The sequence below is a fragment of the Theobroma cacao genome, chromosome 9 (assembly GCF_053813885.1).
Source record: "Theobroma cacao isolate CCN51 chromosome 9, ASM5381388v1, whole genome shotgun sequence".
NCBI classification, from domain to species: Eukaryota; Viridiplantae; Streptophyta; class Magnoliopsida; order Malvales; family Malvaceae; genus Theobroma; species Theobroma cacao.
In genome coordinates, this window is record NC_142647.1 from 20870712 (window position 1) to 20942800 (window position 72089).

A 72089-nucleotide genomic window follows, 5' to 3' on the forward strand; every position below is an offset into this window, starting at 1 on the left:
TGGAGGTATTGTTGGAGATATGATCTTTGTGCATAGATGTGTCTGTGTAAACAATGGATTTTAAAAAAAATTCTTTAAGGAAGGAAGAAATTTAAATACACAAGCGGAATTCACACATCATACTTCTAGCAAATCATGAAATCACATCCATAAAATCAAGAATGTATAAAGAATGATGAACATACCTTTCCTTGATCTCGTTCCTCAAATTCAGTTTACACTGATAAGCAATGTCTGACAAATTTTTCTCCTTGATCCTATTTGAACTAGACAAAATGGTAAACATAATAATTGTATCCCTATTTCTTAGCTTTTCAATGCCTTCAGAATCACGTTGTTTGGACCTCTAGAGTGAAAGTTATGCACAAATTATTAAAACAGGTTTTTCCTTTGTCAGAGTTTCGATTCTAGACTCCTAGTGAATTGTAGTTAATTCACTACCACACCAAATATTGATTTCTCAACCAAACAAACTTACCATTTATTCTTCAAGAATTACTTCAACTTGAACCTTGAGTAAACAAGATGTGGAATGCTAAATTAAGATGGTAACTCCATTGTTTCTCTCTTTTTCTTCTTTAAAATATGGTTATTTTTCTTGCAAGAGGTCTCTAGAAAAAATACCAAAATTAGAGATCAAGAAGAAGCTTATGAGAGAGGACGGCTATGGAGGAATTTTGGAAAAAGAATTTGAGAAAGAGGTTAGACCGAGGTTCTTTTGTTGTGTTGAAAATTCTTTTCCTTATTTCTTATTTTAAGCTGTGACCACTCTTTGTTTTTGTTTTTAGATAAAGTCGTTTTTATTTTAAAGAATTTAATTAAAAATTAAATCCCATCAAAAGTCCAAGTTGGTTTTCCATAAAGTGTTATTGTTGCCCCATACTCCTCCAATAAGTTATTAAAATTATAATTAAATAATAAATAATTTATTTATTTAATTACAATTATTTGTCCAAGTTAAAATAGAAATAAATATTTTTATTTCATTATTATTATCCATTTTTAATTAAAAAGAATTAACACTAAAATAAACGAATCCTAATCAAACAAGGACTCCAATAATTTATCAATAAATTATAATTAATTATAAATAAAGAATAAACTATTTAATTCTTTAATTATAATTACAATCCTCCAATATTATTATCTCTCAAGACAATAATTATCTTAATATTTTTATTTTAAGATAACTCTTGCCTTAAAAAAATTTATTCATTAAGACAAATTTTGACATACCAAAAATAAAATAATATAATTAAGACATCTTTTATTTTAAATCAACACATATACTATTGACTAATTTAAGACAACTCTTGTTTTAATTAAAACAACATATGTACTTTGTTTAAATTGAGACAACTCTTGTCTTAATTAAAACAATATATAAAGTTACCATTGTTGAACATAAATATGAATAATTAAATAAAACATGCATTTCAACTTAAACAAGTTGAATTCTGTGAAACTAAGTGAAAAATCTATTTGGATGTAGATATTCCAAGCTCTAATAAACTTAGAATCACTCTTAATTTTATTAAGATAATTCAAATTATTAGCATAAAATCACTTCACCATAGATTCACGGTTACACTCTTAGATTAACTACAGTTATAAGAAATGATCGAATATTCATATTTAATATTGGTTGTCTAATTGCACACTTTATGTTATGAACCCTCTCACCATCCAATGACAAAAGGTGAAATTACTGTTTTACCTTTTATGTCAATTTTGTCCTTCAGTCTTAGATTTCATCAAATTGGTGATCCAATACTCTCGATCTAATCTTTTGAGTATTAAGATGTGATGAGTAGCTAATTTATCAATCCACTAGGCCCAAATTAATCGCTAATCTTCCTGAAATAATTAAAAATGATATTAATGCTATGAACTCCACTTTTTATATATATGTTCCCATATGTTCACTTCAGTTATAATCCCAACATACGGAGACTAGATCAATACTATAAGATGATCATGCCCATGTTATATCAAAGATTATAAGGAAACAAAACACGAGTCCACTATCCATTAGGATTTCAGTTTTATCGTAAGCAAATACATAAGTGTGAGATCAAGATTTAAGTAACGGTTTAAATTTAAACTTGATTCACATGTGATCCTAATTCAAATTATAGAGTCATTACTCAAAGTCAACTACTCCAATGATTTGAGACTCATCATTTAGTTGAACTGAATCACATTCTTTTCGTTTGAAGTAATCTAGACACTATAATCTTAACATAATAAAAAGTCCAACTTTATTATATGAGAGTGAACAATTTTGGATTCAATTAAAATACAAGTCTCCTATGTATGACTCTTCATACAAATGTATTTTAATATCTCAATACAATCATGGTACCTTTATAATTAGAAAATAAATGCTTACTTAAAATAAACCCTTTGTCTTATTATCAAAATGTAGTTTCATTACATAAAAATGAATGGAAATAAACATGAGAATATACTTGCTTTCCAAGACACCATATTCTCAAATTCCTAACAGGTATAACATTACAACAATGGAATACAAGCTTTAATACCTGTAAAAATGTTGATGAGTTGAGTTCAGTACAAAAGAATAATGATTAATTTAAGGAATGTAAGCTCAAAAAATGATGCTTTTTTCTTGAGAGTTTGTTATAAAGGGAGAAAGGAATGAACTTGAGAAGTTTTTGCTTTTTTCTCCTCTTAAAATGATTTTCTTGCTCTATTTTCTTTCTTGCTTTTTTCTCTATTCTTTCACTTGAAAAAAAATCCTTCACAAAGGTATTTATAGGTTTTCTTGATTTTTCCCTATTAGAGAAAAGTTTTTATTCAATTTTCAAAAGTCGGGCCACTTGAATTGTATCAATTGACCTTTAGGAATCAATTAATGGACATGTGAGAAGTCAATTCTTTTCCAACTCGAGAAATTTTGTTTTTTTGAGAATCGATCTTTCTACTCTTGAACATCGATTCTTCTCGCTTCAATTTGAGTCGGACACTTTCTGTTGACAAGAATTGATTAGTGCATTTTTTAGTAGTCGATTTTTCCTGTCTCACTTCAAGTCTGGATCATTTTGTTTTGTGAGAACTGATCATTGCCTTCACTAAAAGTCGATTCTTCTTATCCGTTAAGTGCCAAATTGAAATTTCAAATTTGAATTTTCCCACTCTATCCTTGTCCTATTCTCCCTATTTGCTTCTTCAACAAGTTCCCAATCGTTCCTCTTTGCAACTCTAAGAATTGATCATTGGATACTTAAGAAGTCGATTATTCTTTTCCAATGTTTTCTCATTATGTTTTTACCTTTCCAAGAATCAACCTTTACTCCTTTATATATCAATTCTTCCCCTTCTAATAGCTTTTTGTTTAATTAAGAATCGATGTTTCCTTGTTGAGTAGTTGATTCTTTCCTGTTCCAGCATGACCTAAATCTAGGGGTCCGTGACTGGCACGCATAAGTCTGGTAGGCAAGCTCGCGAGACTCGAGGAAGCTTTCATAGTTAAGTCCTAATAAACATATATCATAATCATAAGGCCTCATAGCCAACATCATTTCATTAAACCTAAATCTTTTAGCGTTCAACAATAGCCCCTCAGCTTATTAATACGTTCAGGACTTAAACACAACATACACATAGCCATACATTGGCTAATTCACTAAGTCATTAGACATCCATTACATAACATAGGGCAACTGCATGCCATCATATTCACTTTATGACATGCTTTATATAATAACGAAAGCGTACATAAACCATGACTCAGACTATGAAGTAGCGGAGTGTTCATCAGCGGGAAAACCTACTAGCTATCAAAATTGTATATCTGTTTAAATGGCAACGCTAACCACTAATCCTTCCTGTCTATTTATCTGCATATTACAACAAAAATAGGTGAGTCACACTAGTACTCAATGAGTGGGAGCATAAGACAATTGTAAATGTGCAGGGATAATTGCTACATATATCCTATATTCATGCATGCATATCATCCATTATAAAACATATTCATATAAGACAAGTCAATTGTCACCTGTCGAACATAGTTTGTCATAATCATGGCAGCCATACTACGTTGCATATCTCTAGCCCATTAACATATTAATGTGGTGTAATCATCCTTAGTCATTCAACATTATTACCAACATAAGTGTTTATCAATATAATCTACCGTACGAATCGACCCACCATATAGCTGTCTACATACATGACTCAACATACCTACTTGATAGTGCTCGCCTTGATGCTAAATCATAAGCTCTCTAAGCTTTCATCATGTCAATTTTGCACACAACATTTCATTTGGTTCTTACCTTAAGCCTTTACATTCATCATCAATTCATAGACATCATATTACATAATTCAGATTTCAAGTCCTAAGCCATGTCTTTACGTAGTCATAACATCACATCATAGAGTGGTCCTCCTTAGACATAGCATTGTGACGTACGGTGGCCAACCAAAGGACAACATACAACATCATGTCACGCCCCATTGCCACGGTAAACAATGGAATCAAGTCACACCCCATTGTCGAGTGAATGACAGAGTCTATAGTCATCATACAATACCATGTCACACCTCATTGCCACGGCAAACGACGGAGTCTAGTCATGCCCCATTGCTGAGCAAACGATAGAGTTTATGATCATCATTCGAAATAATCTCAACAGATGGCATCATAGCACTACGAATGGGAATCACAAGCAAGACAAAACTATCAAGAATTTTGAGAATATGGTGCCTTGGAAAGTAAGTATATTCTCATGTTTAATTTCATTTAATTTATTTGTAATGAAAGTACATTTTGATAATAAAATGAAGAGTTTGTTTAGGTAAGCATTCATTATCTAGTTATTAAGTTGAGATATTAAAATACATTTGTATGAAGAGTCATACATTGGAGACATGTATTTTAATTGAATCTAACAATTGTTCACAACCATAATAAAGCTGGTCACTTTTTGCGTTAAGGTTATACTGTCTAAATTACTTCCAACGAAATAAATGTGATTCACTTCAAGGGAATGATGAGTCTCAAATCATCGAAATGGTTGACTTCAAGTAATGACATCGTAACATGAACTAGAATCATGTGAGAATTAAAATTAAATTTAACAGTTACTTAAATTATGATCTCGCACTCATGCATTTGCTTGTAAGAGAACCAAAATCCTGATGGATAGTGAACTTGTGTTTAATCTCCTTATAATATTTGATATACCATGAGCATGATCATAATAAAGCGTTAGTCTAGACTCCGTATATTGGGATTATAATCGAGATGAACATCTTGGAACATATATCCAAATAATGGAGTTCATAGCATTAACATCATTTATAGTGATTTCAAGTAGATTGGTGATTAATCTGGACCTAGTGGATTGATGAATTAGCTACTCATCACATCTAGATACTTAAAAGATTATATCTAAAGTATTGAATCACTAATTGGATGAAATTTGAGACTAGGGACACAATTGACATAAAAGGTAAAACGGTAATTACAACTTTTGTCATTGGATGGTTATGAAGGTTCATAATATAAGATTTGCAATTGGACAACTAATAATTAATATCAAGTATTGAATTATTTCTTATAATTATAGTTAATTCACGAGTGCAACCATAAATCTATGGTGGAGTGATTTCATGGTTAATAAGCTTGAATTATTTTTAATGAGATTATGAATAATTCTAAGTTTATTAGAGCTTGGAATATTTATGTCCAAATAGATTCCCCACTAAGCGTCGTAAAATTCAACTTGTTTAAGTTGGAATGCATGTTTTATTTGATTAATTAAATTGTATACAAAAATAGCAACTTTAACATGTTTGTCTTAATTTAGATAAGAAATCATGTTTGGTTTTAATTTAGACAAGAAAATATGTTTGTCTTAATTTAAGACAAGAAAAATATTTTTGTCTTAATCTAAACAAGAAAACATATTTGTCTCAATTTAAACAAGAAAAATATTTTTGTCTTAATTAAAGACAAGAGTGTCTTAAATTAAGATAATGCTAGGAGGATTCTTGCAAAATGAAAATAGACATCCATGTTGATAAAAGGAGACTCCACGTTTGACTATCACTCTTTTATTTATTATTAATTCTTTTTGAATAAAGATGGATAATAATAAAACAAGAGTTATTTATCAAGAACTTTGAATTATAATTAAAAAAATTATATTACTTATTTTTTAATTTTAATTTTGATTATTATGAAGCATGTTTGATTCTTCAATAACTCTAAATAGATGGTTAAGATTGATTAAAAGGTATTTGATATTGATTAAACCTTTGAGGTAAGAGTTTTAATAAAAATATAATAGATTATAAGAAAAGAAATGTACGTACTTTTCTTGAAAAAGTTTTTAGCCATCATTTCTCTCTTCCTCCTCCTAACTTTGTCATATCTCTCTTCCTCTCTCCCATTATTGGTTGAATTTTTTGAAAGAAAAATAGCCATTAATTTTTAGGAAGAAAAGAGAGACAAAATCGGTATTTATCTTGTAATATAGCATTTCACACTTTGTCCACTCAAGGTTCAAGCTGAAAGCATTCTTGAAGAATAAGTGGTAAACTTGTTTGGTCGAGAAATCAATTGTTAGTGTGGTGGTGTCCAAAAATAAGAATCTCAAAATAAAAAATATTTTTTTTTCTTACTTAATAGATTCTTATTTTTTAAGATTGCTTGCTTCCTTTATAAAATATTTTTTTTTGAAATCCATGCTTTACACAATCACATCAATCCACTTTAGATTCAACTCCAACAAAAACTACCATCCCTGCTTACCACCATCCTTGTAGGCATCATATATAGTCACAGGGACATGAACACACTCACCCTCACAATATCCATCGATTGGAAATCCTCCACAGATGGAACATACATATCTCACATCATATCATCGCTCGGAATCATCCACAGATGGCACATATTACTTAACATAACTCATTATTCATCATCCTTGTCACCATACATATTTAATCATTCGTCATTATACCTCGATTCTCATATTCATAAAGTACTCATGAGCATATTAATCATTTAGCCTAGGACAATCCTTTTAGGCAATTCACATAATTCTCATAACATTCACTAGTCTAGACATATTTATCATATGCACACTCATCACAGCATCATCATTGCCATAACATTAACTCATATTTGCATTAACATCGTTAGCCTAAGCATAAATCCTTCTAAGCATAACACATTATTCTCTAACATTTTCTAATCTAGGAATTCTCCCTCAAGACATGCTTATAGTTCGTACGTAGCATACATTATGCATTTTCATTATTGAAGCATGCATGCACCCTAGTCATCTTGCTCTTATGCATGAAAATTTCCCCATTCACCTTGACACATTGGGTGTTCCTTTATCCACACTTCCACACTTTAACTTAACAACTTAATATTTGCAAATGGGTAGTATTCTTACTCCCAATAGTCATTTAGCATTTAACAACACATACTCATTAGCATTTACATCAAAGTTCTCGATTTTATAACCAAATCCTAGCTTTCAAATTATTTTTAGCTTTCTTAAAAGTAGCTAAATCTTTAGCATATTAACAAATAAGCTCAAATATTTCACCAATGAGCTAATCCATACCTTAAAAGTTGGATTGTGCTATTGTTTACCCTAAATAGCCAAGCAACTCAAGGGAGCAATTTTTCCTCCAAAGCTACATCAATTTAAATCTAAGTTATCAACCGTTTAAATTGGAAATCTGTCAAACCCTACTTTGTAAAATAATTATAACGTCATTTACATGCTCGATAGAATGTTTGTATATTGAGGAAGCCCGAGAAATCGACAAAAGACGGTATTGCCCCTAGAGGTGCTGTGAAGTTGATTTATACCTCAAGCTAGTTCAAATGAAAAATTTAAAAGGGATTTGAGAGTTCTGAAATCCCAAAATCTACTTGGAATGGTGATTCGGAGTTCGAGGATCAATTTGGAATCAATCAGGAAATTTGACCGGTTATGGGGTAAAATGGTCATTTTGCAATTTGAGGACAAAATGAAAATTTTTTTTTTTTAAAAAAAAGATTTTCTTAGACCCATTTGGCATATTTGTGTATGATATGAGTATTGAAGTACAATTGGAAGATTTAGCAGTGAAAATATATGAATTTTTGATATTTTTGGAGTATAGGGGTAAAATGGTAATTTTTCCATCCGAGGATGAAATTGAATTTTTCGAGAGAATTTAGATCAAATTTGATTACATGGAGCATGATATGAGTGTAAGGAGTGAAAATTATGCATTTTGGTAATTTTTCAATTTTTGGGGCAAAAATATAATTTTTCACTTTTACGGGGGCAAAAGTGTAATTTTTTAAAAAAATTGCTCCACCAAAACTTTGGAAAAGTCTAGAAATTTCATGGAAGACATGGATAAGTGAAGAGGATTGAGTGGTAGAAAAGAAAGTCAAAAAGATGGCTAGAAAAAAATAAAATAATAAAATATTCAAAAGGTAAATAAAATAATAATATTTTATTAAGCCTATTAAAAGGCTTGAAAATTCCAGAATTATTCATTGGGAGGGCCAGCCAAAACCAGCAGGAGAGAGAGAGAAATAAGAACAAACCCTAGAGTGAGAAAATTCAAAGAAAAAGTGTGATTTTTCAAGGAATCAAGTGTTTAAAGGTATGATTTTTCAAGCTTAGCTTAAGATTTATCATTTCCATGCATTTCTCCTTATTTTCTATGGTTAAATTATGTGTTTTGATGATGGATTCAAATCTGATCATATGGGTTTAGAGCGAGAAAGTTGTTAGATTAATTTGATTTTGAACTATGTTAGTGTTTAGTGTTAGTTTAGCATGTTTATGAGTAAAACAACAAGAAAAATATTCATTTTCTCCATGAATTTCTCTAGGCCGAATCTAGCCAATGGTGTGTGAGGATGAGGTTGACTTTATTTTAAGAGAATTAGATGGAAAAATGATGAATTATGAGGTTGGAAATTAAATGGGAATTTTTGGTGTAAAAAAAATTGAAATTTTTACCCACTAGGGGTAAAAGCGTAATTTGTGATCCGAACTGATAAATTGGACCACATTCATAGTCATTGAGGTATTGTGGATATAATTGGATAATTGAAATTGAAATGGATGGAATTGGAGTTGAATTGGAGATTTAAGAAATTTACACCGTGTATAGGCGAGTTAGGTCGGACACATGATTAAGCGATTGTCCAAACATTTCACACCCTATCTAGTGCATACGCATGGATAAGAGCCTGAAATAATATATATTGATTTGACACAAATTATTGAATTTTTGTGTCATGTATTGTGAATAGGTGGTGAGCTATCTGATACGGGTAAAAGACTACACCCGAGGACCAAGAATAGGAGTATATCTACTCCTAGTACAGTGAGTCAACTTACTATCGTCTTAATTATCTAGAGTAGATTTATTTAATTGTTTGATTTTATGGAAAAATGGTTTAATTGAAAAATTATTGTATTTTATGAGAAAATGAGATTTTATAAAATAATTTTATAAAATTTTTGAAAATTTAATAATGAATTCAAAAATAGAGTAATTGGAGACCTATACTATGATTGTGTTGTTTATCCATGATTTTACATTAAATGGCTTATGATAAATGTGGGTATGACTGGTTATTTTTATGATTTTAAGAATATGTGAACTGTTTTGATTTGCCTTGAATGTGTTAAGTGAGCCATGTCATACTATTGTGATTTTATTGGTTGGTGGATTATAAAGTGGGCACTGCAGTGACGGGGGTTCCGTGGGCCAGCCTAATTAGAGGGGCACGGTTCCCAATTTTGAGCTTACCTCGATTGGAGAGGCGCGTAGGATAACTCCCGAGGTAGGATTTGAGTACACTTCACGCTGGCCACCACGTGAAAGTGGGACTCAGCCAACGCCAAGGAACGGCTGTGTTGTCAGAGGTGAAATGTGTTTGTGTGTGTGACAATAAACAGCCTTGGCGGTCTCGGTAAGATGCTTTCGCGAGGTATCCCCGAGAATGGATTTTTGGCAAGGGCCAAGTTTTTGAAAAGTGCATAAGCCATGTTGAGTAATTAGATGAAATCCAATTATTTATATGGGTTGAGATGAATTATTTTAATTGTCTCCTATTACTCGGCTTTAGATTATTTTGATGATGTCTGTCTACTCACTGTCTACTCACCCCTTCTTCCTATACATTTTTCAGGCTCAGAATAGGCAATAGACTATCAATTGCATCGAGAAGTAAATTTCAGAGTTGCATCCTAGAAAGTAAGGTTATAGACTTAAACCTTCTCAGTTATTTGGGGGCTCACATGTCATTGTAATTTAAATTACATACTCCAATTTTCTATATTACAGTATGTATAAATTTATTTTGTTTTTATGTGCAGAAAATTAATTTTTGATGTTTCAAATATATATATATATATATATATATATATATTGTTTTACATTAAAATAGATTATTTTAATTAATATTTTTATTTTATTTTATTTTTCAAAAAAAAGAAAAGAAAAAAAGAGAGAGAAATGGAAAAACTGGTACGAAAGCCTTGCGAGGTCTCGAAGGGCATTCGGGGGAAGAATGTTTGTCGAGGCTTCGCGGCGGTTGTCACGGGCTCGATGGGAGTTCCGGGTCGTGACAAAATCAATAGGTACGAACGTTTAATCTTACCTCTAGAAGCATTTAACAAGTTCCATATTTACTCCAAACAACTCCAAGTGCTTCAAAAATTCATTCTTGGAAGCTAGGGTTTGGTTTTAAAGAGAGAAAGTGAAAATCATCAAACAAGCTTTTAGAGGTGGAATATCCTTCCTTTAACATTTAGAATCCATGATTTATGATTGGAATTTGGTGGCTTTGAATGGTGTGAAAGTTGAAAGCACATGGGTGGAGAATAAGAAAATTCATAGAAAAATGAGAGAAAATCGAGTTTTAGAACTTTTAAGCCCAAATTTAATTGTCTGGCAATCTAGGATTGACTATGGGAGCTCTAGAGTCAATCCTAGACCAGATTGTTTACCCTTGCTCCCATTTCACTACCTAGGATCAACTACAAAGGCTCTGTACTCAATCCTAGGCTAGTGCACTCACTCCTCAAACCCTTTACTTTGCAAATTTGATCCTCTATCACTAGGATCTACTCCTTACATCCAAATTCATAAAAAATGTTCTTTTGAAGTCTAAACTCATTCTAGATTTGCCCCATAACCTCAAGTCATTCATATTTCACTTAAATCAACACACAAGTCCATCATGCATGCCAATTCTCATTCATGCTCTATGTCACATAGTATATCAATTAAGCATAGCATAATTTACATACATATCATACTCAATTTAGTGTCAAACATATGCACTACATCATTCATGTGCCAAGTGCATGCACAATAGCATTTGAGCTTTTACGTAGTTATACATTTCATAACCATCTCTCTCTATGGACATAGGCATTCTTCAGGTTCATAAACATACACATTGAAGTTCTCATCAACTATAAGTTAGTCTAGCATCATGCTTAGCTAACATCAGGATCGAGGGTGTTACACCAGAGAAGAAATACTGCTTTCCAATATACAAAGAATCGATGCTACATTACAAAACTTGATTCTAACCATTGGAACTTGTGTTTTAAAGTGTTCAAATAGAATTTTCTTTTCACAAATAACTCCAAAACACTTTGAGGAATGTTCTTCAAGTTCAACATAATTTTCATTTAATTTCAAAGCATATTTAGATTATTCAATTTTATCATTTACTAAGGTCAATTTTAAAGCTAACAAATCACTCTCAAAATCAAGTGTTTCTCATTCAAGATTCCTTGAGCCTTATGTTTTTTTACTCAACTGTCAAGCGTTTATTCTTTCTTTGTATTTACTACTCCATTTAGCCTATGCAAAGGCATTTAAGCTTTCATTCAAACTTCCTTGTAATCCATTGTAAAGGTTATACCTTAGCCTAGAAAGGTAGTGTGAAAGGTTATACCTTGACTTAGAAAAGTAATGTATTTGGGAGTGGTTTTACTTTAACCAAACTAAAAGGTAAAAAAGTTAAGTCTCAACCCTTGAAAAGACTAATGTAAGGTTAAGTCTGAGTCTTGAAAAGACTTGATTATAAAAGTTATGCTTGAGCCTTGAAAAAGTAGTTTTCATAATGGATTCAAAACTCCTTAGTGATCCAAGGGAGAGGACGTAGGCATTGAGGATGAACCTTTATAAATCTTGTTTCTTCTACTTGTTTATTAAAATTGCTTTTCATTTTCATTGATTTCTTAAATCTATTTTTGAATTACTTATAAAAGAATTTCTACAATTATTTTTCATTATTTTCAGAAGTTTTCATCCCTACTTTGTAAAAAGTTCTTTAATCCTCAAAGGGTTTTAAAGAATTTTTAAAATACTTAATTCACCTCCTCTTTTGAGGTTTATCTTTTGAGCTAACCTTCTAACACTTATAAAAAGGATAAGGAATAGGGGAAAATGGCAACCAAACATGCCATTGCAATTTATTTTGAGTTTCTGCAAGGTCGATATGAGTTTTCTAATCAACAATTCTAGTTTGATATTTTAAAGTCGAAATGAATAAATTATGGCTTTTTAAAGTTAATTGTAATATAAAGTGCAAAAAAGCTATCAAAAGTGCAGAAAAAGGTATGTTTAGTTAGCGAAAATAGAATAGTCATTCCCCCTTTCCTAAGTCCTCTTTAAAAACTTGTTTGCTTTATGGAATGGTCATTCCTAAAAAAGCTTGAATAGTTGTTACTAAAGGGGGAATTTAGTAATGGCTATTTTGGGTGTGGAGGAATAACTCAAAAATTTTATTGGACAACCTTCAAACAAATTTGGAAATTACTATCTATATAATATAAATATTTTTTCATTTTTCACATTTCCTTTCTTTTTCTCGCTCTCTACCTCCTTCCCTCTCTAAAGTCCCTCAACTGCTAGAGGGTGGCAAAGGCGACGAGGACATTGGTGCCAACTGCGAGAAGCACCAGTCTAGCACTCCACAACCAGATTGGATCAAGGAAGCACCACATTTGACGTCCACTACTGTATCTGGCCATAGAAGCACCGAACCTACCACTGCTTAACCAAATCCTATAGTGGGGAGCTAGATCCGATCGCAGGAAGCATTAGATTTAGTGCTTCTCTACCAAATCCCCGTGACTAGATCTAGCACTCCATGGACAAATCTAACCATAAGGAGCACCAGATCAGTGCTCTATTACGTCAGCCACATCTCCAGTCACTAGCCAATTGAGAAGAAAGAAAATAAAGAAAATAAAAATACCAAAATGGAAAATTTTTTAAAAAAGAAAAAATTAAAAAATATATTTTAAATTTTAAAATTAAATTAAAATTTTAGTTATAAATTATAAAAATTAATATTTAAAATTTAAACTTTTAATTATAAATTATTAATATTTAATATTTTAAAAATGAAAATAAAGAATAAAATAATCATATTAATGTATTAATTATAAATATTAACATTTTAATTAAACTATAAATTATTAATATTTTAAAAATAAAATAAAATAAGTAATCATATTTATGTTTTAAGTAAAAATGTATTAATATTTTTAATAAACTAGAAATATAAACATTTTAAATTAAAAATCATATAATATATAAAAGATATTTTTATCTTTTTGTCCCATATTCTTTTACTATTTTGAAAATTTATTTTTCAGACCAAATATTCATATAAATTATAATAATAACTCCTATCATATTCCATTTTGGATCAAGACTAAATAATAGTTATTTTTATCTTATTAGATTTTTGTGAATAGCCATTATATCGGCCCTCTATTTCGTTACATAAATCAAACATGCGACAAGCATAGATATGTCCAGCAAACTTAACCAAATAAGCTCTAAAAATCTCATGTAAAGTTGGTTGAAGTGCTAATGCAACTGATGACGATGGACGATCATGTCAAAAATCAATTGAAAAATCCTAAGTTATGTTTTAGAAATGTCTCACTTCACTTTTCATAACAAATCTTGGGAATTGACAATAATACAAGAATTGTCAGAACATTGAACTATAATTATAACAATTTGTAGGAAAAATCTTGGGATTGACAAAAATTGGCAGGCAGAATAGAAAGAAAGAACAGCAAATCAAAATCACCTTTGAACCCAGTTTTACATTACGAGAAATAAGAGAGAAGAGAAAGTTGTTTAACCATTAGGATTTAGGGACGATCAATTAAGTAGATGAAGGAGAAGCAGCAGCAGGCGTTGGGGAGGCGTATCAGATTCTGACATGCAAATTGTGTACATTGGAATTGGATCTTCTTCTCCTATGAAGTTGCAGAGCATTCTCAAACGTAGACCTGAGCAAGAGAGCACCTCTGCTGCTGCAGATGACATGTGTTCTTGAACTTGTACTCCCAGAAGCGTTTGTGTTTGGCAATGCAGATGGCACCATTCCTTCCTCCTCTAAATCTAATTCATCCCCGTCTAACAGCATGGACCCCGAATCCACAGAAACCATCAAACATCTTCTCTTGATCTTGAGCTTTGAGACAGTTGCCTGCGTCACCCCTCGGCATCTCTTCACCTTCAACTTCACTAGACTCGGGCACCCTTCGCCCACGGCTTTAACCCCGGAGTCAGAGATAGCGCAGTTCTTGACGCAGAGCTTCTTCAGAGCAGTGAACTTTGCACCAATGAATTGCATCTCCATGTCCCCCACAGAATCGGTGTTACAAAGCGCCATTCTTTCAAGAACAGGGCAGCTAGAAGCGAGGACAGTAAGAGAGGAGACCGTGATGGGAACTCCCATAAGCACTACCTCTTGGAGGCGGGGGCATTTTGTTGCAATTGACAAGAAGCCCGCCTCGCTAATGGCCTGGCTGCCGAACCTGCTCCACGCATCGATGTGCAGCTTCCGGAGCTGCCTGCAGGAATTGGCGATGGCAGACAATCCATCATCTGTGCAATCAGTAGCCCTGCTGAGGTAGAGCACTTGGAGGTGAGGACAAGAGGTGGAGATGGCAAGGAGGCCTGGATCCCCCATCTGCACGTTCTCCACTTGTATCTCCATAATGCTACTAGGAGTCTGAAGACTCTCCAGCAGTACCGGATCCCAGTTGCCAGAACTCCTACAGACAATCAGGGTCTTGAGCGTCTGAGCGTAGGAGCAGAGAAGTGGAATGAAAAGGCGAGCGTTGTGAAGATCCTTGAGGCACAGCCTCTCAAGCTTATTACGACTATAACAACTGTTGGCATTCAATTTGTTGCTGAAATAGGATTTCTGGTGCTCTTCTTCTTCTTGGTCCTGAAGTAACAAGGGAGTGTTCTGGGCGTCAAGCTTGCGGAGGCGCTTTAGTGTGAGATCTTTAAGGGAAGGGCAGTTTAGAAGAAGAGAAACGATGCCTCTGCTACCGACCCCACATGAAACAAAGGAGAGCTTAGTGAGAAGAGGAGGGCGGTGCATCGAGAAGGCTCGGAGACCGTTGTCAGTAATGTCGACGCAGCCCTTGAGTTTGAGCTTCTTGAGAGATGGCAGCAAGGTGGGAATGCGAGCCAGAGAATCATCGTCGATGCTGGCAAGCTTGCGGGAACATTTGAGGGAGAGGACTGAGATGGAGCTGAAGTGAGAGAAAAGTGAAGGGAGCCAAGGAGAAATGTCAGAGCCAGCAACTAAAGCCAGGCGTTGCCTTGACTTGGAATCTACATGCCTCCAACGCTTGCACACGAGGGAGCAGTTGCTCCTGTCGTGGCAGCCAAGCTTACCAAAAACCCATGCCAGGCATTCGTCTGGTAATGTCAGCGTGAGGTCTCCACTCTGACAGAAATGACTTTTACCACCGATGCCAGCACCCAAACCAGGCCAAGAAGCGGAGGAAGAAGAGCCTTGACCCATCAACACACAACAGGCCTTGGTTTGAGTCTATTATTTACTAGTGCTAGCCCGAAATAAACCATAGCAAAGCGAACAGGGGGGGAGAAGTGGGTTTCGATCGGTCGGCTCATTAAAGATGCAGAAACAGCAAGGGGGGTACCCAGCGGGTATGGTCGTTTGGGGTGCTGAGAGAGAGAAAGGACAGGAGCAAAGGGGTGAGCATTGAGAAGAAGAGTGTAATTATGTACTTGGTCTTGGGGAACCAAAAGTGGTACATTGTAGGGAGAATTACAGTTGGGTGTGTTGAAGGTGCACAAATAAAGGGACGCCGCTTTTCTTCGAAATGAATATGATTTGATGTAGTAACTGCAATGCACCATATTTTTAAGGGTGTTGGTATATTTTATTGTAGAATAAGAAAATGCTCTTTGATGCCTGTGGTTTTAACCGCGGCGGCAAGAGGCTACAATTATACATGTAATTGTTGTTTCATCGACTTTATTTCTTGTACATTTTTGCGGCAACTGGAGTAAGAAACCATCTTTCAATTGGTTTTGTTGAAGTAATGCTATGTAAGCCTAGTAAAGAGATCAACTAGCGAAGAATACTCCTGTTTCTATACCAATACAATTAAACTTTATGACAACAACAAATTGGGAAAGTAATAAATTACATAGTGGTGATCCTTGGCATTGTTAAGAAACGCTATACATATATCATGCAGTTGACTGGAGAGATTGTATTGAACAATAGTAAAATCAGTAGAACCAACAAGGAGTTTGTCGCTAAATAAGAGAACGATATTCGATCTAGGAGAATATTAGACTTGATTTGTAGCATCAGAAGTTGATAGTGAACATGGTTCTAGAGATTTAATTAATTTTAATCATCCATGTGGACGTATTTGCATGTTAAATAATCTATATTTATGAGTTAAAACATTCACAAGTACAAGACCTTAATGGAGCATAAACATCGTGTTCGGGAAAAAGAAAAATAATGAATGTTGTTTGCTATTAGTAATCCTTACTTAGGGATGGTAATATTTACATTGAAATGGATATAATTTAAATGATGAATACCTTTTTTTTTCTGAGTTCGGTGGAAAGGTGTGATTGTTCAATTTTGAAATTATAAGATTTTTATGAGAAATATTATTAGGCGATATATTATATATATTTGTTCAAGTTGTCTTGAGTTTTAAATATTAAGTGAATTTTCGAAAGTTTTACGATTACCTTTAAAATTAAGACACATCATTATTTATTAGTATATTAAATTTACTTGTACGCAAAATAGTTTATTTGTTAATTTATATCAAGTAGCATTTTCAGTTTTAAATCCTTAAAATTATTAGAATTTAAAAGATTTATGATATTTAAACGAGAATTTATAACATAAATTTATAAGTTTTAAGCTCAACATGTAAGTTGTGGAAGAAGCTCTTTGACCAAAGAAGGAATAACAATGTTTGCTAAAGTGTGGCAGTTGTCATGGAGTGGATTGCAACCAAATTGGAGAAATGAGCATTGAGGAGTTCTGATCTTGGAAGTTTTTTTGTTAAACTCAACAAATATTAATTATTTTTTAATAAACCACGGGCCCTTAATTTGTTTACCACTCAATACACCTAACAGTAATTTCCCCCCGTGGGTCAACGGTCAGCAGCAAACAGGCTTTTGTGTTCATTATTTTGTCGGAATGTAATGTGGATTTACATCAGCTTTTCTTATTCTCTTTTCTCTTACAAAAGCATAAACGTAAATTGAAAGGAAGACAGTGCAGTGCCCGCCAATTGAAGGCGGGAAATCAGCTAGCTACGTCCTTTTTATCATATTAACACACAACATGGTGAGCATTCCTATGGTCCCTTTCCTCCTACGCCTTTCACATTTTACTACTTGGTAAGCACCATCAGAACCTTTTAATCAATTTGTTAATATGAAACTAGACAAATAAATCTCCTACTGAGGGTGAACCGAGAGAGACGATCACCGTTGTTCAATTTTTAATTTTTATTCCGAATTGATCATTGACTCGATCTAAGGCTTTGTATGATTACTTTTTATCCACCTTCTACAAAATCTTAAATTCCGTAACTCTTCGTTATTAAAAATGACTACTCCGTAGTACAAAAACAAGTAATAACTGTCACCCAAGAATAAGGAGGAAATGGCTAACGAGCCGTTAGAAGGCTTGACAACTAGGATGAATGGTGCCCCCAAGAGTTTAATTAAGACATAAGTGCCTCTCTATCTTATTCTTATTGACATAACATCATCATTTCGCATGCTCTACACTTCATATACATTCCCAACAAAAATTCAAAACACAATTAACTTCAATCAATGCTCAGCCGCACTCACAACACAATTCTCCAATCTATCCTACAACATATACGACTTTTAAGGTCAGCTCCTGAGCTTTTCGTCTTAGCATGGAAATAGAGCTAGCATCAGTTGCACCACATGAGCTCTGGGCACGAGTTGGCTCTATTTGATTAAATCCAACCACTAACAAGAATAATCCCTACTTACCGCTTTTGAGCAAGCCAAAACCAAAATCCACTAAAAGGTATTCCTTCTCCCCCTTGCTCCAAACTCCAGACAAATTATCAAATATATTCACAACCATGCCTTCACAAAAATGACTGCCGCTCTTTTTCCCATCAAATTTGAGATCACAACAGTTCATTTGACGAATGAAATCAAATTACAATTCCTGGATTCAAAAGAACTACTCCCAATTGAGTTAAGCAAGTGGTTCACTTGTTGGCAATGTAGTTGGAACACTTGTTTCCTGGTTATCTGGTATCACAGTTGGTACCTCTGCCAATGGTTTATCTGCCACAGTTGCATCTGGTGCTGGTGTGTCACTTGCGGTTACTGCTGGATTACTTTCTGCTGAAGCAATCATATCCGGATTACTCCCTGCTGATGAACTAGGAGCTTTATCATCCAAAGCAGGTTCACTAGCTTTTGATGTGGGTGGTGCACCTATTGGTGCTGCAGCTGGTGCACCGGAAGGTGGTGCTCCTATTGGTGTGCCTGGTGTTGCTGCTGGTGCACCTGGAGGTGGTGCTCCTATTGGTGTGCCTGCTGCTGCAGCAGATGCACTGGGAGGTGGTGCACCTATTGGTGCTTCAGCTGGTCCACTAGGAGGTGGTGCTTCTAATGCCAATGGTTTGCCTGGTTGTTGCTGTGAAGAGTGAGTCACAGGAGCTGGTTTTTTCTTAACAGTAATTGAAGCAGAAAGTGCTGACATCCCAGGAGGAAGGATTTCAATTGGAGGTTTCTTCCCTGCCTCTGACAAACTTGTAAGTTTGGGATCCTCAAGAGAAGCCAGAAATGCAGCTGTAGCATCTGTTTTTGCTGATGGAGTGTGCTCCACCTCCTTCTGTAACACTCGGTTCCAAGCCTCAACCAAGTTCTTCAATGTCGGTCGCCCATGAGCCTGAAACAAATTTTAGACTGGTCAGAAAGCAAGCAATATGCTTTGGATCAACAACAAATTGTCTACATGAACCAAGCCATACATGTGCATGTAGCACAGCCTCTGCAAGCATCCCAGTATCCTGCCATGCCTTCTCCATAAGAGCATTGTCTCCCAACACCGCGGCTGAAAATGCTGCCTCACGCCCCAATCCAAGGGAGATCAAGTTATTTACTAAACCCTGTAATCACATAGAACTTAATTTACCAAAAAATAATCTAAAAAAGAAGTCAAGTACACAATTGATAATATTATCACGCCATAATAATCAGGTAAACTAAATATTTGTAATGCCAATGACTCTAGCAAGGCAATAATGTCCCTTTCGATAATAAATAATTCAAAAGATGAAACAGAAAAATTAGTAAACTCTATTACTTTCGAACAATACCAAATTCTCATTCATTAACAAAATGTCAAATAACTGGCAAAGATTTTTCTCACAAAAGAATGCTAATAGCTTTTAATTATCTTCAACTAGATATTTGCTTTACGATGGGATATTGAGATAGATATTTGGGTATGCAAGAAAATATTAGAAACAGTGCCAACTAAATACAAAAATAAGGAAGACATACTTAAGGTGGTCTGGACATGTAAGATGAAGGCCTACAATAGAAAGTTTTAAATAATAAAAAAGGGCAAACGGAATCAAGTAGTTATGTAGCATAGAATTCTTAAAACCTTTTAGCAGGCATCAAACAGCTCAAATAACCAGTTCGGGAGAGAGGATCTGAACATTGCAACTTACACTCAGGCGTGTCAACTCTCCATGATTTGCAAGGCGAAGAGCAAGTCCTCTTAACTCGTGACCCTGTAAAGATCCCTTCACTGAACCTGCAGTAGCTAACCTTTTAAGAGCTTCACGGGCAATGTCAGCCTGGGCAGTAGCATCAGCAGCATCAATAAGCTCCAAAAACTCATTCGCGAACTTTACTATTCCTTGAACAGCCTCAACAAGATTTTCCTTTTTAGCCGTTAAATTGAGAATATCATTCAAATCAAGCCCTGGATTATCCTGTCCTATGTCCCTGCTGTTGCTCATTGTCAGAAGACACTGTAGAGCTCTTTTCAAATCATTACTCTTCATGGCTAAATCAAACTCCAGCCTGTAAACATAGAAAAGCAATGTAATTGAAGATATCATGGATCAGAATGCAATGCAGGACTAAGAGAGGGCTCCTGCTGCACTCTAATTGGCACAAAACTATAGACTCATGGAGAGTGCTTTCTTCAATGTAAACCACAACTGGAATAGAGCTTTGGCCATCAACTTTCTTCCCCTACAGTCTTGAGCAAACAGTGGGATTCAATGATGGAGAGAAACTTACGTAAATGCAAGTATTTAACATTAATTTTTTATGATGCTGCTTCTGATGGCTAGTATATACTTCAGAAACTGCTGCTAAATTAAAGGAAAAGCAATATGCTAGGTTGATACCCATGACTATAGTTCCTTGTTTGCAAATTGATTTTGCATATGATTGCACCCTGCCAGAAATTCAACATTAGAGCTGGTCCCTATATCTACGAATGAAACAAAAATAGATGAGAACAAGAGAGAACCATCAGCTGGTTGCCAATGGCCATTGTGGATAACTGAAGCTGCTTTGCAACTGCCTAAGAGAAAAGGTAAAAGCATTGTTTGGACTAAAATTTAATGAAAGCTGTGGTAGATTAAGATGAAAGGTCCAAGTATAAAGGCTAGGCAAGGCCACAATTCAAGTGCTTGAAGACATTTTTTATTACAAATAGAACAGGTGTATTAGTGAACCTAGAAGTAATAACCATCAAAAGACAGCCTAGATGAAAGCTTTGGCAGATTAAGATGAAAGTTTTAAGTATAAAGGTTAGGCAAGGCCAAGAGTCAAGTGCTTGAAGATATTTTTTATTACAAGTAGAACAGTTGTATTAGTGAACTTGGCATTAATAACCATCAAAAGACAGCCTAGACCAGTCTGCAGTAGGCACCAATCCGGCTGGCAAAGGCAAAGGCAAAGCTAATGCCAGAAGTGCTGACCTGACCTGACCAGGTCCGATTTGGAGCCCACAGCACAGATCTGGCTTCTTAAGGCGGGATCTGGCAGCTTGAGTTGCCACTGGTGGTGCCAACACTGGTCACTACTAGCCAAGGAGAAAGGAGAGGAACAAGGAAAAAGAGAGAAGGAAAAAAAAACTTTTTTCATATTTCGAACTCAATTGACATATCATATGTATATTTTTAAGAATTTATGTCACCAACACATTTGTGTAACAGCCACATCATCTTCTTTCAGTAATTTCTAATGCCAGCTCATTATTTGAAATTAAGATAACAGTCACATGCAATTCACATGACATTGCCATAAAATTTTTCCCTTTTTTGAACCAAACTAAAGGAAAAGTGCTAAACTAGGAAGCACAAACACCAGCACGACATGAAATGAAGAAAGCAATACAACAATTTTGAAAAATTAGGATACATACAACAATAAAAAATATTACACACAAATATATATTTATTAGTTATAATTCCATTACTTTTAAATAAAAACAGACACTAAGCAATAAAAACTACCTCAAAATTTGATAAATATATTTAGAAACTATTTCATTCTCACAATATCTTAATGTAAATTTATCATTATGCATGAACTATTATTGGGTTGGATACATTAATCTGGCCCAATAGCATTTTTAGGCTTTAAAGTCGTAACCCAATACTAAGTTGGAAGCCCACTTGACCCAGGCCAACGTTATACTTTAGTGTGCTACTATAAACAAAATTTTCTTTGTCTTCTTCAGCAAATGCAGCAGCCAAGTTCTGTGACACAGCTCTGCTCCTTCAACTCCCTGGATCCATCATCTCCAACTAACTTTTCACCTCTTATCTTCATTTCAACCACATAGATCAACACCTGAGCCAGAACCAGATTTTTTGTCCCTTCACTGCATATCCAGTCCGTGTCCATCACATGTCCATGCCATATCAGAAATAACAATTTCATATTGAATTATTCTGGCATATCCATGGGTATCCGGGTATGCATTGGGTCATGTCGAACCAGTATCCGTGTCCGAAACGCATACGTGAGGGTTGGAGCCATGTCCATGCTTCATGGGTGCTAAACTTATGCCGATTCAAGGGTGGGTGGTAAGCCTAGACCACCATAATAAGTAGAATGGTAATTTGATCCTTATCCCCATCAATTATTGCTCCTATATCATCACATCATTTGCCTCAAAAAAAAAAGGTACTTCTCCAAATAACTTTTCCAATTAATCAAAATCTCTTTCCCATAATAAAACTATTTAGTCTTATTTCGTTTAATGGGGTACCTTAAGCCACATCACTTGTCATATTTTAAGAAGATAAAATATATTTATTTTGACAAAAAACCTGACACAATCTCTTTTTAACAGTGATTTAGAGCATCAAATTTCATTTTAAGAAGTTCTTCCTTTCCTCCACATCTCTGCAAGTCATCTGAACTGAAAAATTGCAAATGAAGCTCAATTAAGGATATCATCAGTCTTGACCAAAAAAAGAAAAAAGAATGACAACTGATGGTAGTTTGGGCTGGAGGAATCTCATAAAAGGAAAATTTGGTGAAAAAAGAAGGTGGAAGAAGTCTCGTCCTGCAGTGATAAAAGAAAATAAGATTTGGCAAGTGGATATTTAATAGATGGGATTATCAACTGTGACGAATTAGTCCTTGAAGAAGCTAAGACTCTGCTTAAGCCTTTTGACTTGATTGCTAATTGTACTGGGATCAAATTGTGGAGAAATTTCTTTTTTAAAAAAAATATCTAGATGCAGTAAACCTAAATGGGATATGTAGTGTTTTTCCATTATGCTAGTATGTAGTTTGTTTTAATTCTGCATTGTGGAGTCAATGAATGGTTAGTATGTTGGGTGCAGGATAGTTGTAACTCTTTGCAAGAAAATGAGGCTGTTAAAGGTTTGTCAGGGAGTAGATGGGAAATTCAACAGAATTAAAATTTCTGCAGAAAAAAAAGGGTGACCAAGTCAATTTTAGAATAAAGACTTAATGCACGGCCAGGTGATTCAATAGCATTTACTAAGGAGTTACATTCGGCATTACAGAGAGAAGATGAATGCCACCATAGACAGCCAAGGTGGTGAGCAGGCTGCTTCTTTGAATAGGTGTTTATGAACTTAATACAGAGAGAGTTGCTAAAGAAAGACTACAAATGCTTCAGCTGGATGTTTATAACAGGGCCCTGTAATAATTATTAAGATTTTTAATTTATAAACCAAAATCTGAAATGGTGTTGAGATGGTGTTTATATGGCTTAAAATATCTTATTTAGGGAAATGAGATTAAACATACTCCTAGTATTAAAAAATATTTTAATATACCCTAATTTAAAGAAAACTCCATACTACCTTTTGAGCAAATAAACCTCTTCCAAACTCTTCTAAACCTGTTTGGTTTCTTACCTAAAAACTACCACGTCCTCAGTGCTTGAATAAAATTAACTCAAAAGAGCAAAAGCCATACATCTCCAGCTCGTTGTCCTGCTATGATATTTGAGCGCTTCAACAATTGCCTATTCTTCCACTTGATGCTTCTCTAGTTTATTCCCATTATCTCATGTAACATAACCCATCCAATCCAGTTCCCTCTGATTAAAAAAAAATCCCCTTATACTTTGGTGTGTCAACAGACAATAATGCAGAAACACATCGCACACATGATGCATGAGTAAACACTGGTGTCCAGATTACCATGCACAAAGGATAGTGAATAGAAAGCAAGCAACAATCCAAATGCATGTGTCTGTGTAAGATAGAGAGGAAAGAGAGAGATCTAACATAGAAATTTGTTGATGACAGAATCAGAAATTAATCTCAAAGTTGAAATTTTAAAAAACCACCAACAGGCACCATAACCATAAAAGAATCAAACACAAAATAGGCAAGGCAGACCTCTTAGATATGCCAGGTAAATGAAGTGCTTCAGTGGCGTAGCCCATTCCAAGCATAAATTGTGCTAAATCATCATGATGCTCTCTGCCAAGCCGAGTTGCCCTGCAGAGAAAAATAATATTAAATTCCACAAACAGTAGTCTCATTTGAAATAGACAAGAGAATTTGGATACCATTTCACAGCACTAACAGCATCTCCATAAGCAGCGAGACACCGACAACGAATGCCAGGATGGCTCAGGGATAAGGCATGTGCAGTCATGTACCTACAAACAGTAATATAAGTGTAACCAAATCTATATTAATAACATAAATTACAATTCTGGATGAATGCAACAGACTTTTACATGAATATAGGACTTGACATGAGAATAACTGGGTATTTCTAATCAAGAAACCACCCCCAGGAACATGTAGTTTACATAATCATGCAACCAAAGGTTACAGACTTTCAAGGTATACATCACGAGAAAGTACCGGAAAGAGGTGAATGCTGGAAACGCACTACCATAAAATGCAGAACTGTTTTAAAGCAACATAAGCAAACTAGTGGAAATATATATAATGTCACACTACTATCAACCAAACATGCCTAATTATTGAGCTGTCTCAAGTAATAATCAGAGCTAAACCAGTGAAATACGTGAAATTCTGGAAATCAACTAAAACAAGAACTAGCTTTCCAACTTTGCACTATGCCAAATTTATACCCTCACTTATGCAATCACTGAAAAGGTAAATCACAAAATGAGACAAAGAGAAACTTGGACAAAAATTATTTAAAAGTACAGAGATGAAATTCTTTGGCAAGCCATTGAATTTCTCAGAGTGCAAGCCAAGCTACCTATCAATGAGCCAGAGGACTCCATCTCTTACGCCAACCACAATTAGTGGTCCCACTGGTCGTTTTTGCTCAGTTGGAAAACGAGTAACTGCTACTGAAACCCCTCCACCACCGACAGCTAACTCATTAACCTTTCTTTCTTCCATCTCTTTTAGCATTGTTGCATCATCCCCATCAACTTTAGATTGTTTTGGCAACGACAAGAAAGGTGGCACAGAAGGAGCATGCTGGAAAGAAGCTAATCGGACCACCTGACAAGAAAACACATTGATACAAAACTGAGACCCTTAATCAGATTATAGACAGTCGCAGAAAAATATAAAGGCATTACATACTTAATTAGCTACTTAAAGCTCAGAATATATATAACTAATTGTAGCAACAGGAAGTCGATTGAGTTCTAGCTATTATAGTGCACTTCCTTTATTTTGTTCTTTTGACTAGTTTTAGAAAATCTTGAATACGATAGAGGACCAACAAAATAAAATTAAGAAAAGTAATGTGCATATGCAAGCATCCAATTAAAGGCTGACAAAATAATGAACAATAAATCTTCAAGTAATTCCAAAGTTAGCTTTCTCTTTCTAATTAAGCTCAGTTAAAATTGCAAGCTTGTGTTTCTTTTTATTCTAATATTCTATACAAATGAAGCATGCTACTGCAAAAATTTAGAGCACTGCTTATATTTCTTAAAGTCATCTACAATGTTCTATTTTTTTTTTTTTTTTGCCACTGGGTGGGGGGGGGGGGGGGGGGGGGGGGGGGGGGGGGGGGGGGGGTGGGTGGGTGGGAACCGCCGGAAATTGAACCAAGGCAGATAATCCAAGGCTCTTGTAAACCATGCCATAAAGTCCAAAATGATAATATATGCCTGAAGAAAATTAGACAGTAACCATATCATTCTAAATTCTTATGAGAAGCACATAAATGATTATTATAAAGTTTATCATCTTCGTGAACAGAGAATTGTTTAAAAGCTAAATTTCAGTTATGGTTAATTTGTGTAAGAAGGAATTTTGAAGGAAACCTGTGGCTGCCAGTCATGCTCAGGCCATAAGTTTACCAGTTAAATTATGGAGTTTTAGATTTAACTTCAAGTAATAAAATCCTTGAGCTAAGGACTTATAAAGTTATAGAAAGAGAATTATATTGAAATATAAAGCATCAAACCTTCAAAGCAAGCCAATATGAAACTTCAGAGATAAAAGAAGGTCCAAACATTTCTACCAAGCCAACTGAAAAGTTATAGCTAGTACAATCACATATTAAGTATCTTGTTTCGCTTACATCCTTGTCTCATAGGATAAGTCCACAATTTTAGAAAATTTTCAACAATTCTCTTTCCTAACATTATCATATTTCCTAAAATAGGCTTTTTTATCATGCAAACAGGGAGTTTTGGAAAACAAGTTCAAGTATGACGTGCTTATTTAATTATTGAAAAAGAATACGCAAAAATGAAATCAAGACAATATACTATCATGCAAACAAATAAGTATTGGATAATCAAGTTGAAGTATGATGTGTTTATTTAATTACTGGAAAGAGGATGTGCCAAAACGAAATCAAGACAATATTACACAAAGGGAGTGCACAAAATACCACTTACTCCAATGACAAGAAGCAGAAAAGTTATAAATAAAGATATATCAGAATTCTGACCTGTAGAATAGGTGGCCTCAATGTTATTCTTTCTTGTGTAGCAGTTTGGGGACCATCTACGGTGATTAGAGCCAACTCTCCATGCTCAGCAACTGCTCTTGCCTGTGCCTCTTTTAGTTTCATCTCTTCTTTCATCTTTCTTGTTTCTATGTCCATGGGTGCAACTCCAGCATCAACAAAAACACATCTGAAAAATGCAGCACAAAAGACATGCATTGGGCAATTATTAGTTCACTTGTCAACACCCTTAGAATTGCAGCAGCTTTTTCAAAAATAATTTTTTTCTCAAAAAAAATAAAAAAAAAAGAAGGAATAAGGACATTAACCCACAAGAAAAGTCCTCTTATGAACAGCTTTCAAATGCCTTAAAGGACTGAAAGCCTTCAAATGTTCATGATTGCATTATATTGCTCAAAGAAGGAAATGAGGGGAAAAAAATTAACAAAAGTGGCAATTAAGTTTTTTTTTTTTTTTTTTTTGGCCTTCAATTGGGATTATCCTACTATAGCCAATCAAGAAATCACTTCCAACTTCAATTCTATTTAAAAATATCGCGCATACAAGGGAAAAGATTTGTGTAAAAACTAATTATCACAGGCAATGACTAGTGCAATCTCTAACTAAAATCAAGACATGAAAAACATTCAAAATAAATTATGTAGTATCATGAAGTGACAACTGTTGCAAATCCTCCAACCAATTTAATTTGAGTAACAAATAGCACGATCTTATTAAAATTAAATTACACAAGGAAAATATTATTTTAGCATGTTCTATATCAAATTAGATATTACAAGGGCAGTTCAAAGCAGAACAACTAGAAAGATGTATATGAAGGATATATTTGAATGTTTTGAAAATTCAAAACATGTTAGGTGCAGTAGCTTGACAAAAAACCTTGATCTATGACATATCAAGGGAATTCTTTTCCCTACTTATGGTTTATGAAAGCATATGATTAGAGAGATTAGGAGTTTTAGGATTTATAGCTGGAAAGAATTAGGATTGGGGATTAGAAGTATATAAAGGTTTGATTCTATCAAGGCTTAACCTCAGAAAAGAGACAGACAAGAGGAAAGGTGGCTGGGATTGGTGACCAGCAGAAAAACCAGGATAAAACTTGTCGCTGTTATTCTTGTACCTTGAACAATAACCTGAGATTACAGTAGCAATAAAGAGAAAAAATGTGGAAGAGAGAGCAGACAAAGAATTTTCCTGGGCATCTATGCCTCAATAAACTGAAATACTCATAAATATATTAATCAATGCTTATTGAAATATGAACACTGCATCTGACTATCATCCAACCCAGCAGGACTAGATTCCTAATTGGAAACTAACTAATAAATGAGCAAAACACAATTAAGACACCAAAAAGCCAAACATAACCTCTTCACAACTCCATGAAAAACTCAATCCAACAAAATTAACCCTAGGGGGGAGGAGATTACAAAAATTACAATACTACACCCATGTAATAAAATACCTACAAACCATAATATGAAATTTTACATTGCAAATGTTGAAATTGCACAATAAAGAGTGAAGAACTAGGGTCTTCCACCGACTGCATCAGACATGAGAAGTCCAAATTGTATCATTTTATATTCATTATTTCTACAAAGCAATGTAAATCTCAACTGAAATGAGCAACTTTTCATAAAATTAATTCTCCTTTTAATCATTTCCATTTCAAAGAGGGCTCCAACTAGTGTTAAGCATATTTTGCAAAAATCATTTACAAAAGTATGTGGATAATAAAGAGAGTGAAGGAAACGAGGAATTTCAACTTAATATAACCAAAACTTCTGAACAAGTAACTATATCATACTCAATAGTAGTTGGTGTTGCCACAAACAATTGTCTCCGTTGCCAAACAGCTCCAGTGGCATAGGCAATTGCAACATCTCCAAGGTATCTATACTGGGGACGCAATGAAGAGATGACAATATAATGCTGATAAGCAAAAGCACAATACTCAACAGTTTGGTCCCATGCAGTCCACTCCGGTTGAGGGAGAAGACCACCAACTGGTTGAAAAGTTTCCCAACTGCACATTGTAACTTCAATCAATTATTGGTTGAGAAAAGGAAAATCACATATTATCTTAGTCGTCCCATGGTAAAAATTAAAATAGATGTAAAATGCAGTAGATATTAGACAATACAAATATCTCTAAGCAATTATTTCAGGACTAAGCTAACAAAAACTTTAGAGGAGTTGGAACCACTTATATACAATTATATACACACAAATGTTCATTGCATACACAATAGGCTTCAAGAGTTTAATTCGAACAAGAGCTCATGGTAGCTGGTTCAGGAGTTTAATAACTTGAAACAAATTACCAAAAACATCTGAATATATCCAGCCATAAATAAATGTCATTTGGGTATTCTTGCACAGATAGACAACAAAGTAATATCAACTAAGTTCAGCATTATGTATACATAAATTATTTACAAAGATTATAAAATTCCACACATAATCTCACAGGCTAGACAATGCAGATAACGAAGATGTCAGAAGAATTCTATATGTCACAAAAATTTAAAGTTAGCAGCGTATGCTGCAAATGATTGACAGAACACAGAAGTACTGTTAAAACCTTCAACCTTATGCAAACCTTCTACATATAGGAGTTTTTGGAAGTCAATTTTGTTAATTTCTTATCTTGGATCTCAAATCCTCACAGGTATAAGATTAACAGCTCTGTACAAAAGCAAGTCAATCCTTCAATTGATGGAGGACAAGCTTATGAAGTTTCACCAATTATGCTTTCTTTTGGGATTTTGCGAAGCAAACCTAATCCTAAGTATGAACCCCGGGAAATTACTTCAAATCCTAAAAGAAGTAATTTACCCAGTCTTCATCTAAGAGAGGAGTAATGTGGACTTGTTTTCAACCTCCACTATTTTTGCACCAAGTGTAAGCTCCCAAAACTTGAGCCAGAACATGGTGCCTGGAACCAACCAAAAGCTGTACTATATACCAGACAAAATCATGTTAATGGCATTCAGGCATGATAACAATTATTTTACCTGAAAAGCTGAAAGTTTTGAGGCACTGCCTCAGAAGGAGATCTATTAGAAGAGAATCCATCATCAAAAGCAGCAAAAGAGCCGCTACTTCCAAATCCTGACAAAGGCATAGACTGAATTGTTGATATAGCTGTTGCAGAACCGGGACTAATCCTACGAGATGTTCGATAGGCAACACCAAGTAGTGCCCCTCCATGCAGGCCAATGACCTGGTAGAGAAATTTTCAAGTTAAGAGAGGAATCTAACTATATGCAATGCAACAAACATGGAAAGCAGAGTACTGAGAAACACATGCAAATCTATGCCTAACAATATGAAATCTTATTAGTGCTATTTAATTCAGAAGTACAAATGCTTTTAGCAAGTGATTTAAAATGCTGACAATAGTTGGCAGCAGCCTGAAATATCATTTGTCCAATTATTTTTTCAAAGAAAATAAAGGAACACATCTAACATGATTTAGAACTTCCTCCTAACGAAAAGAAAACAACAATTTTTTAGAGACAATATTTTGTGGAAGAGATTGTTACACATAATTTGACACTAAGAAACCATCTCTCCTCATAATTGAAGAACCAATGCATCAAGGATGAGTCTAATACTATTAAAATGAAGGAGCAATATACACTAGGCAAGGAGATCAAGATACCGGTTCACTTCGGCTACCTATGGACCTCATTAATATGTTTGATGTTCCATCATCCAGCAAAATGCGAACTTGAACATTAGCAGAAGCAGCAGTAGCAGCTGCTGCTGCAGCCTGAGCTGCAGCTGCAGCTGCTTCTTTAGCTTTTCTTGATGAACTGCCCTTGGGGAGAATGGGCATTCTTGGAGGTAATGCTGATTCCAATATAGCAAATCTGTCACAACATGTATCCCAAGCCAGAAGCCTTGCACTTCCTGAATCAACAATGGACCAATCGCTAACCTTGTAAATTGAGAAATAAGGAATATCGGGCCACACAATTGCAAGATACCTGCACATAAGTTCTTCAGTAAGTATGGATACGCCACTATAAAATTAAGTGGAATGGTAAAACTGCTCAGCACCAAAGGTAAAAGACAAAAGCACATTTCAGCTGAAATTTCTCCCATCCAAGCAAAACATACGTGTATGCATATGGCAATGTAGGATGCATTTATAGCTGCCTAGTACAAGAGCATTTTTCTTTTTGTCTCTTCTGCCTTGGGAGAACAGAAGGAGAGGAACTAACAGTCCAAACTGGACATCAAATACCATGTAAACAAACCCTGAACAAATTTAATGTACGTCTACATCCAAAATCATGTATTGTTGAAACTGGCAATCTGTAAAGCAACAACAATCATTTTGAAGCAAAAGTCAGACTACTTACTTTCCAGAACTGCTTACAGAAAGAACTGAATATGAATCATGTGGAACAGGTGTACTAATGTGCTTTTTAATCTGCTTCACATGCAATGGTTCAAATGAATCTCCCTTCAGCTTTCCTGTTTCAGATAAGGAGCCATTATTTCCAAGTGATGGATTTGCTGTGTTAGACAGCTGAAAGTTTAACAGCTTCAATTCCCTTTCAACAATGTAGACAGCGGAATGTTCTCGACTCCCAGGTGGTGTCAGGAGAGGAACTACAGGAGGAAGAGATCTAGCATCAAATTCACTAACTATAATACCAATATTGGTCCCAGTAGCAACAAGATGAGGCTGTAAAGGATGTGCAACCATGCAATAAACCTGCAGTAGAAACTTATAAGAGTCAAAACAGATATCTTTGGGGAAGAAGAAGAAAGAAAAAGAAACATCAAGCTTTGTGAAAACGAATGACAATCATATAAAGGCCAATTTCAATATAGGGAGAGCTAAGATTAAATAACATTCATGGTAGGGATTTAAACTTCTTCAGTGAGTAAGCTGTAAATGAATGATATTTTATGTTTCTAGTGTTTCAGTTTCTAAATTTTCAGAGATATTCACAAGGAATTGAAACCTATCTGCATAAACAAAGCCTAGCTGGCAGAGGTTAGGCCAACAAGGTCCCAACACATTCTTCTATATCCTCAGTTGAGCTTCTTATACAAGAAATTAAGAATCACTCAAAAGAGCTTGACCCTGTTGTTAACTGTGTAAATCTCTTTCTTCTATAACTCCTTAGCTTACTGATTTAAGGCTTCTGTGGTATTGACACTCAACATTATGTTTTATCCAAAAAAATAACTACCAATTATGGGTCGAGGATCACAACCACAAAAAACAGCTACATACCCTAAGTTTCTTGTTCGGTGCAACTACTTGAGGAACAAGTGAAGACAGATCACACAATGGTCTTGTAAGTGCTGAATATGTTGGATGCTCAATAGCCCTGTAAAGTTCAAACAATTACCATGATATCCTTGCAATAATTAAACAAATGATACTGCCTTAAATTTCATTATTTAATGCATATAGCCTTCCACTAATGCACTGTAACAAGAGCCACAGTATAAAAAAATTATAAATTTTTTTAGTGCCACTAAGAAAACCAAAAAAAATAGTATACCATATATAGGAATCTTTGACACAAGTCAAAATATCAAGGTTAGGAGCTCGAGGATGACACCAAGATACCACGCTATGACACGCAAGTTTTGGAACAGGTTTAATTCGCCGTAACTCCTGTAGCAGAGAAGTTAACAAGCATGAAAAGAGAACATCCCCATGCTTTACTACGAAATTTCAATTCACAACTGTTAAAACTTCTCAAGGGACGGTAGAATACCTTAAAAGAGATGGTGTCCCATATAGCCAATGTCTTGTCTGCACCAATTGTAATAAGTTGCGGAGTGCCCCCAATCACTCTAGAAAGCTCTACAGCAACAACTCCACCATCATGTGCCTATTTGATATCATAAAAATGAAAACTCTCCCATCGAAGACGTATAGATAACAAGAAATTTAAGAAAAGAAAGAACCCTATAAACAACATTTATGAAACATTCTGACATTTCACAAGGGAACAGAAACATATCCAATCTCAATACCACCTTATTTTTCTTTTCTTGGAGGGCAATTGAGGTTGCCTGGTAAATATCATACACCAACATCCTAGCTTTATTTTGAGTTTAGACTTTAAAATTAATCAACGAATTATTTTACGGTGTTGACAATTAGCCTTGACGTTGGTGACAAGTTCTCAAGAATCAAAGAGGTAAGCACCTTCAAGCTTAGCTTTGGTACAAGTTCTCGTGAATCTTGACCATGGTCTGCACTCCAAAGTATAAGTAAACCATCACTAGCACCTGAAGCAAGAAGTGCCTGCACTTGAAATAGAAAACAAACAATGAACAAGTATTACATGACAATGAGAAAACATATCCAGTCAAGCTTCAAAGATATGAGCACGTATTTACATGTCCTAACTATAATGAAATAGCATTATTGCAAAATAAATGTTATTCAGTAGTGGAGCTAGAAAGTTAAGTTGGAGAGCTCAAACAAATGACAATATATTTTAATAAATACATTTAAGTTACACGAACTGGAAGCAACAAACAGAGAAACAAATTTATCTAAATATCCCAAAGAGAAGCCTGAAAATTCTTAAATCAATAATCTAGAAATTTATATATTAAAACAAAAAAATGTGTTATTGATCACCTCCTCTTCGAAGAAGCAATTAAATTGGGACTACTAATTAAATTGTCTCAGTCACCAATTGCATTAATTTATGTGCTTTCAATTGCCATTATGTGTCTTGACAGAGCATTCCCATATTAAATTTGCATGTTTGAAAAGGACAAACCCCAATATTGCCATGAAAGATGAAGTATCACATATACATAAGATAACTTGTAAGCAAAGAAATCTTAAAGTTAGTTGTTTGTGAGTAGCGAAAATTGCTCATAAAACCTAGATAGAATTTAACGATTCCGTATGGCTAGTATAACATAAAGCACTTTGACAGGCTACAATTGTAGATTTCATTCATCATCGAATACTACCTCTATCTCAAATTGACTGTCCACTTTCCAAATGGTAAAAAGTTTGAGGAATGTGGTATTTTGTCCCTTACTTTACAACTTTTACCCTTCAAGTGTAATAAAAGTTAGCGGGCCTACTTCAAGTTAGTATTTCAATGAAGGTTAAAATTAAAAATATGCTTTCCATTTTGGGAAAGTGAAAATTATTTGATGCCGGGGTGTTGTAAAGACACCTAGGCGTTGTGAAAGACACCATCGTGACGAGGTTAGAAACCCCACTAAGGTGAATCACCAATCTTGACAAGGTTGAAAACCCCACTACAGTGAAAAAATAGTCAAAATCCCACTTTGATTGACTAGGCCAAAAATACTAAAACTTTTTACACTATTGAAAAGAGTCTAGAGAAAATAAGCACTCCTACTTAAGAAAATATTCTTTATTAATTCTCAACTTCAATGTGTATAATAACTATGCCTAAGGGTCCTATTTATAGTATTATAGGCCCATACCTAATAAACCTTTACTTCAAATTGCCTAGTACAACTAAAGTAGTTAATAAAAGATTTAAATAAAATAGATGTTCTATTCTTAAACAGAACATGACTAGCTTAAAATCAAATAATAATTCTTTAAAGTATTAAAAATCTTAATAAAATAAGAAAAGAATTTCAATCTAAATAGAATAGAAAAATAAATCCTAAATCAACTAAAATTAGAAAAACTAAAATAAAATACAATCCTAGATGCTCCTGCGTCATTATTTCTTGAAAACTCAAAAAGGAAAGGTGGACATTCAATTTGAGACCGTAGGAGTATAATAAAGAAACTAAATATTTTTTAGGGGCTCAAACCACCTATGATTCTGAAGTAACTCCCTCTTTGATGGAACCTAAAACTACATATAGATATGTATGTCTATAACGATGTCATCAGTTATCCTGTATTAATTTATACTAAGAGAATTGTGATCCTTTTTGAAGAAAAAGAAGAGATAGGAAATGAAAATGGGTAAGGATGAAATAATATTTGACGTAGCATGGCAAGAAGCCCTTCAATGGTACTCTAACAAAAAGGTGCTAAGATTGTGAAACAAACAAATGCAGGAGAAGTAAAGAGAAGAAAAGAAAGGACATGTCATTACGTTCATTTGTGTCATGCAGATAAACAAAAGTAATGAAAGAAAATGTGACTTAAATTGATACACCCTATAATTAAAATCCTACACACATGAAATACCGTATAGATAAATGATAGATAGATAGATAGTGATAGAGAGAGAGGGAGAGAGAAAGAAGATGGGTAAGGATGAAGTAATTTTTGACACAAGGAAAGAAGCTTTTCCAATGGTACCCTAAGAAAAAGGTACTGCTATTGTGGAATGGATGAATAGCGAAGAAGGAAAGAGAAGAAAATAAATTAGCCATTATATTCATGTGGTTGATTTGACTAAACAAAAGCAATGTAGAAAAAAGTGACTTCAAAGGATATGCCACCCTATAACTAAAGAATTTACATACATAGAAATACACTAGCCACTATTCACTTACCCCCATCACCATCTCTCTCTCTCTCTCTCTCTCTCTCTCTCTCTCTCTCCCTCCCTTTCTCCCTCTCTCTCCATATACACATGAAAATACCCATTCCTCTATTCAAACCCATATCTCTCTCCCTCCCTCTCCCTCTCCCTCTCTCTCGATCATGATCTCTATTTAGTCATCTATATCTAAAGCACAGCTTAATTCTGTCCCTTTACCATTTCTCCCTTTTAAGTCCTCATAAACCCTTGAATTAAGATAAAGGTCCAAGGAAAGAAATGTGACCACAGAAAATAAATGTACTTTTTTTTTTTTTTAACTCAAACCCATACAATCATCAACTAGGCAAGTGCCCAAGGTATAAAAGGCATGACCCTTTTACTTCTAAAGATAGAGTAAGACACTTAAACGAAATTTCAAGAAAATAAAAAACTTAATTGGAAGGAGGCTCCAAGATAAGCCCTTTCCAAGCCAAAATTGGACTAAAAGAAAAGCTGTGATCTGCTTGCTATATAAAACTGCCCTAAATTTCCTCTTCTTTTAGACACAACCGAAGCCACATAGACATGAATTTTCTCCTTCCTTCCCTCCTGATCTATATCTTTGCAATTAATCAAGCCAAGTGACTGGTTGACAGAAGATAAAAGGCCCAGCTCTCATCAACAACGATGGCACAATAACAAGAATTGATGATCATCTCCACATCTGATCTCAGCTCTGGTTTTTGAATCACCTTATGTAAATCAGTCAAGTATGAATTTCCAGTGCCACATCAGACATAAATGTCATACCTATACCCAGTTCATGTCATGTCGACATAGCTATGGCACCCAAATTTATCAAATCCATGTAACAACAGAGAACAAAGTATTTCATCAACTATGTATTTTATATCATTTATCAATTATCATTCTTTTTTTTTTTTGGGGCCTGTCTTGCGCTTACATTTTAAAAAATAAATATCCAACAATGACATCAGGGATGGGAACTGCATTAGCCTTATGACAAAAATGTCAACATCATGAAAAACTTATAATTAATTCACATGCATTACTCATGGTTAGGGCAAAATTGTTATTCTTAAACACTAAGTGTTCCCAAAAGACATAATTAGTTACATAGATTTTGCTTTACAACTATGACCTACCTCACCAGAAGAAGCCATGAAAGTCATCAAACAAGAAATTGATCCTTTATGACCCCCGGTGTATCTTCTTACAAGCTGACAAAAAGAAAATGAATATAAAAGAAAAACAAGGTGATGTCATAGTAAAATCTACCAGAAAATGAACCAAAAGGGTTAAGCAACTTATTAGGTAGACAAGGACAAAAAAGCAAACATCTAACCTTCCATGTTATCATTGAAAGAACCCTAATAACACCATCTGATCCACCAAAAGCAACAAGAGGACTGTCACCAGCAGACGACCTAGAGAGGAACTCCAGACTGTCAAAAAAAAGAGGGAAAAAAACAGATATCAGTGAATCAATGTATAATAAGGAGGACAGTAGAAGAAAATTGACATGACCATAAGGATAGTTGGCAATCCATGCCTAACAATAAAATGAAAGAGGGAAAAGGATTACAGATACTACAGAAGCTACTTAAAAAGCTAAATAATTTGGTTTAATAAACATGGGTCATAGAAAAAGATATGAAACAAAGCAGGGTTCACAATCAACAAACAGACACAATAAGGGACACTCAGCATACTCAAAAGTGACAAGCACCTTTAATGCACAACAACTTCAGTATCGTCCAAGCACTAGGCAAACACATCCAAGTAAAAGCATTAAGATTTTAGAACACATATAATACTTAATTTTTAATATATATATATTAATGCCTAATAAACTTATAAATATATAGTTTACAAAGCATTTGATAAGAATGAAAAGTACATAAATGTATAATTAAAACGTTTAATACAAGATAGGGAATGCCAGCTACATCATCCACAGCATGCAGTTGGTCAATACTTAAGTCCAGAATTCTTTGGTAATAAACCAAGACTAGAGTTTCATGAAAAATTAACACTATGGTTACCTGCCCTCATATGAAGATAAACTCCAAGTGAAAAAGTGCAGAATAAGATCATGAGGAAATAGTACACATGTAAATAAGCAAGCCCCTTTGGGATTTTATTAGCTATTAGATAAAGGAAAGAAGACCACAACTAACGAATAAAAACCGTCTGCCCCCGTAAATATGCCCCATTTCCTGCTGTGTTAATCCCTCGTTCTCTTGATATTTTTTCTACAACTATAGATTTGGAGCCAATCAGGTATCACCGCGTGTCAAACTGTGTCAGGCGGGAGACGCCACGTAACATGCAAAATAATTTAAAAAAAAGCCGTTTTAAGTTATTTGTAAACAAACCCAGCAAAACCAATACACACAAAGCACAAAACATTGCCCTTCTCTGTTTTTAGCAGCTGACTGTGGGTTATATAGGAAATCCTCATATGCAGCTCTTCCTTCTTCAGGGAAGACTGCCCTTATATTTGAGTCTATGATGCTGGAGACATCTGCATACGGTATTGCTTTGTGTCTCTGATGCTGAAAACTTTTGAATACAGTGTTGCTACAGCTGATATAAGGTAGAAGTATGATTAACAGAAGTAAAGTGGGGTTATGCTGCTTAATGATTGATAGGAAGCTTACGGTTTCTGTTTTATGCTTAGAGCATATTGGGATTGAGTTCAGGTGATTCATCTTTCTGCTGGTTGTGATTAAGGGAAGAAGCTCTAACAAAACTCCTGGTTTTAGGATCCAAGTACACCCCCTAGGTCATCGATGAAATGCCCATAAGGATGACAGGCACTTTTATGTTATGTCATCCTTACTTTCCTTTTATTTTTGTTTGTTTGCCTGCGTATTTTTATAGACTCACCATTTTGGAAATTGACCCAGCAAGGCACTAGTTGATTCAACAAAACTTTTGAGTTTGAATATATTGTTCAGTTTGTTCAAAGATAAGGATTTGTTCACAAATAACTTAAAATGGCTTTTATTTATTATTATTTTCTATGCTACATCACAAGCAAGGATTAACAGGGCAGCGAATGGGGCATATATACGGGGCAGACAATATTTATTCCCCAACTAACATAGATAATTCTAGATTGAAATTAGTATTAACTATATATATTAGATGTGAACGGTTTAATGTTTTTAGCTTTGTTCATATCTTAAATTCTCATGGCTAGAAGGTGGAACTTGTATCATATCTTGCCTTTGAAATAACAACAGCTCAATTAAATCTATGTATAGTGCTTCTCATGGTCAAAGCAATCAGAGCATGTGTTTCAGCAGGTAAGTTCCAATCATTTTTCAACTTGATTCATGATTTGATTCAATTAACAGGAAATTGCTAGGCTTTAGTAAACATATGCAGATACATGCAGAAAGGAGGAAAAACTAGAACAAAACAAATGAAATGATACAAGCTATACTAGTAGAATTAAGAGCTTACAAATAGATATGATCTACACAATGTTGGAGCAGACACCGTCAAAGAAATGAATGGTCGGTTAAAAAAAATGGGGACTCTTCTAATAATGTAGAAGAACAATTGATGTTTGATGATGATGCTTGAATGTGCTGTAGCAGCAAGGATTGTTGGGTCTTGGTGTCAAAATAAGGAATACTCGATATAACCATATAAATCAGAATCATGATAAGTGGCTTTAACTTTTTTTTTTTGGCACATGTGATTTTGAGCTACAATGGGAGGTAACCCTCTTCCATTCCATAACCCAACCTCCCCATCCCAAGATTCTAACCCAAGACCATCACGTTGGAGTCTCAAGTTCTAACCAGTAAAGTGTCCCAATATGATGTTAGAAATATATTAAAGGGGAAAATATAGAAAAATATCAAATTGGTGGAGATGGAAATGGAAGTGAAGGAAACTTAAAAGTACAAATTGATGATGATTTAAAATTCCATGGTTCATTAACTAAAGTTTTGTATTATAAGTAGGGTATATATGATGAATATATCATTCAAAGAAGACCAAAGATGCGACAAAAGCAAGCTTTTGTTTCCGCTTTTGATATACAAACGTACATAACTTATGTATGTACAGATACATAACCATATATGAGTACCGATTTTCAATTGTTAGACCCTTTGATATCTTATCTACAACTCATAATTGATTAAACCACCCATTGGATTCATATTTTATTCATGCATGTCAATATTCAAATTGGTTGAGCACTCGAGCATTTGGCTCATTGATTGGCATATGATCCCCCTGCTTAAAGAGCAAGATTCCAATCCCCCTTTCCCCAATTATAAAAAAATATATATATTCAAATTGGTTGAGGATCTCTAAATATTTCATTAAGTCAAAATAGTTACAACCTTTAAGTACAAACAGTTAAAAGCAGTATCTACGATGGAACTATAATGAACACCAGATTGTCTTAAAAATTGGCATGCATAATGTGCACGATTAGACTATTAAATCCAACAACCAATTTCCTAAAATTAAAATTATGGAGTGGTGGAGAACACATTAAGTTTGCACCAATGTAACTTGAATCCTACTCTCCGAAGCACAAAAATAAGCTCCTAAGCTGGCCTGAGTGTGTCACGTACTAATTCTAAAAAGCAACCAAAATATACATAAAACAAAGAAAATTCTATGTACTATACGTAATAATCTTAAAATTCATGAGTTTGTTGATAAATATTAAAGAGTTTGCTCATTATGTCTATTAGCATGTTCCAAAGATCCAACATTATCATAATTAATTAATAGTTGTCATCATACACTAGCTCAGTGTTTTCCTTAACTTTCATTTTCAATAAAAATCTGTGCCTGGATTCTATTCCCCTTTTCTTTATTCTTCTAAGTGCCCGTTTGGCCTTGTTTATTTTTAGCTTATCTACTGCTTAAAAGCAGAAGCTGAGCCAAATAAGATTTCGTGAAAAGCTCTTAAAAAAATACCTTTTTTTAAAAAAATAAAATCTAAAAAAAAAAAGCTTTAAAAAAAGCTCCAAATAGGAGCTTCTCTTCTCTTTTGTTTTTAAAAACACGGCAACTTATTAAGAGAGTTATTTTTTCCCAAAAAGATCCTCTCTCAAAAAATACTCCCTCCCTCTGTCCTTATCGATCTCCCTCTCCTCTCTCATTTTCTGCAAATCATCATTCTAAGGTTTTTTTGGTTCTTACAAAAATTAAGAGAAAAGAAGATCTAAATTCAAAACTGCATTCAGGTATTATTTCTTTTTCTTCTTTCTATTTTGTTTTTCATTTTACTTTCTATCATTTTTTTTTTACTTTGAAGGCTCTCTTTATTAGTTGATATTTCACAGTTTATTGTTTGATATAACAATTACGTGATGTTTATTTATTCTTAACTTCTTTATGGAGCATATAATATTTGATGATTATGATTGAAATAATTAATTAACTAGGTCAATGATTGTTGAGATAAATTTGATGAAAATTGAGATAATATTTTTTGATTATGGTTGTTGAGATAATATTGTTCATGGAAGTGAACTTTGTTAGTAAGAACATCAATAGCTAAACGTGATTTATCTGAATTATTACTACCACCTTAGACTTCTTTTATTCTTTTTTGGGTTCTCCTCCATTGTTAGGGTTAAAGGTTCTAGTAATTGACTCACTGCTTTCTTTCATCTCTCATTTTTTTTTATTTGATTCAATTTTTTCCTTTGCATTGATGGAAAATAGAAATCGTTAACTTATGGGTTACTTATAAATTATTTGTGGAACTCTTTTTTTATGATTTATTATTAATTATAAACTTTATGTTATATAAAAAACCTTTTATAGTTTCAAAAATTTATTTTAAATAGATAAAAAAATAACGTTAATTTTTTTTATTTTGAATAAAGAAATTCGTGATTAATAAAAAGTTATTTATTAAATACCTTTTATGGTAATTTTAACTAAAATTAGAGTTTATAAAAGTTAGTTTGCCAAACAGCTGAACTATAAAAAAGAGCTTATAAAAAGTAAATTACCAAACAACTTTAGCTTAATTTTAAAAGCTATTATTTTTCATAAGAGCTTTATAATAGCTTATAAGTTAAAAAAAAAAAACAAAACTAGGCCAAACATGCTCTAAAAAGAGTTTTGTCCTTTTCTAGACATTATAAAGATAGAGCTAATAAAAAAATAAAAAACCAAAAGGAAAGAGTCAAAAATGTCTTTTATGTGCCCCTCGCCTTTCTAGGCACAAAACACATGCACTTGACCTAAGGCACCTTGCTTGACTAGGTACAAGTGTTTCAATTGTAGAAGGCAAATCAACATAAGTGCCTCATACCCCATCAAGCAAGGTGCCTCTAATCAAGTGCATATCTTTTGTGCCTAGAAAGGCAAAGGGCCCATAAAAGGCATGCTTCAATTTAGAGTGCATGTGCACACACACACACACGCATTAAGAAACTAGCAGTTGCTTCACTCAAGTGACACTTTTTTGCATCTTGTTCCTTGAGTATTAAAAAGTTACTAGTGCCTGGAGCATGCCTTGTGCCCTTGACTACAATGGCTCTCATATGCCAATCCAATCAAATTTCATTTTCCATACCTTGTCCCTGAACATTATTCACTTTCACATTTTGGATATGATTATAGACCATTACACTAGGTGAAGATATCGCTTATCAAAAAAAAAAAAAAACTAGATGAAGATATACTTCAAGGACTCAATTGCATTTCTGATAGTTAGTATGGGAGAAGCTTAATGATTAAAAAGAACAAAAACTAATTATACAGTGTAAGAAAGGACAAACTACCAGACCCTAGCTCCACAAAATTGATGCCAAGTACAGCAAACGACTAGTGATGGAAATACATGGGCCACCCATGCAGTGACAAAATTATCGACTTTTGTGACACATGACTTGTCAAAGGGGACTAATTTTGCATTTGTTAACAAGCTTTCCTTCAAATCTAAAAAAAAATTAAATTAGATAAACTAACACAACCTTGTGAATTCAACTTGATAATTTTAACAGCCTCCTATGGAAAGGTACTACCAAACAAAATCCAAAGGCTAAAGATGAATGGGTAATTTTCACTACAATCCAACTCTGTAGTGTTGAAGGAAGCTTAAAAATCTTTATCCATAGTGAAGATAATTTTCCAAAGTGCAGTAAAAACCACAAAGACAATGATTAATCTATGAAAAAAAAAAGAATCTGAAGAGCTACTTCAACATTAAAATAACTAACCAGTTGTTGGGATTAACTATTGAAGAGAATTTCACATTCCAACAGATGTATACATCAACAAAGAAAAACGGTAATAACAACGTTATGAAACAGTAATCTTATGAGAGAGATGGTACCACGAGTTCATGTTGAAGCAGATCTTACAATTGCAATTCTATCTACCCAGAGCTTAAAACTTGAATCCTAATATTCTACGTATGCAAACCCAATTCTTATTTATATAAAGCTTTTCCACAAATTCCTTAAAATTTCATTTTGCTATTCTTATTTCAGATTTCTAACTTTCAAAGGGATATTATGCCCTTTGCTTTACCTCTTAACGTCACCAAAATCCAAATGACAGAAGAATAAGCAGGACAAAATTATTGCTTTTCCAATGACAAAAAAAAAAAAAAAAAGCAATCAGAAGTTAAAGAAAGGCAGTGGCAGCAGCAGCCAAACTGGGAAAGAAAACAAATGTAATCAAAATGCTATGCTGGTCATCCAAGTATATCAATAGATGAATGCATTAGCAGTTAAAGCCAGCAGACAAAAAGGAGTTAGAAGCTTCAATTCTTGAATTTGGGCTCAGCAAGACTATATGGAGTACAAAAGATATGGCAATGGAGCTGATGTTTCAAAAAAGATCAAATGAAAGACGACAGACTCACCAGAGAAGAGACTTGTTGTCAAGCTCTTGTTTGGGTACATCACGGCCACGCATTGTAACCAAGTCCAAAAAGATGGCTTTATTTTCACAGCAAATGACAAGAAAATGCCGCCCTTTTGTTGATGGAGCCGGAGAAGCAAAAGCAGAAGTAAGATGATTGACAGCAGTGGGAGCCTCCGCAGCCGCAGAACGGTTGCGCCAAAGTTGCCAAAACCTCACGTCGTCATCGAAAAAGGTCACCTGCTTAACACTTTGAACAAAACAAGTATAGAAAAAGTTCGAAATTTCAGACTTTGGTAAAATCAGATTTGAAGAAAGAAAAAAAAAAGGGTAATAATTAATAATGTACTGCTACTAATTAATTACCTCCCTCCGCGGATGGCCTCTGTAGGTTTCCCTTTGGGCTCTGTTATGTGCAAATTATTGAAAAATGTCAAACAAATGAATAGGAAAAAGAAAAAGAAAGAAATCAGAAGGGAGAATTAGATTTCGAACCAGATTCGCCCTCAGCAAGCTTCTCCAATTTGGCACCAACAAGACGTCTCTGGTCGACCCCACCGGCCTTGAGCTCGTAAATGACCTGGCGATGTTCCCAGTTCCAAACGGAGACATGATCGGAGGCATCGGCGGTTACCAACCATGGATGCGTCGGATGCACCGCTATCTTCACTATCTTCTCATTCGTCGCTCGAAATGCCCTCAGCCGTAGCATTTCTCCCCCGATCTGATCTGATCTGATTGTAAAACAACGCTTTTACTATTCAATTGCAAATCGCAAGTGCAACCGACGAATCTGGAATCCCAATTACAATTTCGCGTCTCATCCAGATCCACCCACTCTCAGCTGACTCTTGTTCCTGCTGGTTTCAAATTTGCCCGCACCAAGCAGCGGTTTTTCTTTTTTTTTTTCTTTATTTTTTTAAAAAACTTTTTTTCTTTTTCTATTTTTCTTTTTCAAAAGGAAATAAAAATAATACATATTGGCGATAGGCTTACCTTTTTAAATAAATATTTCACTCTCTTTGTGATAGAAAAAACTTATCTTATAAATTTTCTTTTATACACACAATAATTTCATTACTTTTGTTGTTATAGAGCGGCTATTAGAGTCCCTCATAAAAAATTACACGTTTCGAAATTCTATGGTCGTTGATGGTACGTCAAGAATGAAGAGAAAGAAAAAAAAGTTTTTTTTTTTACTTACAAAAGAATTCACATTTTTTTTATTGTGTATTAAAATAAGTACGTCTGTTCACTATTCATAAACGTATTAGTAATATAGAGATAGGATATTATATTTAAATTTAAACAAATTAAATTTAAATATAATTAATTCTTATTTAAATTTAAACAAATTAAATTTAAATATAATGGATTAATAATTTAACTTTAAATAAATTAAATTTATATTTATTTCATATCTCAAACATTTATTTTTAATTATTCAATTAAAAAATATTAGAATAATATCTAATATTAATTAATTGAATATCAGTTAATTATCCACAAATAATTAATAAAGTTGCATGTTGTCTGGACGCACCACATTTAAATGCAGCATCTCCAACTCATATACATTGGCATCAACTTATACCATTCTCAATTTAACTCATTCTCATTCATTATCATACAAAGAAAATGGAACGTGCGACCAACTAGAAAATAAAGGTACTAGTGAGCAGTGAGATATTAAGTTACCATCTTACTAATATAACATCGCTTGAGTTCTCGTCATACCCCAAATCATTTTAATCACATAAGATTTTGCACCTCTGATCCCTCATACACATAAGAGCTATGCAGAATCTCTTTATGTGTCTAAACTCATAGTTATATCTAACAACTAATGTTTTTATAACTGCACAGGCAATAAGTTATAGACCATGTATGTGAAATGTATAAGGACTCTTCCTTGGATACTCATGTCAATCCATTAAGATCTTACTGCTTTCTTAGTCATGTTCCACTAGATCGTATCATTTTTTACCCTTGGAAATCATGCTAAAGTAGCAACACCAAATCTCAACTTCATATCATAGATCCAAGTTCCAAAAGGTATAAATTTTGGACTGCATAGGTCCTTAGAGCTCGCACAGTGATGAAGCAAGGATCATTCAATCACTCTTTTCCATTAGTTGACTAATAACACATATAGTATGAAATGTACATTATGGTGGATCTTCCATTTAAGGTTTGTCACGTCAAAACCACCATACGAATCTTGATCCAATTCCTACAAAAAGGATTGACTTGAATCCCCTAAGATTCAAATCCGATTGTCACTAACTCCATGGAATGTGGATAATCTCCATGCTTGACTCTTACAAGCCTCAACTTGACTCTAAGTCAAGGTGACATTGTTAAGATCCTTGCTTACAACTCATGTGACAAGGAGATCACAAAACGCTTGGTACCTTGTGATCGTTTAAGTCTCATCCTACACACTACAAAAGCGTTAGGGTGATTATCCCGTGTGAGAGGAATAATCTATAAAGCCAGGTGACAATAATTACCTTAGATATGTGCCCTAATTAATTAACAACATTTGATCAAATGATTCAAAATAGACTTAATTTATTAATTGTTCAAAAACAATAGTACATGAATATCAAATGCGTAATAACCCTAAACCCCTAATATGCTTTTGGAATGCATTTCTAGCAATAGGTTTAGTGAATGGGTCTGCTAACATATTAGTTGTGGAAAGGTACTTCAACACAACAAGACCTTGTGCAAGGATGTCACAAATGTGGTGATAGCGAGTATCAATGTGTTTGGTTTTTCCATGATACTCAGGATCTTTTGTATATTCTATGGCAGTTGTGTTGTCACAATAAGGTACAACAACTTCACCAAGATGCCTAATAATGTTTAAGCTTTGCAAGAATCTCCTTAACCAAACCACCTCTTATACTGCAGCACGGCATGCTACATACTCTGCTTCTATAGTAAATAGAGCAATACAAAGCTGCTTTTTGCTACTCCAAGAGATAGCTCCGCCTCCAAGTATAAAAGCATATCTTGAAGTAGACTTTCTATCATCTTTATCATCGGCGTGATCAACATCGCTGTATCCGACTAATTTTAGATTTCCACCTTGATAGCATAAAGCCAAATTAGTGGTTCCTCTTAGATACCGTAGTATCCTTTTTGTTGGCTCTATTAGTTTTTGATGATAATAAAACATTCTCATTCATTTGTGTCTAATATTTCTACTTGGGTGTGCAGGACAAGAATTGTATGCCAATGATAAATAAATTATTCCAAGGGACATATAAAAAATTATATGTATAAAAAGCCACAATTAATCAACAAAACAGAAGCCTTTTAGTTGGATAATGAAGGGTATTAGTCAACTAAAATTCAAATTAGAAGTTGGTGGGCTCAAGAGTATTGACAAACAGAAAAGACTTAGTCAACCAAGAAATGGGTTAGTCGACTAAAAGTCTACTGCTAGAAATCTGGACTTTAAGACAAAACCAACTTAATCGACCAAGAAGTAAGTTAGTCGACTAAGAGTCTACTGCTAGAAATCTGGACTTCAAGACAAAAACAACTTAATCGACTAAGAAAGAAGTTAGTAGACTAAGTGCTCACTGCTAGAAATTGGGATCAGAAAACGGAAACGACTTAGTCGACTAAAAGCACAGTTAGTCAACTAAGATCATTTTGTCAGAAATTTTGAATTGAGCATTAGAAGACAGATTAACGGCCAGAACTGCCACCAAATTGTTTCCAGCGGTCAAAAAACTGCCTAACACCTATCAGAGTTGATTTTCCAAGTATTTAAGAGGCTTCCAACAGCTAGAAAAGCAATTAAGGCTTCCAAGAACAAAAAGAGCTAAAAAACCAGCAAAAACTCTCTGCATTCTTTGCACTTCACGCCTATTCTTGTAAAAGATTCAAGCACTTCACTTTGTACCACTTAGATCAAGTCAGTGATAATAAGTACACATTTATTTCTCTTCTCCTTGTATGCTTAGAGTGTGCGAGACACTCTAAGGGAATTTATTCAAGCTTAGATTGCTTGATTGAGTGTATAGGTTCTAACTTAGCCTAGAAAAGTTAGTTGTTGGGTTTTGGTTGATCTTGGTAAAAATCATTGTGAAAGGTTTTGGCTGAGCCTAGTAAAAGCCATTGTAAAAGCTTGGTGAAAGCTTGAGAATTTCACCGTTCATAGTGATTGATTTGGAAAATCCTTGGTTGAACAATCAAGGTAGTGTATGTAGGTCTTAGACCGAACCACTATAAATTCTTGTGTGATTGTCTGTTTTGTTTTTAGTTTTTCATTCATCTTTAAATCTTTCTTTTATCTTGCATTTGTCTCCAATTAGAAGTCAATTTTAGTAAGAGCCAAAAAGTGTTATTCACCCCCTCTAGCACATTTATTTGGAACCAACAAGTGGTATCAGAGCAAGTTCCCTATTCTTAAGGTCTAACACCCTTTGGGAAGATCTAAATGGCTATTCAAAAATCAATAGTTGCTGAAGGACAGTCCACAAACAGACCACCTATGTTTGATGGCTCAAACTAACTATATTGGAGTATTAGGATGTCAATATACATTAGAGAAATAGATTATGAGATGTGGGATATCATAACTGATGGTCCCTTTATTCCTTCAACCTTAAATGTTGTAACTAACGAGATGATTCCTAAGCTAAGGTCTGAATGGACCGAAGCTGAAACCAAAAGAGTCCAAACCAACTTTAAGGCAATTAATACACTGTATTGTGCCTTAACTCCCACTGAATTCAATAAAATATCAAGCTGTACCACGGATAAACAAGTGTGGGATAAATCTAAGATTATTCATGAAGGGACTTCACAAGTTAAGGAGTTTAAGATAGCCTTCTTAACTCACAATTATGAGATGTTTAAGATGGAACCTGGTGAAGATATCACTAGCATGTTAGATAGATTCACAAACATCACAAACAAATTAAGTCAACTAGGTAAACCAATTCTTGAGCATGAAATCGTTAAAAGACTTCTTAAAAGCTTACCAAAAAATTGGAAGCCAAAGGTGACTGCCATCCGTGAAGCCAATGACTTAAATGTTATAACTCTGGATGAAATTTGTGGTTCTCTTCTTACTCACAAGCTGGAACTCAAGGAAGAAGAAGAAGAAGACAAGAGGGAAGCAAAAGAAAAGAAGAAAAGTATTGCCTTAAAAGCAAACATCCTTGAAGAAGAGTTGGACAGTTTATCTTGTAATGATGATGAGGAGCTTGCAATGGTTGCAAGAAGGTTCAGAAAGCTTATGGACCAAAGAAACCGGAGATTGGCTAGAAGAGGGTATTGAGAAGAGCAAGGCTCTTCATGGAAAACTAAAAAAAAAAAATAAGTCCAATAAGAAGGAAGAGCTTATATGCTTTGAATGCAAGAAGCCATGACACTTTAGGTCAGAATGCCCCTTATTGAAGGAAGAAACGCTAAAGAAAAACAGAAAATCGAAGAAGGTAATGGTGGTTGCAACCTGGTCAGATAGTGATACCTCAAGTTCTAATGATGAAGAAGAAAAAATGGAAGAAAAAGCTAATCTATGTCTGCTGGCAAAAGATGATGAATCTGAGGTATCTCCATCTCCTTGTGATATTTCAATTGATGAATTACAAGAGGAGTATGAATGTCTTTATGATGAGTTTGAGAAACTTGAATCTAAATATAAAACTTTGAAAAGAAAAACTGCATCTCTTGAGACTTATTTGCAAAAGATAAAACATGACTTTTTCGAGCAAAAAAATTTTCTGCAAATTGAATTAGAACATTCAAAAACAGATTTTGAAACTCTAAAATTAGAATTGGAAAACAAAACAAAAGCCTTGCAGAAGGCAATTGAAGAAAATGCCAATCTTAAAAGTTTGATGAAAGAAACATCAAGGAGGAACACATACTTTAAGAAAAATTCTGATAATGCCTCATCTAGATGTTACAATTGTGAAAAATTTGGACATTTATCTTATGACTACTATATAGATAGAAATGTACAGAAAACAAGAAAAATTTGGGTTTCAAAAGGATCCTATATTGCAGCTAATCTTTAAGGACCCATCAAAGTATGGGTACCTATTAAGAAAAACTGAAAATCTGTTTTGTAGGTTGAGCTAAATCTAAAAGACAAATGTTCAAGAGCTCAACTAAAGGAGAAGGAACCATGGTTTATGGACAGTGGCTGCTCAAGGCACATGACTAGAAACAAAATGCTATTTGCTTAGCTGGACAAGAAAAAGGGAGGTACCGTTTCCTTTGGTGATGATTCAAAAGGTAGAATTTGTGGTATTGGAACCATTGGTAAGAACTCTTAAGCTCGATTAGTCATGTGTTGTTGGTTAAAGGTTTGAAACACAATTTATTAAGTATCAGCCAACTATGTCATAAAGGTTTTAAGGTATGCTTTGACTCAAATAAATGTGAAGTGATAGATATAAGTACTAATAAAGTTTCATTTATAAGAAAAAGAATTAAGAATATGTATGTTATATTTCTTGAAGATCTTGAAGTGAATTGTGAAACATGTCTTATAGCTAATGTTGAAAATGATGGTCAGTTATGGCATAGGAGACTTGGTCATGTAAGCATGCATACCATTTCAAAATTGATAAGAAAAAATCTAGTTATAAGATTGCTTGAACTTAAATTTGAATATGATCAAATTTGTGATGCATGTCAACTAGGAAAACAAGTTAGAACATCTTTCAAAAGTATGAAGAATGTGTCAACCTCTAGACCACTAGAATTGCTACACATTGATTTATTTGGGCCAATTAGTACAATTAGTCTGGAGGAAAATCATTTGGCTTTGTGATAGTTGATGACTACTCTAGGTATACTTGGGTCTACTTCCTTACTCATAAGAATGATACACTACCAGCATTTTATAAATCATTATAGGAAAGTTGAAAATGAAAAAGGACTTGTCATAATTAGTATTAGGAGTGATCATGGTGGTGAGTTTGAAGGAAATGAATTTAAAAACTTTTGCAATGAAAAAGAGTTGGATCATAATTTTTTTGCACCTAGAATACCCCAGCAAAATGGAGTTGTAGAAAGGAAAAACCAAACCCTAAAAGAAATGGCTAAAAATATGTTGTGTGAAAATAATTTATCAAAATATTTTTGAGCAGAAGCTGTCAATACAGCAACATATATCCTTAATAGAGTCTCAATTAGAGCCATGAAATCAAAGACTCCATATGAACTTTACAAAGGTAGAAAACCAAATATCTCTCATCTTAGCAGTTTTGGTTGTAAATGTCTTATATTGAATAATGGAAAATATTCTTTAGGAAAGTTTGATGCAAAGAGTGATGAAGTAATATTTTTAAGATACGCATTAAACTCAAAGGCCTATAGAGTTTTTAACAAAAGAACCTTAACTGTTGAAGAATCGATTCATGTAGTTTTTGATGAATCAAATGCCTTGCAAAAGGAAATTCCTGATGATGAAGATGATACGGATGATCTTGAAAAACTGATGGAAGAAATGAATTTAGATGACAAGAAAAATAGTGAAGAAAAGTCCCTAGGAAGAGAAATAGAATCTCTGTCAAGCCCGGCTCTATAATATGTTTATTATGCAATTCCTACATAAGAATGCATGTTTGCTTATTTGGGTACCTCGAAAATCATTAAAAGACGACAATGTACCAAATGGTACAATTAAGTTGAATTAAGCCTCGAACTAGTCCAAATAGAGATTTTAAGATGCAATTGAGAATTGTAAAACCCCAAAATAACTTAAAATGGTGATTCGGAGTTCGAGGACCGATTTAGAGTCAAATTGGAATTTTCATAACGTAATGGCAAAATGGTCATTTTGCTACCTGAAGTTAAAATTGGAATGTTGGAAGAAGTTTTTTTTTTACCAAGAATGACCATTTAGAACATAATTTGAGTTTGAGAGGTGAAAAATTTTAATTCCGGCATTTTTTTGAGGATAAGAGCAAAATAGTCATTTTACCACCATAGGGGCAAAATTGTAATTTTACACCACCCAGCACTTGTCATGCCCATGGATTTCAGCCATTAGCATTTTATATCATGGATAATTGAAGGATTTTATGTGGTGGTAAAAGAAAGCTTAATTATTAAGTTTTTAAACATGGACCAATAACATGGTGACAAGTGTCAAGCTTGGATTATTTTATTATTTGGCTTTAAACATCAGCCCATAACCCTCCTAACTCATTTATCTTGGTCTGCCAAAGAGAGAAAAAGAGAAAAAAGGAAGAACAAAAACCCTAGAGAGAAAAATTCAAAGGGAAATTGTTGATTTTCAAGGAATCAAGCCATTAAAGGTAAAATTTCTTAATTCTAGCTTGTGATCTACCTTTTCTATGCATTATTTTGCATTTTTCATGGTTGAATCACAAGATATCATGAAGGATAGTGTGTTGATCAAACCTTAGGAGAGAGAATTTGATGATGAATTTAGTTAGAAAACATGTTATTCTAGTGTTTTTAGTTGTTTGGTGATGTGTAGTATGAAAAGCAAATAAGAAAAATTCATGTTCTTACATCACCTTCATTGGCAGAATATTCCATGTGGAATATTGATGATGAATTTGATTGAATTTCAAGTGATTTGATTAGGAATGAATGATTTATGGTGTGAGAATCAAGCATGAAAAATTATATTGTTAGTGCACTCACCATGGCCGAATTTTTCAAGAGAAAATGTGAGGATGATTTTGCCACATTTCAAGTTATTTAAATTGTGTTTAATGATTTGGAGTATTGGGAGAGAAATGAAATTGTTTGGAGTTGAATTGGACGTATTGGCCAATTAATCGGGTGATAGATCGAATTAGGCCAATACCATTTTATTTAGGTACATAATTGAATTTATATTGAACACCGTATTTAGATAGTTACTCGAGTATTTCACATCCCATTTCATGCATTAGTAAAGCCTGAATTGGTTTTACAATGGTTTAGCACAAATGTAGCAAATTGCTTATTGTGCATTATGTCAAGGTGGTGAGCATTCTGGCAAGAGTAAAGAGGTAGTATCTAAGGATCAAGAATCAAAGTATCCCGAATTCGATTCCCATTACAATGAGTAACCTTATTATCGTCTTAATTATCTAAAGTAGTTTTTATTCATTTTTGTGATTTGATAGAAAAATGAGTTTAAATAGTAAATCTTTATGTTTTATAAGCAAAATGTGATTAAATGAAATGATTTTATAAATTGTCTTGAAATTGAATGATGGTTTTGAAAATGGAGTAATTGGAGACTACTTGCTGTATTGTAAATTATGTTTTGAATTGAATGGCTTATGATAATGTGGGCATGAATGGCTGGATGGTTTTGAAAACACAATTTATAATACAAGCAGGCAGTCTCCAATTACTCTATTTTCAAAACCAGTATTCAATTTTTTAGAAAATTTATAAAATCATTTTATAAAATCACAATTTCTCCTAAAACATAGCAATTTACCATTTAAACTCATTTTCTATAAAATCATACAATTGTATAAAACTACTTTAGATAATTAAGACGATAATAAGTTTACTCACAGTTTTAGGAGTCGATGTACTCCTAATCCCAGTCTCCAAGTACAATCTCTGTACTTTTACCAGTGTAATTTACTCACCACCTATCCATAATGTACAATACATAATTCACCACATTAATGCTTGACCATTATAAAATCAATTCAGGCTCGATGTATATGCATGATATGATATGCAACTTATACGACTACCGCTTAAATGCGGTGCTGACCGAATTCGGCCTATTACCCGATTAAGTGACAATTGTGTCCGATTTCACTCCAAATTACTTTATTTCATTTATAATATTTCAATTCACTAAATACAACTCCAATAATCTAAAATTCAGCCTAACAACCCTCATAATTCTTCTTGAAAATTTCAGCCATTGTGGTGCACTATCACTAAAAATTTTCCCATTCCATTTTCTCACCATAAATCATCATTTCATCAATTTTTCAACCAATTCACTTGATCACAAAATCAATTCATTACTTCTACACTTCACATAGGGTTCGGCCATTGAAGGTTCATGGGGAAAATGGATTATTTTCTTATTGTTTTGTTTTTAAATATGCTAAACTAACTAAAAACACTAACATAACTTAGAATCAAATCAATCTAACATCTTTTTCTCTCCATTCCCATTTTGACCAGCCATGAATTCATCATGAAAACATGTAATTTAACCATGGAAAATAAGGGGAAATGCTTAAGGAAAATAGATTTCAAGCTTAAGTTGAAAAATCCTACCTTTTTCACTTGTTTTCCTTGATTTTCCACACTTTTTCTCTTGAAATTCTTCACCTAGAGTTTGTTCTTCCTTTCTTTCCCTCTCTTCCTTGCTTGGCTGAATATTTGGAGAGATAATGGGCTGATTTATGCTGATTTTTAAGTTAAATAATAAAATATCCTAAGCTTGACACATGGCATATTTTCATTGGTCCATTTTTAAAACTTTAAACATTTTTAAACCTTTTATCTCCACCACATGATTAGTCAAAGGTCAAAATGAGGATAAGGGAAGACCATGTGCTGGACAAATGTCCTGGTGGTGGAAAATTACAATTTTGCCCCTGTAGTGGTAAAATTACCATTTTACCCCTATGCTCTGAAAAATGTCAGGATTACAATTTTTCACTTCTCAACCTTAAATCATACTCTAATGCTCAAATCATACTCCAATAAGTCAAATGGGGCCAATAATTTTTTTTTTTTTAAATTCTCATTTTATCCCCAAGTGGCAAATGACCATTTTGCCCCTAGATAGTGAAAGTTTTGGTTTGACTCCAAATTGATCCTCGAACTCCGAATTACCATTTTGAGTCATCCCTGGACTGTGAAACTCTCAATTTCACCTTAAAATTCCTATTTGAACTAGTTCGAGGCTTAATCAACTTAATGATACTATTAGGGGCAATATCGTCTTTTAATGATTTCTCAAACTTCCTAAATATGCAACCATTTTATTGAGCATGTAAATGGCATCGTAATTATTTTATAGAACAGGGTTTGACACCTTTTCTCTAAAATAGTTGCTCGTCGTCCTTTCCTAAAAGCCTTAAAAAAAGATCCTTTAAATAAGCTCCAAAAACCCTAATTTCCTAAATCTTGCAAAACATTTTATTTTTGGAAAATTTATTGGTTATACGACACTGCCTTTCTTGGCTATGGCCTCACTTGTAACGCTTCGGCCTTTTACTCTTGAGTGGCACTATGGGGATGTACATTCAACCATTGCTGCAACCACACTATCCTCAGTGCCACAACTTTGGCCTTCTTGGCACCGTAGCCTTGAGCAGCTCAAGGTCGCAACTTTTATTCCATGTGTTGCCTTGTGCAGAACTATAGCAGCCTAGCCTATTCCAACATGATTTCATATTGATCTAATCCAAAATGGGTAAAATGGTAAACATAAAAGTTATAGCCCTATCTCTTATCTATCCAATAGATTAAGAAGTGCATCAATTTGACTTCTGTAGCTCAATTTAACCTTGAAATATGACAACATGTATAAATTGAGCCATCACCATACTTGTGTGATTTTTCATCAAATTAACCTTTCTCATCAAATTTCTTACAAAAACAATAAGAGAAATCAACAATAACTATTCTTAAAGTAATTTAAAGCAAAATAAAGTAAAATTGAACTAAAATAAGTTAAATTAAACTACTCAACATGTAATTAAACTTAATTAAGAAAAACACCTAACATACTAGAATTCGAACCTAAAATCTCAAAGACCTAGCTACTTAAGCCTCTAAAATGTGTCAAAATAACTCTATATAATAGAGTTATCACACCTCCAAACTTAAGATTTTGCTAGTCCTCAAGCAAAACATAAAATAAAATGCAACAACCTAAATGAAGAAAACACTTAATTAGAAATCAATTACACCAACTCATTGATTACCTTTAATATCCTCGAAAGTTAATCCATATTCTCAACTTTAAGCAACACACAAATATTATTCAAGCTCACATTTCAATTCAAATGCAAGTTTATTGTTAAGTGGATTTCCCTATGTGTGTGTAATCTTTTCACCTTGAACATTATATAATTTGAATAAGTTTATATGCATGCAAAATTCAAATTATTATTAAAGTTCCATAGGTTTCGTTTTCATCCCTCTCTCCACTAATGTAGAGTAATACTAAGTTAAAAATCAAAAGGACTTTAATGAGCTTGTAATATATGGCTAGGGTTAAGGTAGAATATGGAATAATATGTAGCTCAAATCACCCTAAGCACATAGCCATTCTAGGACTTATTTAAAGCTTTATTTTCCTTCACCTAATATACCCTTTTTTCATCAAATTTTTCTTGTGTTCAACACTTCAACTTTTTCTTTTCTTTCTTTCTGATAACTCTATGATATAAAGTTATTTGGATTTAATTTTGATATTAAGTTAGCTTAGTCTTGTAGTAATGTATAGAAATTAATTAGGTTTTACTTAATTATTTTAAGTTAGTTAATTAGACGAGTCAATCTAATCTTAGAGAATTTTGTGCCTAAATTGGTGTTTATGTGCCTAAGATATGTTATTATTGATTAATTTGTTGATATCGTAGGTATGAAATTAAAAGGGAGAAAAGTTGTCAAGTTGGGTGTAGACCTTCACTGCATGTGTCTCAATATTTCAACCATAACTTTTGCTACAAAACTCCAAATAAGGTGATTATTAGATCATTAGAAAGCTAAGAGAAAACACTATAACTTTCACGTTTTCCAATTTGCCTAGTTCTGATCGGGAAGTGGTTTAAATCTTTGTCAAATTTGAAAAACTACATTAGAAATGTGGACGATAATATAGGATATTCAGAGCTGTGGCTTTAGATGATGAGGGCTGTGACGCTCAAAGGAAATCATGTAGAATCCTTTTCAGATTAAATTTCTTTCTTGGCATGAACTTGGACCCTATGTAAGAAACCTTTTAGAGGCACAAAACACTAGATTTAGAGTTGAGAATAAACCACGAAATCATTGAAAAAAGTCTCATTGAAGTTGAGAAGAAATCAAGGGATTCAAGAAGATTTGGAGATCAAGATTGTAATTCTTGGGGTTCTTTATCTTTTTGTTATTCTTTTATTTTCTTGGTTTGGTTTTAATGTTAAAACTTCATTTGATGATGATGTGTGACATTATGGGAAACTAATTTAGTTATCTACAATTATGATTGAACTCAATACATAGTTTGATTTATTTTTCTCTCTTTTGCTTATGTTTATGGTTTTAAGTTGTTTATTTTATTCTATTCTTAATGTTTTTAATTGCCTAATCACCAATTAGATTGATATGAAAGCCTAAGTTAAACCCTGACAAAGGAGATTTAGGTAGACTTTGAATAGAATAGCATATGATTGAATAAACTTAGTTGATTATAGGGCTTGATTTGCATATAAGGTAGACATACTCCTATAAGCCATATGTAGCCAAGATTAGAGCATAAACTTAATGAATCTTTCTTCAATTTAATTTGCATAGACGTATAATAAGTTAATTGAGAAAAATATTTTTATGAGAAACTCGACGAAGACTTGTAAATAATTTAGGACTCTCGATTAGCAAATTAATCCATTGAAGTAAGTTAAGAGAGAGAGACAATAATCAAATGAAGTATTGAGGGATATCATAATCTTAGGTCTAGTAGTTAATTGAGTTTAATAAAGTAATTTTGTTGATTAATTTTAAATTAATTTAAGCTTTTAAGTTTGTTAAATTTAATTTTGCTCTTTAATTTAATTTTTATTGTTTGGATAAAATTAGAGTGTGTTAATTTTAGTAATTAACAATAAGAATTAATTCAATTCTCTGTGAGATCGATACTCTACTCATCATTATATTATTTTTTTGACACATATACTTGGGTGGGTAGAAAATTAATTAATAAGTTTTTGGCATCGTTACTGGGGAATTGATTTTTAATTCTTTCTTGTTAATATTAATACAAATATTTCCTAATCTTACTTCAAACATTTTCTTTAATTTTCAAGTATTTTTGGTCATTATATGTGAAAAGCCAAAAATTTGAAAATTGTTCCTTTTGATCCAGAAGTCAAAAAATTTTTTCAAAGACTTCGGAGGAAAAATCAACAAGTTTATACTCAACGTAAAACAAAGGCTGATCAACAAGGGGAAGAGACTAAATCTTTGAGGGAATATACTATCCCACTAATACAAGGTCTCCACTCTAGCATCTGAAGACCTACCATTCAAGCTAACAACTTTGAAATTAATCCATCAATCATTCAGATGATTTAGACTTCAGTTTAGTTTGGAGGTGTTATCAAATTTTCACGCAAGTGCATGCTATCACAAGTAAGTAATATAGTAGAAGGAAAGTATTGTTCACACAAAGATTTGTTTCTAAATTTTCACTAAGTATTAAAATTTTATAACAAATTAATCTTATTTAAGTAACCAAAAATTGAAGAAAAAACTAATTAATAACAAAATTAAAATAAATACTAAAATAACTAGTAGCAATTAAATATAATAAAGAAAGATAATAGACTAAAGACCTAGGATTATGGGTTCATTCAACACTTCATCTAATACCAGCTTCTCCTATTATTTACATTCATGGGTGGTTTTACTAACCTAGAATCCAAAGCTACATATAAGTCTCCATTGAGATGTTTGCACACATACCAAACTTAATTTGGCCATTATATGTCTATAGGAATTATTAAATAAGGTTAATTAAGCTTGTGTTCTAATTTGGTTACGTAGGGCAATTGGCATATGTTTACCGGAATCGAGAATCAAATCACCTAAGTGGCATGAACATACACAATTTAAACCTTCGTGCAATCTAAAATCTCTCTGTTGAGTCTGAATTAGATTCACAAATCAGTTGACTGTTGGCCAGGCTTTCAAAAGCATTAAGAGCATATTTGAATAAGCAAAACTATATCTATTCATAGTAAATAAAAGAGAAACTAATATTCAAATTACACGTTAAAATCCACTAAAATCCTAGAAAAATAGTTTAGCTCATAATATCTAATAAAAACAATATCTAAAGAAATTTAGCCATGAATCCAAGTCAAAGAAAATAAGAGAAACACCAAAAATAGAGACAGAAACTAATTATAAAAACTTTGCAATCGTAATTAACTCTCAAATTGTCTTGTTTTGTTGCTTTGTTCTTGGCTCATTTTCTCTAGAATAATTGCTTGCTGCCTCCCCTCTAAAACCTTTGAAAAAGTCCCTTAAATAGGCTCCAATTAATGTAATTTCCAAATCCCATCAAATTTCTATTTTTGAAAAATTGTTTGGCACCGCGGCCATGATTTCTTGGCATCATGGCGTTGCCCTTTTTGTTGCATTAGCGCCGCAACCTTTATTCTTGGCACTGCGGTGCTCTATCCTTGAAAATTTGTATGGTGCCCTTCCTTTCACCAGTGTTGAGTCTTGGCTTCCTAGGTGTTGCAGCCTTGAGTAACTTATGGCTGCGGCCTTCCTCCACATGCTGCCTTGTGCAAAACTGTAACAGTCGAACATCTTCCAATGAGATTTTCTCTTCAATATGATTCTAACTGGGAGAAGTAGTAAATATGAAAGTTTTATCCTTGTCTCTTAACTTTCCAATGGTTTAAAAATCACATTTATTGGACTTTTGGAGTGACAAATATGCTCCAAATACTGCATCATGTTTAGTCTATGCATACTATTGCAATGCTTCAATTTAGGCAAATATTTTGACCATGATCCAATCAGAACTGAGTTGGTAAATATGAAAGTTGTATCCCTTCCTCTTAGAGTTCTAGTGGTTTAAGAATCATCTCATTTGAAGTTCTGTAGAGAGAGATATGGGCAAAATACTACAACATATATGAAGCCATCACCATACTTGCTTGGATTTTCATCAAATGAGCCATTTCATCAAATTTCCCGCAAAAGCAATAAGAGAAACCAGCAATAACTACTCTTAAAGTAATTTAAAATAAAATAACGTAAAATTAAACTAAAATAATTTAAATTAACTACTCAATGTGTAATTAAACTTAAACTAGAAAAATATCTAAAATGCTAAAATCTGAACCTAAAATCTCAAAAATCTAGCTACTTAAGCTCCCAAAATGTGTCAAAATAAGTTTATAAAATAGAGTTATTACACCTCCAAACTTAAGATTTTGCTAGTCCTTGAGCAAAACATTATAAGAAAATAACTTAACAAGAAATCAATTACACCAACTTAACAATCACCTTTAATATCCTCAAAAGATAATCGAAATTCTCAACTCTAAACAACACAAAAATATTATTCAAGTTTATGTTTTAATTCAAATGCAAGCTTATAGTTAAATGGATTTTCGTGTGTATGTGCAATCTTTTTACCTAGAAATTGTACAATCCAAAGAAGTTTATATTCATGCAAAATTCAAATTAGTAATAAAATTTTATAAGTTTGCTTTTCATCTCTCTCTAGTAATGTAGACTAATACTAAGTTAAAGATCAATAGGATTTTATCAAGCTTGTAATGTATGGCTAGGGTCAAGGTAAGGTATGGAATATTAAAATGGCTTAAATCACCTTAAGCAGATAGTGATTTTAAGACCTATTTAGATTTTTATTTTCCTTCACCTAGAATACCTTATTTTTTTCATCAAAAATTTTTTTTTGTTCAACGCTTCATTCTTTTTCTTTTTCTTTCTTTCCTTTTTTCTTAATTTCACACCCCTCAAACCTATTTCTTTTATTAGGTAGTGAGATAAATTCAATTATATTTTTGAACTTTTCATCATTTTTCATCTTTAATACTGTTGACTCCATATGTGTCAAGCCCGACCTTATAAAGTACTTGCCATGTCCTTCAGGTGATTGACAATATGCTTGCATACTTGGAAAGTCTCGAAAAATCGTCAAAAGTCGATATTATACCAAATAGTACTATTAAGTTGAATTAAGCCTCGAACTAGTCTAAATAGAAATCTTAATATGAAATTGAGAATTTTAAAACTCTAGAATGACTTTAAATGATGATTTGGAGTTCGAGGGCTGAATTGGAGTCAATTTGGAATTTTCATGTTCGAGGGACAAAATGAGAATTTTTAGAAAAGATTTTGATCACATTTGACTCATTGGAGTATGATTTGAGTTTTAGAGGTGAAAAATTTAAATTTTGACATTTTTGTAGTCCTATGGGGAAAACGGTAATTTTACAAGTTTACGTGGGCAAAGTTAAAATTTTGGAATTTTACACCACTTAACACTTGTCATGCCCATGGTTTTCAGCCATTAACATTTTACATTGTGGATAATTGAAACATTTTATGTGGTGGAGAGAGATTGCTTAATGGATAAGTATTACACATGGACCAATGGAAACATGCCATGTGTCAAGCTTGGATTATTCTAGAATTTCCTTGTAAAATCTATTTAAAACTCTCTTAGTCTCACCCATATGGCCAACCAAGGCATGAAGTGAAGAGAAAAGGAAAGAACACAAACCCTAGGTGGCAAAATTGAAGAAAAAGTGTGGGATTTCATGGGATTAAGCTAATAAAGGTAAAATTTTGTGATTTTATCTAGGGATTTACACTACCCATGCTTTCGTTTTCATTTTCCATGCTTAGAACTCAAGTTTGCATGATGAACCCATGCTAGTCGAATTTGAGAGGAGAGGTTTTGAGCATTGATTTTGCTAGATTTCAAGCTAATTAAGTGTTTTTGGTTGTTTGGTAATGGAAAGTATGAAAATCTAGCAAGGAATCACTTTGTTCTTCACAAACCCACAAGAGGCTAAATTTTCTAGGGAGGATATTGAGGCTGAAATTGATGATATTTCATGACATTTTGGTGGTATTTAATGATTGTTGAGGCTAGAAATTTAATGGGAAATTTTGGCATGAAGATCCAAATTTTTACCTAATGTATAGACATGTGCGATTTATGGTTCAAACTGATAAATTGAATCATATTCACAATCATTGAGGTATTTTAAGTATAATTGGAGTGTAGAAAGTGAAAGAAATCGATTTGGAGTTAAATTAGAGGTTTTAGCTAATTACACCGAGAATAGTGCGAATTAGGTCGAATAACGTATTTAAACGGCTATTCAAACATTTTGCATCACATTTCGTGCATTCATATAGATTTATAGAGCCTGAAATAGTTTATGATAAATTGACACAATTTATTTAAATTCGTGTCACGTATGATGTATAAGTGGTGAGAACTCTAACAAGGGTAAAGAGATTGTGCCCGAAGATCAGGAATAGGAGTATATCGAACTCCTAGTACTATGAGTAACCTTACTATCGTCTTAATTATCTAAAGTGGTTTTTATCCGATTTTGTGATTTTATGGAAAATGAGTTTAAATAGTAAATTTTTAGGTTTTATAAACAGAATGTGTTTAAATGAAATGATTTTATAAATTGTCTTGAAATTGAAAGATGGTTTTGAAAATGGAGTAATTGGAGACTAATTGCTGTGTTATAAATCATGGTTTGAATTGAATGGCTTATGATAATATTTGCATGAATGGCTGAATTAGTATTTGTGTTGAAAATGTATGAACTGTTAATTTGCCTTGAGAGGGTGTAAAATAAAATAATTGCCATGTCATGCTATTGCAAATTTTATTGTATGGTGGGTTTAGCTTGCTGTAGTGGGCTGGTTCTATGGACCAACCTATTAGAGGGGCACAAAACCTGGTCATATATATGTACCTCGATTGGAGAGGCACGTAGGATAACTCTCGAGGTCAAACTTTAGAGTTCACTTCACGCCTAACCAACGCCAAGGAACAGCTATGTTTTCAAAATAAATACATGATTTATGCGTACATGACTTTTTAACAGCCTTGGAGGACTCGGTTTGGGATAGCCCTCGACCAAGGTATCCCTGATGACTGAGTATGATAATGATTTTGACACGAGCCAAAGCTTTTAAGAAATTCATAAGTCATGTTAATTACTCGATTTATATGAATTAATTTTATTTGGTTGAAACAAGTTGAAAGGTGATGAATTTTAGTATGTTAAACTATTTTATCTGTCTCCATTTACTCGACTTTAGATGGTTTAGATGGTACCTGTTTACTCACTGGGATTTTATAATCTCACCACCCTCATTTTCAATCATTTCAGGCCCGAGGTAGCCTGTGGATAGCAGATATCATCAAGGATTATAATCGGCTTTACTACTCCAAAAACTGTAGGTTTACTACCTTTGTGCACTTTTGTTCCTTGTGGGCCCACGAGTCACTGTAAAGTAAATTTCATATCCCAGTTATCTGTATTATAGTACATATGAATTTATTTAGCTTTTACATTACAAAAATTATTTACTGATGACTCTATAAATATTGTTTTACAAGAAATTAGAATATTTTATTAAATATTTTTATTTTATTCAAATAGTTACAATATCATTTTTAATAAATGTTTTAGACACCCAAATTTATTTTAAATCATGAAATATGTGTTTTCCACTCATCTACTACATTCTTAGCTGGGTTCGGAAAATTTCGAGAAAAAATGACGAAAACGCCCCTGTGAGGCAAAAATTATTTTTCCACGGTTTTGAAAGGGAAAAATCTTAAAATTCTTTAAAAACAAGGTTTGGCGATGATTACTTACAAGGGAGATGAAAAAAAAAATGGTACTAAAGCCTGCGGGGTTCCGGTTGACACTTCGGGTAACGAATGTCTACTAGGACGTAACAGCAGTTGTCACGGGCTCGGGGGGAGTACCAGGTCATGACAATATGTTTTTTTATGATAATAAAGCATTCCTCATACATTAATGTCTAACTTCACTGCTTAAGTGTGTAGGATAAAGCTAATCCCCTTAACAAAATTAGTGTTTAAAAGACAAGATCATGTAATAGGTAAGTTAATTAGTTAGAGTGAGAAAGTTAAAATGAGTTTGTGAAGACAGAACTTGTGTAACTAATGAACAAGAAGTCTTAATCAGTTAAGGCATGGCTATGTGACAAGCTGAACTAAAACAGAAAATTCCTAATTATTTAGCATTAGGCTTAATTGACTAAGAAGGTGTTGGACAAAGGAAAATGAAGGCGTGCTAATCGGTTAAGGCATGGGGTTAATCGGTTAGAGCATAAGACTTGAAGATCGTCCAAGCATCAAAATTCAAATTCAAAGTGAAATTGACCGTTAAAGGGAGCTAAAATGGAAAAGTGCAAATTCAAAGAATTTTTAATTGATTAGAGCTTGTGTTAATCACTTAAGGCTAAAGAGAGTGAAGCTCTAATCAGTTAAAGAGAGAATTAACTAACTACAGGAAGTCTACTAAAGTAGAGAGACTTGAAGACAGAGATCTCTTAATCGGTTAGAGTTTTCTGTAATTGGTTAGTGCAGAGAACACAGTAGAAAGACAGTGTAAGGTAGAGAAGCTATAATTGTTTAGAGCTGTTTGTAACCAGTTAGCCGAATTATGTGAACTTATTTGAATTTAAGCATTAGAGGATAAAATAATAGCTAGAATGGCATTAGAGTTGTCTCCAATGGCTAGGAACTATCTTTAACAAAAGAATTTGACTCCTCAAGTATAAAAGGAAGCTCCAATGGTTAAATAAAGCAGATTGAATGAGAAAAGAGCCATTTGAGCAAAAAGCAAATATTCTCCACCAAAAATACTTTTCCTTCATTTTAAATCTAGATACAGTGTTTGAGTTTGATTGTAATATAACCAAATCTATAAAATGTCATAGTTTTACTTTTTTTTCTTCTCTTTCTTGGGAAATTAGAGTGTGGGAAGCACTTTAAAAGATCATTATAAGGGATTAAAGCTTAAGTTAAAAGCTCACCTTGTAAAAGCTTGGTGGAAGCTGTTAATTCCACTAGTATAGTGAAGTTGGGTTGAAAATCCTTGATTGGGAGATCAAGGTAGTGGATGTAGGTCAAGGGGACCGAATCATTATAAATACTCTTGTGTTGTCCACTTTTCTCTACCCTTCCTTACTTGGTGTCTTTTAATTTTAAAAAATTCTAGACCTTCATTTATCCAGCTGATTAAGAGATCTACAAGCTCTAAAGGGCTGACTAGAAAATTTTAAGTACTATTCGCCTCCTCTTTAACACTCCAACAGGACCACCACGTGGTATTAGAGCCAAACCCTTAATTTAAGGCTTAGCATCCTTAGGGAAAATCCATATGGCTTTGCAAAAATCAGTGGTTATTGAGGGTCAATTCACAAATAGGCCTCATTTGTTTGATGGATAAATTATGCATATTAGAGCACTATGATGTTTATATAAATTAGAGCCCTTGACTATGAAATGTGGGATGTGATCACAGAGGGACCCTATTTTCCCACCTCATCTAGTTTTGTCACTGGTGAGAAAATGCGTAAGCCAAAAGCTGAGTGGATAGAAGATGAATCATAAAGGTTTAAACAAATTTTAAAGCCATTAACGCCTTTCACTATGCACTGACTCCTTTAGAATTTAACAAAATCTCTAGTTATACTACAGTCAAAGAGATTTGGGAAAAACTTAAAGTTATTTATGAAGGGACTTCACAAATAAAGGAGTCCAAAATTACCTTACTCACCTATAATTATGATATGTTGAAAATGGAATCGGGTGAAGATGTCACTATCATGTTTGATAGGTTTACCAATATTACAAACAAGCTTAATTAACTTGGAAAAACCATCACTGAACATGAGTTAGGAAAAAGACTATTTAGATGTCTCTCAAAAAGTTAAAAACCTAAAGTGACAGCCATCTGAGAGGCTAAAGATCTCAATGTGGTCACACTTGATGAAATTTGTGACTCACTCCTCACACATGAACTTGAAATGAAAGAAGAAGAAGAGAAAGAAAAGAAAGAAGCCAAAGAAAAGAAGAAAAATTTAGCACTCAAGATTAACACACTTGAAGGGAAATTAAAAGAGTTGTTAAGTGATGATGAGGAAGAACTAGCATGATGGCCAGAATTTAAAAAATTAATGGGACAAAAAGATAAAAAGTTTGGGAAAAAATTATAAGAGAAATCAAGGTTCTTCTTGAAAAAAGAAACATAGGGGTGATTTCAACAAGAAGGATGAGATAGTTTGTTTTGAATGCTAGAAACCTAGTCACTTCAAATTAAAATGCCCATTACTCAAAGAAAAAGCCTTAAAGAAAACGAAGAAACCAAAAAGAGTAATGGTGATAGCAACATGGTTTGATAGTGATTCTTCAAGTTCAGAAGAAGAAAAAAGGAAATTAGAGGAAAGAGCAAACTTTTCTTGATGGCAAAAAAAGAAGAAATTGAGTTAACTTCTAACTCATGTGATATCTCCTATGATAAATTTCAAGATGAATATGATTGTTTATATGCTGAATTTGAAAAACATGCACTAAAATATAAAGCCATGAGAAAAAAGATTATATCTTTGGATAGTGAGTTAGAGAAAATTAAACATGAATATAACTCAGTACTTGATCAAAGGAATATGTTTCAATTTGAACTTGAATAGTCTAAAACTGATTTTGAACTCTTGAAGTTAGAATTGGAAAGCAAAAATTTTGAATTGCAAAAAGTAATAGATGAAAATGTTGGACTTAAAATCTTGATGGAGGAGAAATAAAAAATTGAAGAAGTGCCTAAAAGAAATATAAATTTTAGAAGGAAAACTAATGTATTCTCATGTCATTGCTATTTATATGGGAAAAATGGTCACAAATCTTATGATTGCTATCATAATTGTAGGAATTCTCCTAAAACTAAATTGGTTTGGGTTCCTAAAGGATCCCATGTGATGGCTAACCCCTAAGGACCCATCAAAGTATGGGTACCTTTAAAGAAAAACTAAAAATCTACTTTGTAGGTTGAGTAAGGACAAAAGGATGAATGTTTTGGAGCTCAACCAAAGGAAAGGCAGCCTTGGTACTTGGACAATGTCTGCTCAAGACACGTGATCGGGAATGAGAACTTGTTTGCTAAGCTTGATAAAAACAAGGGTGGTAGTGTTTCTTTTGGTGATGATTCTAAGGGTATTGTCCAAGGAATTAGAACCATTGGTAACACATCTCAAACTCAAATCCAACATGTTTTATTTGTCAAAGGTTTAAAACATAATTTGTTAAGCATTAGTTAGCCTTGCGATAGAGGTTTTAAAGTATGCTTTGATTCCAATGCATGTCAAGTGGTTGATGTTAACACTAACAATGTAGCATTCACTAGCAAAAGAATTTAGAATATGTATGTCAATTTTTTGGATGAAATTAAGTCCAGTGAATCATGCTTTATTGCCAATGATGTTTGTGATAATTGGTTGTGGCATAAGACATTAGAACATGCTAGTATGCACACAATTTCAAAGCTTTTGAGAAAAGACTTAATCATTAGACTTCCAAAGATATCATTTGAAAATGACAAGGTTTGTGATGCAAGTCAATTTGGGAAATAAGTTAGAAGTTCTTTTAAATCTAAGAAAGTCATATCAACTTCTAGGCCACTTGAATTATTAGATGTTAACTTGTTTAGACCAATCACTATTACTTGTCTAGGAGGCAAGTCATATAGCTTTGTTATTGTAGATGATTATTCTAGATATGCATGGGTTTACTTTCTTGCTCATAAAGATGATGCATTACCAATCTTTGTTAAACATTGCAAAAGAATTCAAAATGAAAAAGGCCTCACCATTTTTAGTGTTAGGAGTGATTATGGTGGTGAATTTGAAAGTGACAATTTTGAAATATTTTTAGTGTTAGGAGTGATCATAATTTTTCTTCTCCTAGAACTCCTCCACAAAATGTAGTTGTTGAAAGAAAGAATATGATGTTAAAAGAAATGGCAAAGACAACGCATTGTGAAAGGAACTTGCCAAAATATTTTTAGGTTGAAGTTGTGAACATTATAGCTTACATTTTAAACATAGTTTCCATTAGAGCAATGATTTCTAAAACCCTTTATTAGCTCTACAAAGGAAGAAAACCAAACATTTCCCACTTAAGGAGTTTTGGATGCAAATGTTTTGTTTTAAACAATGAAAAACACACTTTGAGAAAATTTGATGCTAGGACTGACGAGGCAATCTTTTTAGGCTATGCATTGAACTCTAAAACATATAGGGTGTTTAATAAAGGAACTATAGTCATAGAAGAGCCAATTCATATTATTTTTGAAGAGATTAATGCTGCACAAAGAAAAGTAGTGTTTGATGATGATGATGCAGATGACATTGAGAAGAAAATGGAGAAGATGAGCTTGGATAGTAAAGAGAATGATGAAGAAAGCTCGAAGGAGATATATGATGATGAACCACCATTAGAAGACTTGCGAGTTGAAGAACAACACAATGATCTTCCTAGAAGCTAGATATTTGTAAGGAATCATTCTCAAGAACTAATCATTGGTGATCCTTTAGAAAGTGTCAAAACCATAAGAGGATTAAGAGAAGTTTGCGAGTATTTTGCATTCATATCACAAGTGGAACTAAAGAATGTTGAGGAAACTGAGAAGGAAAAGATTTGGATGATTGCCATGCAAGAGAAACTTCGCTAATTTGAAAGGAACAAGGTCTGGAGCTTAATTTTAAGGCAAACCAAGCATCCAATTGTTGGTACAAAATGGGTATTTAAGAACAAGATGGATGAGTTGGGAAATGTGGTAAGAAACAAGGCAAGGTTAGTTGCTCAAGGCAACAATCAAGAAGAACATATTGATTATGATGAAACCTCTGCCCCAGTAGCTATTAGACTTTTACTTGCTTTTGCATGCTTTATGAACTTTAAATTGTTTCAAATGAATGTTAAAAGTGCATTTCTTAATGGCTTTATATAAGAAGAAGTATATGTTGAACAACCCCCTGGTTTTGAAGCCTTTGACAAAATTGATCATGTATATAAATTGCATAAAGCTTTTTATGGTTTAGACAAACTCCTAGAACTTGGTATGGAAGACTTTCTAAGTTCTTAATCGAAAAGGGATATTCTAGGGGAAGTGTAGATAATACACTGTTTATTAAGAAATATGAGACTGATTTGATTGTTGTTCAAATTTATGTTAATGATATAGTAATTAGTGTTACTAATGAAAGGTTGTGTGAGAATTTTGCTAAGATAATGTAGGGAGAATTTGAAATAAGCATGATGGGAGAGCTAAAGTTCTTCCTTAGTTTACAAATCAAGCGATGTGAGGATGGAATATTCATCAACCAAGAGAAGTATACCAAAAAAATGTTGAAGAAATTCAATGTGATGAATATGAAATCAATTGAAACTCCTATGAGCCCTTCCACAAAGCTTGACAAAGATGATAAAGGGAAAAATATGGACCAAAAGCTTTATAGAGGTATGATTAGTTCACTCCTTTATCTAACTGCAAGTAAACCTGATATCTTATTTAGTGCATGCCTATGTGCAAGATTCCAATCGTGCCCTAAGGAATCGCATTTGACTACAGTGAAAAGGATTTTTAGATATCTCTTGGATACTTAAAGCTTAGGCTTATGGTATCCAAAAGGATCATCTTTTAATCTTTTTGGCTATTCCGGTGTTGATTTTGGTGGTAGCAAAATTGATCGCAAAAAGCACTAGTGGTACTTGTCAATTCCTTGGAAATATGCTTGTGTCTTGGTCTTGCAAGAAAGAAAATTCTGTTGCTCTATCAACTGCTGAAGCTGAGTATATATCACTAGGTAGTTGTTGTGCTCAAATTCCATGGATTAGGCAACAACTAAATTGTCACGACCCGGAACTCCCCTCGAGCCCCGTGACAACCGCCGCGACGTCCCGATAGACATTCATTACTCAGAATGTCAATCGAAACCTCGCAAGGCTTAACATCAGTTTTTCTCGCTTCCCCTATGAATATTATTCACTAAAATTATGTTTTGAGAGATTATAAACATTTTCCAAATCAAAACAATAGAAAAACAATTTTTTTTCTCACAGGGGCATTTTGGTAATTTTTCTTCAAAAATCTTGAAATCTGCTAAAAATGTAGTATGCGAGTACAAAACATATAATTCATAATCAAAAATAAGTTTAAACATCTAAAACCTTCATTTAAAATGAAATTATGACTATTAGAATAAAATAAAAATATTAAATAAAATATTCAATTTTTTTATAAAAAAATATTTTTAAAACACTGCATAAATAATTTTTTACAGCGTAAAAGCAAAATAAATTCATATATATCATAATACAGTAAGTCGGAGTATTTAATTTAATTTACAGTAACAAGTGGGCCATCGAATAACCGAAAGTAAGAAAAATTATGAACCTACAGTTTGGAGGATGTAAATCCAATGCTAGTCCTCGACGAAATGTGCTATCTATAGACTATTCTGAACTTGAAATGGGTGAAAAGGAGGGTGGTGAGATTATAAAATCCCAGTAAGTAAACAAATACCATCTAAAATATTTAAAGCTGAGTAAATGGAGATAGATAAAATAGTTTAACATACTGAAATTCATCACCTTTCAACTGGTTTCAACTAAATAAAATCAATTCATATAAATCGAGTAATCAACATGGCTTATGAATTTCTTAAAACTTTGGCTTGTGCCAAAATCATTCTCATACCCAGTTATCAAGGATGCCTTGATCGAGGGCTATCCCAACCGAGTCCGCCAAGGTTGTTAAAAAGTTATGTACGCATAAATCATGTTTTTAATTTTGAAAACATAGCCGTTCCTTGGCGTTGGCTGAGTTCCCCCTCAGGTGGTGGTTTGACGTGAAGTGAACTCTAAAAGTGTTAACCTTAAGAGTTATCCACCAGCGCCTCTCATACTGAGGTAAGATATAATGGGGTTTACCGTGCCCCTCTAATAGGCTGGTCCATGAAAACTCGCCCACTGCAGTAAGCTAATAATTATCCCACCAATCAATAAAATTCCAACAACATGATATGGCAATTATTGTAATTCACAGCCTTTCAAGGCTAAATACACAGTTCATATATTTCAACACAAATACCAATTCAGCCATTCATGCAAATATTGTCATAAGCCATTTGATTCAAACCATGAATTTACAACACATGAAATGGTCTCCAATTACTCTTTTTTCAAAGCCATTATTCAATTTTAAAACAATTTTATGAAATCATTTCATTAAATCACATTTGGTTTATAAAACCAAAAAATTAATCATTTAATTCATTTTTCATGAAATTCACAAAATCAGATAAAAACCACTTTAGTTAATTAAGACGATAGTAACGTTACTCACAGTACTAAGAGTTAGATATATTCCTATTCTCAGTCTTCGGGCACAATCTCTTTACCCTTGTTAGAGGGCTCACCACCTATACATCATACGTGACACGAATTTCAATAAATTGTGTTAATTTATCATAAACTATTTCAGGCTCTATAAATCTATATGAATGCACGAAATGTAATACAAAATGTCCGAATAGCCGTTTAAATACGGTATTCGACCTAATTCGCACTATTCTCGGTGTAATTAGTTAAAACTTCCAATTTAACTCCAAATCGATATCTTTCACTTTCTACACTCCAATTATACTTAAAATACCTCAATAATTGTGAATATGATTCAATTTATCAGTCTGAATCATAAATCGCACATGTCTATACATTAGGTAAAAATTCAGATTTTCATGCCAAAATTTCCCATTAAATTTCTAGCCTCACCAATCATTAAATACCACCAAAATATCATGAAATATCATCAATTTCAGCCTCAATATCCTCCCTAGAAAATTTGGCCTCTTGTGGGTTTGCGAAGAACAAAGTGATTCCTTGCTAGATTTTCATACTTTCCATTACCAAACAACCAAAAACACTTAATTAGCTTGAAATCTAGCAAAATCAATGCTCAAAACCTCTCCTCTCAAATTCGGCCAGCATGGGTTCATCATGCAAACTTGAGTTCTAAGCATGGAAAATGAAAAAGAAAGCATGGGTAGTGTAAATCACTAGATAAAATCATAAAATTTTACCTTTATTAGCTTAATCCCTTGAAATCCCACACTTTTTCTTCAATTTTCCCACCTAGGGTTTGTGTTCTTTCCTTTCCTCCTTTGTTCTTCTTTGGCCGGCCATATGAATGAGAAATGGGCTGATTTTATGCTAATTTATAAGGAAAATAATGAATGGATGAGATTTTGACACATGCCACCATTCCATTAGTCCATGTGTCATACTTAGCCATTAAGCAATCTCTCTCCACCACTTAAATTTTCTCAATTATCCATGATAATATTGGGTAAAATCCATGTGTTGGACAAGTGTTGGGTGGTGTAAAATTGTAATTTTGCCCTTGAGGTGGCAAAATGACTATTTTACCCCTATGCTCGAAAAAAATGCTGAAATTAAAATTTTTCACTTCTTAAACTCAAATTATGTTCTAAATAGTCAATCTTGATCAAAAAATTCTTCCAACATTCCAATTTTTAACCTCAGGTGGCAAAATGATCATTTTGCCCTTAGGTCATGAAAATTTCAATTTGACTCAAAATCGATCCTCGAACTCCGAATCACCATTTTAAGTCGTTATGGGGTTTTAAAATTCTTAATTTCATCTTAAAATCTCTATTCAGACTAGTTCGAGGGTTAATTCAACTTAATTGTACCATTTGGTGCATTGTCGTCTTTTAACGATTTTTGAGGTATCTAAGTAAGCAAACATGCATTCTTATGTAAGAATGGCATAATAAACATATTGAAGAGTCAGACTTGACGTAAATGATTTTGGAATGGCTATGCATAAAGTTCCCATTTATTGTGATAATATGAGTGCTAGAAATATCTCTAAAAATTCTGTTTAACACTCTAGAATAAAGCACATAAAAAATAAGACATCATTTCATTAGAGATCATATGCTTAAGGGAGATATTGAAGTAGATTTTGTAAACACCTTGCATCAATTAGCTAGCATTTTCACAAAACCATTGAGTGAAGAACAATTTTACAGAATTAGGATAGATTTAAGAATGATTGATGTTAATGAAGTCTAAATTATGCT

The 72089-nt window shown here is 33.6% G+C and overlaps 1 protein-coding gene and 1 pseudogene across 1 annotated transcript; both read right to left on the reverse strand.

Annotated features, from left to right (window-relative positions):
• Window positions 1–13965: 13965 nt before the first annotated feature.
• Window positions 13966–16118, reverse strand: LOC18589525 (F-box protein SKIP2 pseudogene; annotated as a pseudogene).
• Window positions 16119–18084: 1966 nt separating this feature from the next.
• On the reverse strand, window positions 18085–44133 carry LOC18589526 (Transducin/WD40 repeat-like superfamily protein). Its single transcript, XM_007014544.3, has 20 exons — window positions 43668–44133; window positions 43539–43578; window positions 43174–43422; window positions 36649–36748; window positions 36449–36523; window positions 33002–33100; window positions 32565–32681; window positions 32346–32461; window positions 32072–32168; window positions 31185–31543; window positions 30479–30806; window positions 29829–30037; window positions 28619–28837; window positions 26788–26974; window positions 25126–25376; window positions 24455–24547; window positions 24282–24383; window positions 20100–20457; window positions 19392–19529; window positions 18085–19309 (listed from the first exon to the last, which is right to left on the reverse strand). Exons 1-20 carry the CDS (start codon window positions 43882–43884, stop codon window positions 18608–18610), a joined length of 4056 nt encoding a protein of 1351 aa, XP_007014606.3. The 5' UTR covers window positions 43885–44133; the 3' UTR covers window positions 18085–18607.
• Window positions 44134–72089: the final 27956 nt, after the last annotated feature.

Coding starts and splice junctions, on each gene's coding strand:
- LOC18589526 (XM_007014544.3), bottom strand. CDS start 43,884: ATGCTACGGCTGAGGGCATTTCGAGCGACGAATGAGAAGATAGTGAAG. Junction 32,462..32,564: donor GGGACACCATCTCTTTTAAG/GTATTCTACCGT, acceptor TCTCTGCTACAG/GAGTTACGGCGAATTAAACC. Junction 26,975..28,618: donor GCAACACCAACTACTATTGA/GTATGATATAGT, acceptor TGCATTTTTCAG/ATGTGTTTTTGTTGATGCTG.